This window comes from Rhineura floridana, chromosome 8 (assembly GCF_030035675.1).
Source record: "Rhineura floridana isolate rRhiFlo1 chromosome 8, rRhiFlo1.hap2, whole genome shotgun sequence".
Lineage (NCBI taxonomy): Eukaryota > Metazoa > Chordata > Lepidosauria > Squamata > Rhineuridae > Rhineura > Rhineura floridana.
The window spans coordinates 36,888,923-36,961,011 of NC_084487.1; the positions used below are offsets into that span (position 1 = coordinate 36,888,923).

Here is a 72,089-nt window from a genome sequence, read left to right on the forward strand (position 1 = left end):
AACCATATGCATGTAAGATTACAATCAAACACCACTTACTTGAGAGTAAGCCCCACTGAATTCTATAGGACTTACTTCTGAGCAGACATGGTGAGGGTTGTGCTGAAGTTCTTACTGAGGTTGCTTCCAGATGACCTGCGTACTGAACATTCATCTTGATTTGTTTGTGGGGAGATTATTGACTTTTTCTTGAGCATTCATTCTGATTTGTTTGCAGGGAAAGGCGTAGACAACATTGCCCCAAGCAAATGCTATCCTACTCTTTCCAGTGCATTTCTCCATCACTTTCCTTATCGCAAAAAGTCCAGGTTTGGAGGGGGGTATGGGGAAGCAAATTTGTTGTGCAAGAGCTCTAAATCAACTTTGATTGGGCAACCTGAATTTGCTGGTATGTGACTGAATCCCACCCAAACAGTCTGGAAGCGCCCTGAGTTTAATGGGACTCATTCCCAGGTAAGCAAGTACAGTATTTAGCCTAATCCATTCACAATTAGTATAATTTAGTTCCATGCTGAAATACTAGTCCTCTTGATCATAGGATTTCTATCTTTCTTCTTAGGCAAAGAGATATCTTCCTGTAATGACTTAGACATGCTAACACGATGATAAATAATTTGGGCACCAGCTCAATAAAGCATTTAAAGCTGTGTAAATTCAAATCAACAGGACTAAAATACCTGCTTGCGCTTAAGAAAGCAGTTAAGTGCCTTCCCTAATAGAGACTGCCGATTCAAGGTCCTGATAATATGCCAGTCTATTAACCTTGCTGTCATGTTTGTCAAGAGAAGATGGGAAACTTTATTTTTATTTGATGTCTTTCCATTTGCAGAATAATTGAATTTTGTGTCAAGAAGCTGCCTTGTGTGTCTGACTTGGATCAGGTTCTGGCTTGAAGAGCTGGACTCTGACCACACAGGAGGAAGACAAAAGTCAACATGAATATTATCCTGACCAGAGGGTGTTAAATTCGGCAAACCTCCCTAAAGTCAGGCAAGAAACAATCACTGGTGATGCCATGCAGAGCAGCTTGGGATGCTTGCATCTAGAGCAGCGATGGAGAAGCTATGGTCCTCCAGAACTTATTGGACTACAATTTCTTTAGATGGACTACAATTTGTTAGAGGGCGCCACTGTTCTTAATTCCTATCATTCCTCACTATTTGCCATGCTGGCTGAAGCTGATGGGAGTCCAGCAACATCTGGAGGACCATGGGTTCCCCATCCCTAGAACAGACGCACAGGAAAGACAAGCAGACTGTGTCTCTTGTCACTCCTGCATCTAAAGCCATTCACTCTCTTTTAGGTGACTCAGGTAGAGCAGATGCAGCATTATAAGGATAGCTGGGAAGCAGGTTACATTCAGATTCATAGAGATAACAAGTAAATAGGAAACTGGTGTGTTGTCTGCCACATACATACAAACCTCCTGAATAACAGTTTATTGGGTGATAAAATCTGGGTTTGCCTAGAATGCAGACACTGCTGGGGGAGTTTGGAGCAGGGAGCAGGCAGATCAAAGGGAAATGCAGCAGTAACATGCTCATGCTCACAAAGTTGGCGTATCCCAAGGAAGGCAACTCAGCAAAGTGAAAAGAAACATTTGCTTCCCCATCCCCGTCAGCCGTTTCTCATTGGCGGCAGCAGCTCTCCAGGGTTTCAGGCAGGAGTCTCTCCCAGCCCTACCTGGAGATGCTGGGGACTGAACCTGGGACCTTCTGCCTTCAAGGAAGGGACTTTGCTTACTGAGATACAGCCCTTCCCAATGCAGCTGTAGACAATTGACAGTGCTGGCAGTAAGGGCTTCACCTTTTCTGCTGGGCCCATTCCTTCACCTTTAACAGCAGCTTGGCACTTAGAAGGTGAAGCTCGCTCTTCTCTCTGCTTACCTCTGCATCAGGAACAGTGATGCCTTCTCCATGCCTGCTGCTAAGGGGTAAATAAGCAGGGCTAGGGGGGGGTAAATAAGCAGGGCTAGGGGGGGGTAAATAAGCAGGGCTAGGGGGGGGTAAATAAGCAGGGCTGGGGGGGGTAAATAAGCAGGGCTAGGGGGGGGTAAATAAGCAGGGCTAGGGGGGGTAAATAAGCAGGGCTAGGGGGGGTAAATAAGCAGGGCTAGGGGGGGTAAATAAGCAGGGCTAGGGGGGGTAAATAAGCAGGGCTAGGGGGGATAAATAAGCAGGGCTGGGGGGGTAAATAAGCAGGGCTGGGGGGGTAAATAAGCAGGGCTGGGGGGGTAAATAAGCAGGGCTGGGGGGGTAAATAAGCAGGGCTGGGGGGGTAAATAAGCAGGGCTGGGGGGGTAAATAAGCAGGGCTGGGGGGGTAAATAAGCAGGGCTGGGGGGGGGGAAATAAGCAGGGCTGGGGGGGGGAAATAAGCAGGGCTGGGGGGGGAAATAAGCAGGGCTGGGGGGGGAAATAAGCAGGGCTGGGGGGGGGGAAATAAGCAGGGCTGGGGGGGGGGAAATAAGCAGGGCTGGGGGGGGGAAATAAGCAGGGCTGGGGGGGGGAAATAAGCAGGGCTGGGGGGGGAAATAAGCAGGGCTGGGGGGGGGAAATAAGCAGGGCTGGGGGGGGGAAATAAGCAGGGCTGGGGGGGGGAAATAAGCAGGGCTGGGGGGGGGAAATAAGCAGGGCTGGGGGGGGAAATAAGCAGGGCTGGGGGGGAAATAAGCAGGGCTGGGGGGGGGAAATAAGCAGGGCTGGGGGGGGGAAATCTGTAGATGCCAGGGTTTTTCAAGGTTTTTCTCCTTCCTTTGAATTATTTTTTGACCTACAATCCTGAGAACTGCACAGCTACTTCCTATAAGCTTTTGCAAGGTAGTGCAGCTTTTGACTTTTTTCCCTTTTGAACAGCGCTTGTCCATTTTGCAAGGCAAGACTTTAAAAAAACTTGGGGGAGTTTCAAAAGCGGTTTTCTTTGTGGCATTGGAAGCAGGTGTTGAACCTTTTTTTAAGCACTAGTTTCACTGGGCACATGGAAAGCCCTTCTGTACATTCTGAACTTCCTGTTCTGTTTATGATGGATATTACATTTTCTTTGCGGCTTTTTGTAATATTGTTGTTTTGTTTTTAGGCAGATGCTGTGGGTGCTATTTATTACACACTTTTGTGAGCATTAAACCTGGGCTTCTTTGGAACTGGGCAACCAGACTTTTCAAGTTATTTCTTCTTAACAACCCCCCCCCTGCAATTTTATGGGAAGTTGTAATTGCTGTGTGATAAAATTTGTGGGGTGTTGTTGTTTTTTACAATAACAACAGAAGTCTTGATAGGGATTCTTATTTTAAAATGCTTAATAAACATTTTATATGGATATATTTGTTGTTTGTTCACAGGGTTCTTACCTCAGGGGTAGGTCTGGCAGCTTTTTATCTTTTTGCATTCATTTTTAAGGGGGAGGGAAATAATAAACCCACTGCTGTGTAAGCAAATCATTAATGTTTATTGAGCCAACTACCATGCAAGATGCAAGCTTTAAAGTTATACAAAACTCTTAGTCAAGCAACAGTAATAAAGAACAAATATTGATGCAAATATTTTAATACCTTCACAGAGATAGTGCCCCAGTAATAAAACCTTTCAAGTTCAAACATACAAAACTGACTAGCATCAGATTACAGACTACAGTCCACAAACCCAATAGCTTAAAAACTGATTCACCATAGTTCTGGTCAACTAGTCAAGCAGCACTAGTGATGTGTGTGACGCCCTTCCCTGGCTCTCCCTGTCAGGTTCCTACCTGATCGTGGCTACTGCCTTTCACTAGGCACCACCAGGGACTCCACCAGTCCGGACTGTCCTTTTTTATGGTTTCTCTCCCCGCTCTAGCGCAGATCTCAATAGATCCCCCTGCTAGGCAGCACCACCAGTCACGTTCTACAACCAATGTTCCCAGAGACCTTGCCTGAGTCTCCCTATCCGGTTATATCTGTGACTGCGTGCCTATGCTGTTCCCAACCCCCTTGTATCACTGCAGATAACTCATAACTCAGGGTTGCTCTAGATACTTATGAATGTTATAATCTCCTCTTCACCGCTGCCACCATTTGTTACTGTTTCCCTTCAGCCTTGGTCATTACCTTACCCTCCCTTCTGGTCTGTAAAACCCCAGCCAAGGATCAGGCCTTCGGTAAACCAAAATAGTATTTATTAAATAACATTAATAACAAGATAACTTTGATAATGATCTACAAGCTTATGGTTTCATCTATTACTGTGATATTTGACTTATTACTAATCTGAACTCCACCTCCCTCTTTCTCCACACTCTCCTGACATACACCAACTCACACCCACCTCCCAACTCCACCAAAACAACCCACTCACGTCCACCTAACACCTCTCAAACAACCCACTGTCCACCCAGATTCAACTCTCATCTTTCCATTTATACTCTCAGCCATCCAAACACTCAGCCAATCATCCAGCATTCTACTGCTCATTTACTCCCCCCTCCTCTTTCATTCCACTTACCATGTATCTTCTATACAAACAGCACTTACCATATATACATTAATACAGGAACATCACATGTGCAACAATGAGTGATCTTAAATGGTAATGCACAATTCCCATCTATATCTAAACACATATCCAGCTGTTTCCATGGATCCAGTTGAACACATCTGGATCCACATCATCTACAATAAGCATGTAAGCCTGTTTCTGTACATGGATCTCTCTTGCTTGATCAGGTTACAAGTCTATTTTGTTTCTATTACGTCTTTGTTAGAGTATTGGTAAATGAGCAGAGTTTAGCTGAGTGTACCTTGCTCAGCATTGTGTGCAGATTGTGTGTGGTTTCCCTGAGAGAAAGCAAACTTTTACTTGCTTTGAATCACTGAGACTTTAGACTTGGTAAAATAAGAAAAGGCTACTTTATTTATAGAAATACATACTTGACATGAAAGGCTCTAGCCCTAGCTATCTAAGTAGGAGGCGCAATGGCCAGGTTTGGTCATTGCTGCCATGGTAGAGAAGGGAGACAAAGACGAGGATGTTTGCTGTCCCTTGGCTAGTCTGAGAAAAAGGAGGAGGAGAGGCTGGAAGTGTAGCCAGCTCCCTGAGAATATCAGTTTACAATGCAAGGAAGACAAGTAGAGGAACATGGGTAAGGATAGGTAGCCTAGCCAGCTGGAGGACCCTCTCTATCTCCCCTTAGGTATGCAAAGAGAACCAAATAGAAGTTGTTCTGGCCACACTTCCAACAGTCTTGATCCTCTGCTCCAGTTCTTTTCTTCAAGAGTTCCAAAGCATGGATTTAATCACTGCTCTGATGCTACCAGACCTACCACATAAAATGTTCTGGGGATAAGCCCTGGACTGCTCAGCTGAGATGAATCTCTGACCATGATTTTATATCCGATGCTCCTCCTTTCTGTCAGAGGTGTAGTCGTGTGGGATCTTGGGGGGTCTTAGATATTTTACTTTTTTGGGAGCAGGGTCCATATGTCTCCAGCACCCCATGAGCCAATCAGCATGAAAGGGGAGTGTGTTAGCCACCAATAAAAGTCTTCTAACATGCTTTCTTGTCCTTTCCTGTTGATAGGAGCCATCAGAGTAAAAGGAGGCGAGTCAAACACTGAGAAGATCCTTCTCAGGGCTGACACTCTCCTCTTTCATGGTTATTGGTTCCTAGCCATTAACAAGGATCTCATTTTCAACCACGCAGCAAAAAAAGTGGGGAGTGGGCATGGCTGTGACTAACATGAAGGGATCCTGCACTTCTGAATTTGTCACCACTCTACTGTTTTCTGTATTCAAGAAAAGTGTTGTGGTCTTTTTAATGCAGGAAAGCAAGGTATCCAACTATTTTGTTTAAAAGGACTACAATAATACTGTTATGAGCATGGGGGTTGGGATGGATGATTCCTGTGGGTCCCCTTCCAGGGACAGAAACTCACTCTGCTGGTCAGATGAGTCTCTCCTTTGTTAACCAAATAGATTGGCCAGGTAAGATAATGGGCCTATCAGTTGCCCAGCAATGGTGAATGGGCCAGGAAGACCCTTTTGTCATTGAAACTCTTCAGGAGAGCATCCCCTCCCCTTCCTGGAGCCCAGCAGAGGCTTGTAGTTCTGAGTTTTGTCTACAGAATGCTTGGAGACTGAAGGCAGGCAGAGAGACTGGCTCTCTGCACCATGGCATTTGGGGTGGCCCCTGCAACCCAGATGGAAAAGCTGGATATTGGACTGCTGATGCATTGAACCCCTCCATCCTAAGCTCAGGTTGGAGTGTGTGTAAATAAACAAACCATATTTCATAAAGACACTGCAGTCTCCGCTGACCTTCTTCCCAAAGGAAACCAAACCCTGGTTTCCAGGGACCCCGGAAATCTCACCGCTCGGAGATTGGGGAGATGCGCAACAATACAAAATATTGGTGTGCGGATGTCAAAAGCATTTGCCTTGGGAATTAAAGAGAGTATGGTAAAGAGCCATGATAGCTGTGCTCTACCACCCTAGTCAGAGGCAGCATGCTTCTGAAAACCAGTTGCTGGGAGCCTCAGGAGGGGAGAGTGTTCTTGCACTCGGGTCCTGCTTGCGGGCTTCCCCTAGGCACCTGGTTGGCCACTGTGAGAACAGGATGCTGGACTAGATGGGCCACTGGCCTGATCCAGCAGGCTTTTCTTATGTTCTTAAAGAGTGTTCCTAACAAGAGTATATTGGAAGCTTTGCAAACCTTGTCATGCAAATTTCCCCAGTTTGCTGAAGGGCCTGAATAAAGACTGTGAAACTGCTTAAGCAACCCAAGAGGCTTTTAAACAGGGCAATAAAATTATGGCTGCATACACACCATACATTGAAAGCACTTCCCCCAAAGAATCCTGGGAACTGTAGTTTTTTAAGGGTGTTGGCCATTGTAGCTCTAGGAGGGATAAACTACAGTTCCCAGGATTCTTCGGGGGCTCGTGAATCAATGGAACCCCCATGTTCAGTTAGAGTTTGCCATTGAATACTAGTTGCTGGAGGGGTGTGTGGATTTCATGGCCTCATCCAACAGCAGACGCTTTTATGAAAGATGCTCGCTCACGCGCAGCCTTGAGAAGATAATTCTAAGAATCCCCGTTCCTTTCTCTGTTCGAAATCCCGCTCCCCTCCGCTCAGGCCAATGGGAAGGAGGCTACTCGAGACACAGGCGGCTTTGATTGGCTGCGCCTGTTGCCCAGGCGACGGTTGAGGGAGGAGTAGGAGGAGGGTGGTCCCCTCGGCGCCGGCTCTTCTGTTCTGCTCCGGCCCCCTCCTGCTTCTCCTTCGCCAGCAGCTGCAGCGAGGGGCGCCCTGGACAGCGGCATCCTTTCCCGAGGCTGCTTCCTGGGAGGCGGAGCAGAGAGGGAGGGAGGGAGGGAGGCAGGGCGGGCGGGGGACTTTTCTCTCGGCAGCGCGGGCCGCGGTCGCGTGCAGAGCGCCTCAGCCAGCCGGCGTTGTCGGGCGATGGGCTGCGGGAATTCCACTGCCGGCAGCGCCGGCAGCAGAGGTGAGGGGCGAAGCGGGGGCTGGGAGAGGTAGTGGTGGTGGTGGAAGGAAGGGGCACGAAAGCGAAGCCAGGGGTGCCACGGAGGGTCTTGCGGGGAAGGGAAGAGGTGCGAAAGTGGGGGCAGCCGGAGAAGGAGGCGGCCAGAGGGCGAGAGGAAGCCAGGCCGGAGAGGAAGAGCGCACGGCGGGGTCTGTTCTAGAAGGTACGTGGAGGTGAAGACTCGAGGAAGGCGACAAGCTGCCTTTGTGTGTGTGTTTGCCCGTGCGAGCGTGCGGCAGGCATCCGGGAGAGAGAGCCGCGCACTTCTAGAACGGGCTGGAAACTTGACGGCGCGCTCCACGCGGCTGCTCTGCTCCGGCTGGCTGTGGCGAGCAACGCAATGCTTAGTAAGAAACAGAGGGGCGCGCACGGGCACCATTCATTCTTGCCCACCCTGTTTTTTCTTTTGCTGGTGGAGGGGGAATGAAGAAGAAAAAATATGTCAGCCCCCCCCTTTCCTCTTCCAGATTCTACTGAAAATAGCTGAAGCTGGAGGGAGAAGGGGGGGCAGCATGCTGCTCAGATGCCATTCCCGAGGCTGCTTTGCAAAACAGGCTGGGTAAACAAAACATCTCCTGCAAAGAGATTCAGCCTGCCCTTTTTTGGGGGGGGGGATGATGATGATGACTATACCTCTCTTGGCTGACAAATGCTACGCGGGACTGTTTCACATCTATTTACTAGACATGTGAACAATACTAGGAGCCCGAAGAGGCTGGCTGGAAAGAGTTAAGGTCTCTGCATCTTGACCTTTCAGTATGACTTATCTTTTCTTTAAATCCTTTTTGTACTTGGTGGCTGATATTCCCTCTCTGCAAGATTTTTTTTTTTAAACTCTCTTTCTTCATAGCACAAAAGGTTCTTTCTTTTCATCCACTTAAGATGCAGATAGCTCAGGGCGGGAACAGTTGACTTTTGCACTCATGCGCTTGTTTGGCATGACATCTTTGTGTCTCGGATGATGCCTCGGTCTTATATATGCAAATGATCCCAGATCAAATTCGTGGACATTAAATCAAGGGGAAAGTTTTGATCTATGTCGACATTTAACAAAATGTGACCAACAGTCACTCCTTCAGCAATATTTTGTAGCTCAGTGCCTTTTGGAGTGATTTCCAAGAGTTATCCAGCTGCAGCCTGCTGGATTACCAGTCACAAGCTCCATTTATGATCCATGGCCATACAGCATCAGTGCAGCTCTAATCAATCCAGGCATCATCCCGTGAATGCAGAAAGTTATGCTACTGTGAGGGCCCTAAGACTAGGGCACCATTTCTCAGCTGTTGTGGACAGATGATTTATTTCCTTTGCTTTGCAAATGCTTGCAATCTCTAGTTCAGTCCTGTGCATATTCACTAGTATGTACGCCCCACAGAAGTCCGTGGAACTTATTCTTAAATAAACTTGCATGCACTTCCAGTGTTGTAGCACTAAGACTGCAATCCTATACACATTTCGTGGGCATCATCCCCATTAAACTCAATGGGCGTCTGAGTAGACATATGTAGGATTGTTGATTTAGGATAGTTTTGGATGTGCATTTGTTATTCTGAAACCTGCAACTTTTTGTATCTGGGGTGTTTTCCAGTGCATACAAGTGCACATCCTAAACATGTGTTCCCAGTAATTTCTACTAATGTGTTTAAGGTAAGATGGCACCAGAACGTAACTATTAAAAACAACCTGTTCTTATAAGAAAGGTTTTGTTTTGCATTTCTCAACAGTTTGAGGTGTATCCAAGAAATGTAAAGTTACAAGGCTATGAGTGAACTGATTCCAACTTGTCAGTCTCAGCAGTAAAATTGGCAGTGAATGACCCTTTTCTCATCCTGATGTCCTCCAGATGTTTTTGACTATAATCAGTCCCAGCCAGTATTGACCAAGGAGCTGATGGGAGTTGTTTTCTAAAACATCTGTAGGGCACCAGTTGGAGATGGCTGGTCTAGGAGATTTACAAGCTTATGTATGTTTATTTAGAAGTAGGTCCCAGTGGATTTTACGCCCAGGAAGGCACACATAGAATTGCAGGCTTGGTAACAGGAAGACTGTCGTCCTTTACATACAGTGGGGCTTACTCCTAGTAACAGTGCATAAGATTGCACTGCATGAGTGCCTTCTCCTGAATATTGTTGAGTGCTCTTGCAGGAAAGAGTATTTAGAATTATGCTTCTTACTTCTGTACTGTTCATGCATGCTGTTGGGCTCCCACCTGCTACCTCTCTGCCTTTAACAGGGAGAGACACGTTTTACCAGTCACACTTCTCTATGGCCAGGCTGCTGTCAGGGGACTTTGCCCTATTCCTCCCCAGCCTTTGCAATAAATGTTCAGGTATGCAGGCAACCCCCTCTGTGTATCTTTATGCCTTTAAAAGTTCACAACTGTGGGATGCTCTCTTGTTCTGACGCTGTATCTCTCTTGAGGTAAACTCCTCTGCCACCATTCAATACTGTTTCAATCTTTGTTTATATTTTGACAAGGCTTGTACTCTTTGTAATAGCTGGCCAAGAATCAGGTGTGTTTTAAACCAACATGTTTTATTTAACAGATGAATAAACAAGAATACTTTTAATTCAGTTCTCAAGTGTGTGGCTGAAGATTGCTGTTCTTCAGTTCATATAAAGTACACTCCCTAAGTTCCTTAACCAGTGTAAGTACAATCCGGTCACACTAACCACTACAACCACCCTTCAAACCCACTCTCTCCCACATTCCAGCCTATCCCTCTCAAGTCTGTGTCCTATCTAACTGTCAACGCCCATTTACACAAATATAAGCCAACTATCACCCATTCTCTCAGCCAGTCACACACAGCATTCACCAGCATTCCATTTCACTCACTCCCTTTACTAACACTAACCGTATATAACCTAAGATATACATGCCGTATGTACTCAACTTCATTTCTTTATATGAATTCAATTCTGCACATTGAAATAACGTGAGAAAAAATTCTCGGAGTTCTCTTGCTTAGACTGCATAGCACACTGATGTCAGGAGTAATCGTCTTCCATGCCCTCAGTGGAAAAAGTATTAAAATGTGTGTGTTTTTCAAAAGGCACTTGTGCCAGATGCCTAAGATTCATGATCTCATTGCAGAATTAGCTATAGTTAGCTACTTTCACCTAAACGCTGAACTATTCTGGGCTTATTTTGTGATGTCAGGTAGCATAGGTTCTGTGGTAAATATAAAATATAACTGGTGCTGGGGGAGTAATTCTACATTTGTCTACTTGTCAACACTCACCCAATTCAGCTAAGATTGCTTGTTCAGAGAAAATTTCATAGCAGCTCTTTACACACACACACAGAGAGAGAGAGAGAGAGAGAGAGAGAGAGAGAGAGAGAGAGAGAAGCATGGCATTGTGTCTCTTGGAAAATCATAATGGTTTATGTCTTACCTCCAGCAAAGAGTCGTATAACACCTTAAAGACATCAAGTACACATTTCCCGAATCCAGTTCAGGATCTGATCCAGCACTTCAGAGCAGCCCTGCTCTGTCTGGGGCCAGCCTGGATCCATACCCTGAACAAATTCAGGAGCCTTGTGCAGTGTTTAATTAAGGTACAAACCCTTAATTAAATATGTGGTTGGGATGGAGGGAAGGAAGAGATGCATGTAGGATGCCTATGTATGTCTCCTTGCCGCCAGACCACCTCCCTTTTGATAGCTCTGGGTGCACCCAATCTGACCTGGGAGTACCTTAACCCACTGTGGCTGAATCCTGGGTCAACCTAAATCAGCTCAATTTGGTTTGGGATCTGGGATTTGGCCCAAACTGGTGCACAGCCCTAGAATCTTTTATGGCACAAGCTTTTGTGTATCAAAATCCACTTCTGAGATGCATGAAGTGCAACATAAATGGTGGGATGGATGGAGTCATGGAAATGTGCTGTTTGAGAGGAATTTTTGCAAGAGTCCCACAACCCTTCCCTTCCAAAGGGGCAGCTGTGGGAAGGAGTCAAGTGGAGACGGTGGTAGAGAGCCCCATTGACATGATCTTCTAGATATTTCAACCTGTACTTCAGCTTTGTTTAAGATTGTGCCCTGTTTGTGTCCATAAAGTTGCCAGTGCCCAAGGGCAGAGAAGGGAGACCTTCAGACCAAATATAGCTAGCTGAGCCAAGAAACCCCAGATCTAGGTCTTAGACAACTCAGATCTGAGTTCCACCAGACACTGCAAAGAACCCTGGTCCTGGGTCAATTGAGCCAATGCAGGACAGGATGGAGGGTCAGCACTTTAGTTTTGTGCAGTGTCTCCTGTATAATGTTCCTGCCGCTACATTGTTGATAGAATAAGGAGGCTCACCTGCCTGGCTAGCTTGCCATCATAATCGTCATTTGGAGAGAGGACAAGGGGGACCTTTGTAACATGGACTCTGACCCCATTAGAAGAGTGACTAAATTACACGAAAGTACTTTTTGCAAACATAAATTTGCAATTTGTTGATGTTAACAGGGTTTTTCTTAAATTTACTTGGGTAAATTAAACACTTGATAAAACCCCTGTCTGGCTGTTAAATTAACCACAGTTCCAGGAAACCTAAAGAATTATCTTTAGGAAAATGCTCATGAAGCTTTCAGACTTGCATTTGCAAACATGTTATATACTCTGCACTAATTAGCTAAGCAGCAAGATTGAAAATTCTTATCCGGGTCTACACAAGTGGATGGTTAGTTTTGTTACACTGATTTGTTCATTACACGGGGAACTTTAAATCACAGCTGGCTTGGGTATATATCAGACAGAGTAAACCAGTGCAAAATTAGCAGCACAAATGAGAACAGATTGAAATTGTCATGTAATCTGGTTGCTTGTGTTTTTTAAAAAAAATCAGACTCAGGTTTGGCCAATTTGGGGTTTGAGAGCCAGATCTGAACCCTGAAGCAAATTTTCCCAACTGCTTCAGCCTTACAAAATTTTAATTAAAATTTCCCCCCCGTTTCACTCGTGAAGAAACATTTTTCAAGTTCTAAGATTTCTCACACTTTACTATTACACTTTTGTTTGTATTTGTAATGTTCCACTTCTTCCTGAATGCTTGAGTTCCAAAACACTGAAAATTTTACTGCTACAGATGGAGTCAGTTCTTTTATGGAAGCCTAGCTATTTGTGAAATGGGGTGGGGAAGTCAGTTGGCAAAATGCAGCACTTGCAGAATAAGTTGAAATGGAAATGGACTGCCTTCAAGTCAATCCCGACTTACGGCAGCCCTATGAATAGGGATTTCATGGTAAGTGGTATTCAGAGGGGGTTTACCATTGAATCCCTCTGAGGCTAGTCCTTCCCAGCTGGCTAGGGCCTGCTCAACTTGCCACAGCTGCACAAGCCAGCCACTTCCTTGTCCGCAACTGCCAGCTGGGGGCCAACTGGGCTCCTTGGGACTATGCAGCTTGCCCACGCTGCATAGGTGGCAGGGCACGTAACCCCAGAGCCGCTCACTGTGGGGGTGATCTTTAGCTGGCCCTTGACACCCAGGAGACACAAGCAGGGATTGAACTCACAGACTCTGGACTCCCAGCCCAGGCTCTCTTTCCCACTGTGCTATACCAGCTGTTGCAGAATAAGTTGGCTCCTCAGAAAACAAAAGTTGCCCATCCCTGCTTGAAAGTATTTGAAAGACAAGGTTGTTAATTTATTTCAAAGTGTCATTTGAGGAAAGGAGCAAACTCTCCAGAAGATAATAATTCAGATTATTCAGACTGGAATATTATAAGTATGCCGATGGGACAAAGGCTTAATAGATGAAGACATGACAAGTTTAATTGGACTCTTCTGTGGTTGTCACGTGCCATTTTCAGCTGTTTGTCCCCGCACCATGTGCCCATGTATGTAGCAAATGGATGAGAACCAGGATTCAAGATCTCACTGGAGAATTTGGCACCCCCTTCTCCCCTTCCCTTTCCTTTTGATGGAAGGAGAAAGACAAAGAGGAGGGCTGAAATCCCAATTCTTGGGGTCCTGATGAGATGAAGCTGTTTCTCTTCTAGCTCCTGTTTTCTTCTACAGGATTTGGCAAGAAAGCTAGAATGTTTGTGTGGATCTTTGCTTTGGGACTGTCTGCTTCTGGTACTATAAACAAACAAACAGTGGTGCAATTTAATGCAATTTTCTGGCAATGGATTCTTTGAGTCTACCCATATATTCCTTTTTTAGGGTGATCACTTTTGTATTGCCAAAAAAAAGAAGACAAAAGGTTTGCATAGCATTCCATATGCTAATTTAAATGTATAAATGCATATTTAGAAAGTGCAACTATAATGTAAAGAGAAAAACAATACATCTCACCATAGTGGGGAAGACTGACTCGCTGACCTGTGTGCCTGCTCAGCCTGCTGTCCAGGTGCTCATGGTTGATGGGCAAGTTCAAGGTCCTTCCTCTCCCTTCTCATGGTTCCTTATAATTAAACTGTACTTGAGGCAAACAGCCTTTCAATTACAGGAGGACTTCAAGTACCGAACTGTTCTCTGTCAAACCCCAGACACATGGCCACCTTAAGAACATAAGAAGAGGCTGCTGGATCAAGCCAGTGGCCCATCTAGTCCAGCATCCTGTTCTTACAGTGGCCAACCAGATGCCTATGGGAAGCCCAGAAGTAGGACCTGAGCACAAGTGCACTCTTCCCTCCTCCAGTTTCCAGCAACTGGTATTCAGAAACATGCTATCTCCAACCATGGAAGCAGAGCATACCCATCATTCTTTAAACAAACTTTTCATAGCGGTAAGAAGCCAATCTTTTTTTGCTCGTCCATGCCTTTTCCTAGAATGCAACTTGAGCTTTAAACATTAGCAAGTGATAATGATTATCTCCATAGCTGGTATAAAGTCTCAGTTGCTAATTTCTGCAGATAAAGAGCTGTTAAAAGCAGAAGATCAGCCCAGACTTTTTGTGTACGTGTGCACATGCATTAGCAACTCTTAACTGATGCCCTCATGAATTTTGCTTATGAAAGAATATCTGCAATAAAAAGCAACTGCTTAGTAAGTGTTATAATGGCTCTGTTAGGTATTCTAGGTACAATTACATTGCAAAGGGTTATCAGTTTTCATGTATCAAGAGATAAGTATTATCCTGTCCCTTCAATCCCCACTAATGGTTTGAGCAATAGCCTGAGGTTCACCCTTTGTCTTCTGCTAGAAAACCCCCAAACTGAACCTTGAAGAATAGGAAATATAGCCACTGGAGAGAATTGTGTGTTTACTTACATACTCTGTACTGAAGGTTAAATGCTGAGATAATAACCAGGGTTGCCTTCAGCCCATTTTGTTCCAAGAAAACCCGTATTCCAGAGCATAATAAATTATGCAAGTTGAGTGTATTTGGATATATTTATTTACTGGAGAATCTATTCTGCTTACAAAAATTGTGGAAAGGGATTTGAAAGCAAGAAATAACAGGAAGAATGGGATGGGGTGCGATCTGGGCAGGCATTGTCAATGAGGTTATTATACTTTGGACACATAACGAGAAGACATGATTCACTAGCAAAGACAATATGGGAAAAACAGAAGGGAGTAGAAAAAGAGAGAGACCAAAGAAGAGATGGATTGATTCCTTAAAGGAAGCCACAGACCTGAACTTACAAGATCTGAACAGGGTGGTTCATGACAGATGCTATTGGAGATAGCTGATGCATAGGGTCCCCATAAGTCATAATCGACTCGAAGGCACATAACAAAGTCATTATAAAGAGAGACACATATAGGACTATGCTGTGCTTCAGATACTGTTTTTAACGGCAGGCTTTAGTCTTAGAGCATATGAGCATGTGCAGAGTGCCTTTTCATCACTACTGAATTACCAGATCTCACATATCTAGGATAGGAGAAAAAGGGTTTCTTGGTTACATGATATGGTTTCCAGGTTAGGCTGAAGCTCAGAGTTCTCTATTCCTAAAATCTGCCACTGGCATGCCAGGTACCAAAATCTGCATAGGCCCCAAGTCTTGCTTGGTTTCTGATCCCTTTCACAGGTCACCACTCACAGGCCATGTTTGCACCTAATGCTAAGCTAAACCATGGCTCAGCAGGAACATGTGAATGTGCTGGTTCCCAGAGAGGAGATTGCAGCTGCTTTGCTCCTTTTGGTCCTTTTAGCACAATGTGGTGTGGCAGCTAAGCCAAGGTTTAGCTGAGCATTTTGGCTGAAGCAGGGATCATGGTTAAGATCTTTCTTCCTTAACCATGATCTGTAACTGTATGACAAACCTACAGATTGTGGTTGAGGAGGAGAGACCTTAACCGCGATACAAGTTTCAAATGACACACTAAGCCAAACCATGGCTTAGCTACAATGCAACACTGAGCTATAACAACCAGGAAGGAGCAAAGCAGGTGTGAGCTCCTCCTTAGGAGCCAGCATGTTTGCATAGTACTGGTAAGCCAGTGGTGGGAACCTTTGACCCTCCAGATGTTGCTGAACTACAACTCCCATCATCCTCAGCAAGCATGGCCAATGGCTGGGGATGATGGGAACTGGAGTTCAGCAACATCTGGAGGGCCAAAAGCTCCCCACACTTGCAGTAAACCTAATTTGGCTTACCTTGATATGCAAATCTGGCCACAGATTCCAAGCTTTTCACTGCAATTTTAGAAAAACTAAAATGCAGCACTGTTTCACACATTTATGATGGGAGGTGTACTTCTAAGGTAATTTGAGTGTATACTTCTCAAAATGCAAAATGTGAAGGGAGCAAATACATATTTGCAAACTTGTGTGTCATATACAGCAGGTGTGAGGAACCATTCCTGGCCATTGACCATGCTTGCTGGGGCTGATGGGAGTTGTAGTCCAGCAACATCTGGAGGGCCAAAGGTTCCCCATACTTGATATAGATGTTGGAATGTTAACATTGCAGCTCCTTGTCGAACATATGCTTGGTTTGCTGCCACATAATATGTGGAATGGCCTTTAGAGAATGTCTGCATCATTGCCCTGTCCCATTTTGTTCCTTTTTTTGCTTTTATTCCTGTAGTGTTCTACCTGCATTCACAACCCACACGTACACTGCAAGACGGTGACAAGAGAAATGGAGGCAAACAAAGGGCAGGCAGGGGAGCCTTCTCATAAGTAGACTGCTTGGGAGTCTGCAGACTCCAGCTTTCCATTTTGAGCAGAACATGTAGGAGCAAGAACTGCTACCTTTCCTCAGAGCAGCCCATCCCCTGCCTTTCCGTGTGAGCTGTTTTGGTATGTCTCCTCTCAAGGCAGGCAATTCTGCTGCACCAGGAGCGATGGAATGGAGTGGACCACTGGAGGGAGAAAAGAAGGACAGAGCGGTGAATTGTGTAGAGTTGTAGCTGACAGCCTCCTGCGAGTGGATTCTTTGGGCGTATAGGCAATGGGCAGAACAATCTGATTTGGGGAGGGGGAGTTTCGGTGGCAGAGCATCTGCCACTTCCAAAGCCCTGCTGGCTTGCTGCAGCAACTGCAGAAGGTGGTGATGATGGTGAGCTTTTTCCTGCCTCTTGTTTTACTGCTTGACAAGATTTAATTGCATCAGCTCCACGACTCACTCTGTGGCCCCACCTGAACTATACATTTAAAGCAGTATCATACCACTTTAAACAGTCATGGCTTCCCCCAAAGAATCATGGGAACTGTCATTTGCTAAAGGTGCTGAGAGTTGGTAGGAGACCCCCTATGCCCCTCACAAAGCTGCTGTTCCCAGAGTGGCTTAACAGTCAATCCCTCTTCCCAGGAAACTCCTCAAAACCAACCTTGTGCTACCCTTTCCATATATGCACCAGAGCCTTGGAACACTTTAAACAGTGCTTTCTATCTGGAGTGCATTTGATAACTGTCAGCAGAAACATCCAGTGCCAATCTGTTACAGTTTCAAAGAGCCAGTAAATATTTTGGTGTCTTAAGTTAGTTTGACGATGAACACCAGCAACAACAAAATATTATTCTTATATGCAGTGGATTGCCTGAATGCACCATAAAAACAAATAATCGAGTCATTTTTATCTTGGACTAAGATGTAGTGATGATTTTCCATGCAGGGTCATGGCTGCTTAAATTTGTAGGACACCCACAGCAGGATCAGTGGCTCTGTTAGGGTAGGACTTTGGGCAGATGTCCAGGCCCTAAATGGGCGGTAGAACCACGAAACACAGCAGGGCTGGCTTACCACATTTAGAAATTAGTGACTCAATATGCATTACCATATAAAAAGCACCCCACCCATCCCTTATAAGACCATTGAGCCCTGTACCCAGAATTACCTTACTGCATCACTGAGTAGGACTGTCTCTCCTGTACATTACAGAGCCAAGTTTGGTCGTCATTGGCAGGCTAGGCCAATGCTGTAAGCTGCCCAGAGATCAATGTTATTAATTGGCACACAAATACTGCAAATAAATTAAACAAAACAGGCAGTAAACTCCTCTGATTGGTACAAACCGCACAGATCAGTCTTCCCTGGCCTGGTGCTGTCCAGATGTTCTGAGCTACAGCTCCCATTAGCCTTAGCTGGCATGCCAGACGTAGCAGTGAAAGAACTATTTAGGCTGTCGTTAAGCAGGGAAGTGGAAGTTGTAAAGCCCACATCTTTCCAGAAGACCATTTTGAGGAGGCAGTGGGCTTGGAGGATTCCCTTTCCCAGCTGACCAGCAGGTCTCTGCTCTCGTTCTTACTCCAGAGCCACAGCTGTCATAAGCACATAGTATCAGGCCCATTTAGTTCTACTCTACAAAAGTAAAATTCACATTTGTTGCTCTGCCCACTTTTGCCTCTGGCCTGCCCACTGCTGGCATATGGCCCCTAGAAGGTTGCTCAGAAGGGAATACGGCCCTCGGGCTGAAAAAAGGCTCCCTACCCGACTTACAGAATGCTGGGAGCTGAATTTGGTGTCAGTCCCACATCTCTTTAACCAAAATTGGCTTGAAATTGGAGATAAAGTTTGCTGTGGAGATTATTCTGTGTCTTCCTCTTGGCTGTAGGTGGGGAAAGTATTTGTTGCAAAACTTGGCATATCTCCTGGCAAGCCACTAAACACAGAAGTTCTTACAGATAAGGATTCATTAGGAGTGCAAGGAAAAGATGCCTTTCAACTTTTGAACTCAGTTTTAATTTAAAAATGATTTGGATGACACGGGACGTGCCTGTTTCTTGCTCAAGAGCATGCCAATCAATCAAGAGTATTTGCTGAAAATTGTTCTTCAAGTTGATTGTTTCTTGTGAGCTGATGAAACCCTCAGCTGACTCATACATGCCATACTAAGATATAAGATATGGTGCTGGATGCATGGGAAATCATTCTTTTCTTCTGCAATTAATCACTGACTAAAGCTGTGTAAGCTTTATCAGAACCGCCCAGAATCTCTGTGTGTTTGTCAGGGTGGACACGTGTGCCCTATTTTTGCAGATGACAGTCCTCTGTTGGAGGGGGTGTCTGGTCCAGGTCTGGTTTAAATTAGGGAGAGCAAAGGCCTGAGCCTTGTTCATCAATGCAGTTAGCACATGGACAGCACATGGAGAAGGCAGACCCACAGGTCACCGTCTTCCTCATTTTGGGGACATGTCTTGTGTTTCTCTTTAAGTTATGGTAATTATTTTTAAATTGCATCTATACATAAGAATTAGCATATGGAAATTATATGCAAATCAATGCCCCCTTTTCTCCTTTGTTTTAGTGATGCATTTCCTTTTCTTTTTGTGATGTGCAAGTGGCCACACTTCTGCATGTGTGTATATGTGTTTGTTCTTTCATAATGGGGCAATCCGGAGTGGTGGTGGGGTGGAATATAAGAAGGGCAGCCCTAAGATCTTAGGCCACATCCGTGCCATACATTTAAAGTACTATTATACTACTTTAAACATTCAGGGCTTTCCTCAAAGAATCCTGGGAGCTGTAGTTTCTTAATGGTGCTGAGTGTTCCTAGGAGACCCTTGTTCCTCTCACAGAGCTACAAGTCTCAGAGTGGGTTAACAATCAATCCTTCCTAGCAAACTCTTCTTCCTAGGGAACTCTAGAAATTATAGGTCTGTGTGAGAAACAGAAGTCTCCTAACAAGTTTCAGCACCCTTAACAAATTACAGTTCCCAGGGTTCTTTGGGGGAAACCATGACTGTTAAAATGGTATAATAATGCTTTAAATGTTTGGTGTGGATATTGCCCTAGATAAAGGTTGGGAAACCTTTGCCCGTCCCCATGTTGCTGAATTACAACTCCCATTAGCCCCAGCAAGCATGGCCAATGACCAGGGATGATGGGAGTTGTAGATCTGGAGGTGCCAAAGGCTCCCCACACCTGCCCTAGACTGTGAGAAAATGTCACTGTGTGACTGGCCCCTTCCTCTCTCGCCTTCTCCTCTTCATTCTTCCTCTCCCTCCAGTTCTACTGTAAAACAAAGTAGCTCTTTCTAGCTTCTGATTCCAGTAAGGCAGAGAAAACTGATCGAGACCCTCTTAGTGGGCTAGATTTATTTTGCGTTGCTTTCTGGGGCTGGCCCTATCGTTAGGCAAGGTGAGGCAGCTGCTTCAGGTGTCACATTCAGGAGGAGCAGGTGGAGAGTGGCAGCTAAGTGTTGGCAGACAAAGCTCTGTGTGTGTGCCATGCGGCATGGCCTGCACACCTCTAAGCCAGCCTGCTGCCCTGTGGTGTAGCAGGAAATGCTTTTCAATTAACAAGGTTGAAATAAGATCTGACTGCCAGTTCAGTCGGCTTCTGTGCACGGGATGCAAGGGAGTGCCATTGTGTTCTTTGCCATCTAAGCAATGGAAGGCTAGGACACAAATTCAAAATTGTGTTGTGATAAAATAAACCAGTGCTGATTGTTTGGGGTTTTCCATTACTGCTGTTGGATTTGACATGCTCTGTTATCACCTCTTGCTCCTTCTCCTCCATTTTGCAAGATTTCCATTTCCCTCTGACATATTTTCAGTCTGATGCTGCTTAGTTGCCAGGTTCATTTTAACTCAAAGTGGGAACACTTGAATTGGCAGCGTAGATCAAATCTCTGCTTGCACAGTTGCTAAATTCCACCACATTAGAGTAGAATTAAATAGAATGCTTTTTTGTCTTTTGGAATAGTTATCAGTAACTGGCTCTACTCAAAGCTCATTCATTTCAATGGCGCTCATGTAGAAACTGTCTCATCCCAGGTCAGACTGTGTGTCTAGCGAGCCAGTTATTATCTACTCTGACTGGCAGCTGGTGTCCAAGGTCTCAGGCAGAGAAGGGTCTTTCCCGCTATCTGCTACGTGATCCTTCTAACTTATATTGCAAAAATTCCCTCTGTGTTAGTGTGGCCGCATGGAACCTAACAATTACAAAGAAAACAGGTAGGACCTATAACAAAATGTTGCATGATAAACTACACCTGCTGAACTTCCTTCTTCTGCCCCATGGCTGGAGAACATTTGGTCCTCCAGGCATTGCTGAACTACAACCCTCATCAGCCCTAGGAATCATGGCCAATGGCCAAGAATGATGGGAGTTGTAGTTCAGCAATATCTGGAGGGCCAAAGATTTCCCACACCTGGCATAGATGGTGCTGTTTGGCTACATAAGAATCTACATATGGAGAACAAGTTCATTATTAAATAGCACTTTAGATGTTGTTGGGCTACAAACTCCCATCATCTTTGGCCATGCTGGTTGGGGCTGATGGGAATTGTAGCACCAGGCTGGGGAAGGCTGGTATATAGGATATTACAAAAACATTCAGAGTCCCACTGAATCTCGAACCATCTCTGAGTAATCCAGGACTGGGGAGCCTTTGGCCCTCCAGATGTTGCTGAACTAAATCTTTGGCATTTAACTTTTTAATTCTACAAGGAATTATCTTTAAGCCTTCCTAAGATTGCCCTTGACAAAAGGTGGTGTGGTCACCCGAAACATGTTCGCCTATAATAAACCATCGTTATTACCTCACAAACCCTCCATTTTGTTTTTTGGCTTGGTATCTTGAGGACTTCCCTTTCCTTGGCCCACGTTACTTTGGTGCCAATTGGCTGCTCCTGTTCGCTGAATTACAACTCCCATCCACCCCAGCAAACATGGCTAATAGCCAGGAATGATGGAAGTTGTAGTTCTGGAAGACCAAAGGTTCTTCACATCTTTTCTCAAAGCCTAATAACACAATTTTAACCATGTCTACAGGAAGCCTTTTTAATTCAGTGGAGCTTACTGTGATGTCCCTGTATTTTAATATCTGTAAATATGGTGTGTGTTTATTAAGCGGTACAGGCCCTAAACCAGTGTCTGGCATCAATGATGGACTGGATGAGGGCAAACAAGTTGAGATTAAATCCTGACAAAACAGAGGTACTCCTGGTCAGTCGGAGGGCAGATCAGGGAATAGGGATTCAACCGGTGCTGGATGGGGTCGCACTCCCCCTGAAGTCTGAGGTTCGCAGTTTGGGTGTACTCCTGGACTCAGCTTTGAATTTGGAGGCCCAGATTGCTGCTGTATCCAGGAGTGCATTTGCCCAATTAAAACTGGTGTGGCAGCTGCGCCCGTTCCTGGAGCTACCTGATCTGACTAGGGTGATGCATGCCTTGGTTACATCCCGCTTAGACTACTGTAACGCGCTCTACGTGGGCTGCCTTTGAAGACTGTTCAGAAACTTAAATTGGTACAAAGAGCTGCAGCCAGAGTGCTAACCGGGGCTGGTTACAGGGACCATACAACTCCCCTGTTACAACAGCTCCACTGGCTGCCAATTTGTTTCCGGTCACAATTCAAAGTGCTGGTTTTGACCTACAAAGCCCTATACGGCTCAGGTCCAGACTATTTGACAGATCGTATCTCCCTACATGAACCTGTCCGGGATTTGAGATCTTCAGGTGAGGCCCTTCTTGTGTTCCCCACACCTTCGCAAGCACATATGACGCGGACACGAGATAGGGCCTTTTCGGTGGCCGCCCCTAGGCTGTGGAACTCCCTTCCGAGTGAGGTGCGATCAGCTCCTTCCTTGCCGTCTTTCCGGCGACAAGTAAAGACTGTTTTATTTCAATGGGCATTTGGGATAGAGAACGACCAGGATTAAGTGTCACAGGTTTGGTGATTACATTATATGATTTTATTATTTTAAATTGTCCGCTGTTTTTAACCTATATTTTATGGTTTTAATTTTTCTCATAGTTTAATTCTTTTTTAATAATATACTCTGTATGTTTTAATGGTGTTTTTAGTTGTAAGCCTCTCTGAGTCCTAATGGAAAAAGGGCGGGGTAGAAATAAAGTTTATTATTATTATTATATATGGTAAGTGATTGAGTGAGAGGGGGGAGTACATGGTCTAGAATGCTGGAGAATGCTGTATGATGATTGGCTGAGTGTTTGAATGGCTGAAGGTATAAATGAGAGGATGACAGTTGAGTTGGGGGGGAGTTGTTGAGGGTTGGTTGATGAGAGGGATTTTGGAGGAGTGGGTTGGCAGAGTTCTGAGGGAGGCTTGGATTGTATTTTGCTGATATTTAAGCAATATATATATGATCAGAAACATAAAGAGTGACACTATATGAAACCATACGCTTGTTAAACATACCTTACATAATCTTGTTATTTCCTGGTGTTTATAAATAAATATTTTATTAGTTTACCAAAAGCCTGGTCCTTGGCTGGGGCTTTCACAGACCAGAAGGGTGGGCAGGGTAATTACCAAGGTGGAGAAACAGTATCAGTGGTGGCAGCGGTGAAGAGATAGTGTATCATCAAGTACCCAGGGCAACCCAGGGCTGTATGCTTTATTGGCACAAAGATACAGGGGGGTTGTGGCCTGCAAGTGCACCCAGACACAAAGTAACAATAAGCCAGAAGGGAGACTAAGGCGAAGTCTCTAGCAGTATTGTTTACAGGGAGTGACTGGTGGTGCTGCCTAGCAATGGGATCTTGTGAGATCTGTGCTAGGGTGAGCTAAAGAAAAATAAAAACTACGTTTCTCCCTGGTGGTAGCCACGGGTGGGAGCCTGACAGGTGGTGCCAGTGGGAGGAACATTACACTTACTTTCAAGTAAATAAGGTTAGGCCTGTAGCCTAAGCTGCGTGCAGTCTGTTTCACTGTAGGCTTTGGTGCATGACATCTCAGCAGAAATAAAACAACCTTTCATAACAGGGGAGGGAGAATGAGGTCATCCTTAATTGATTTCTGCCTTCTGTGCACTTAGTGGCTGAGTGAGTCATGAACCGGGAGCTGCTGATATGATGGGAGATAAAGTGTGGTGTTTTGTTGTTGTTGCCTGCCTTTTTGGATTCCCAGTGTATTTGTATATGTCTGGCTTTTGAAGGATGCGTTAATTACAATAAAAGATTGACAGTAAATAGGTACGATATTTAAGAGAGTATAAAATTGAAGATGCAAGGGAGGTATGGGAGGGGAGAATATCACAATCTCACAATATAAAAATGAACCTGACCTTTAATCACAGTGGCTAAGAAAGACATGTGTATGTGGAATGAGCTTGGTTGTTTGCATTTGGGTTAGGGAATGGGCTTGCTGTCCCTGGCTCCCACTCACATCCCTGCAGCCGCTGACCTCCTTCGCATCCCTGGTGCCAATAGCTCAGAAATTATGGAAGTGGAAAAATGAAGGGGGTATTGTTGAACATACTGGCTGTCCACATTAATTCAGTTTGGGGAATTACAATTCAGGGAATTATTGTTTGCGGTGGGCAGATACAAAGGAGGAAAGGGCTCCTGCACCTTTAATAGTTGTGTAGAAAGAGGAAATTTCTACACACCTATTAAAGATGCAAGAGCCCTGTCCTCATTTACATCTAGCCACCCTAGATTTATATCAAGAAAGTAGCACAGGGGAAAAGGTCAGTCTTGTCTGTCACTGTTCATGTGTTTAAAATGTAAAGAGAAGTGACATTCGATCACAGATCTCCAATATTTCATCTAGTTTTGCTCCTAGTTCCCAGGTTAAAAGCCAAGTTGTGATTCATTTTATCACTGTTCATCATCTGGTGTTTTCCACTGCCACTGCTTGGTTTTGATCTGTTCTGCCAAAATCACCTTGCTCTCCATTCCTACTTCTCTAATGCTATGAGCTCAGCCATCTCCAGAATAAGAGAGCATAGGGCTGCCATATTATTCGGCCTTAGGGCATCTATCTTTTCTCCTCTACTCCCTATTGGAGGCCCTGCTATGACTTTTAACAGCTATGGGGAGGACAGGCAGAAATCAAACAGGTCTAACTAAAATCTGCTATGGATATGCAGTAATGAAAACAACTGAAAAGTTGGGGAAATATGGCAGCATTGTTCAACCTAGCAGTGCCTGGGACTGAAATGGGAGAGATCAAAAAGCTATACCTCAGTTCTATGTTTGTAATTCTGTCTTCATATTGCTCTTTTCATTCTAGATACTGCAGGAACTGCTAAAGATGTGTAAGTATATTTTTACAATGTCTATAATATATTTTGCATGATCAAGATTCGTACTTTTTTTTTTTTGCACTGTCTGCAGTATATTTTGCGTTATCAAGATTATTACCACAGCAAGTAACAATCTCATGATAAATTCTAACTAGGGTTTCCAATCCCACTTACCTTGGAGTAAGCCCCATTGAATTCAGTAGGACTTACTTCTGAGCAGACATGGTTAGGACTGGACTGTTAGAGATCTACAAGCAGGACTTCTGATAAAGCAGGGTTCCCAATCTCATGGTGGGTTCAAGCAAACATGGGTAGAAACCTCCTTCAGGCCTTCCCTGTCCAACCCAGGAAGACCTTGGACTAGCGGATGGGGATGTAGGAGGCAACACGGGTTGATATTTCCTGCTCAGGCATCACACTTAAACAGGGCTATGATCAGCTACTGATTGCTACACAGCAAGCCAGTGTAAAAGGCCAAAGCTACAGAGGCTGGTGGAAAAGTTGTCAACACTTGAGGATCCACAGCCCCCCTCCCTATGCATTCATGAGGTGGGGGCCCACACAGGCTAACCCTGACCTCACTAGTGATGTGCATTGTGACCATGCCTCTCTCACTGCCCACATGTTCAGCTGATGTAACAAGGGTCTCTGTGCACCCAAGTGTGAAGGGTCATTAGTTCACATGTAGAGCTCCTATATGCAAGAGGCAGTGATGGCCACCAACTTGGGACAGCTTTAAAAGAGGATTAGACAGATTCATGGAGCGGCGTCACTAGCGGGAGTGTGGGGGGGTGCCGACCTCCGGCGTGCGCCCTCCCAGGTGCATGGACGGGGTGGCTGGCCCTGTGTGTGTGTGCACGCGCGTGCACTCAGCACGCGCTCCAGGCTTCACTGCCAACGAGCGGGCGCCTGCTTTCGGTCTCGCCTGCCCGCCTGCCTCCGAGGAGGAGTTGGCTGCTCCGACGCCAACCCGGAGCGCTTCTCGGCTCCTTTGCCGGGCAACGGCGTGGGGCGGCGCGGGGCGGCTCTGGGTGTCACCCCCCTCATGGTGTCACCCGGGTGCGGTCCGCACCCTCCGCACCCCAGTAGTGACGCCCCTGGATTCATGGAGGTTATCAGTGGCTACTAGCCATGATGTCTATGCTCTGCCTCTGTAGTCGGAGGTGGTATGCTTCCGAATACCAGTTGCTGGAGGGGAGAGTGCTCTTGTGCGCAGGTCCTGCTTGCAGGCTTCCCATAGGCATCTGGTTGGCCACTGTGAGAACAAGATGCTGGACTAGGCGGGTCATTGGTCTGATGCTGCAGAGCTCTTCTTATGTTCTTAGGAGAGGTGTGATTGGGCCTGGGGGGCCCTTTGCATGAAGAAGCATTACTGATGTTCATGTATGAAGCCCCTTCACACACTGGCCAAACATGCAGATGGGCGTGGGCTGTGGGTGCAGTGTTCATCAGTAGCAAAGATGAGACTGCCTGTATGGTCCCACAACTCCTCCTTCACAATTATTTCAGCATGGGGGGGGTCAAGTGAACCCTCCTGTTTTCAATCCTTTTGTGGGAAGAAAAACCCAGCCTATATATTTTATTAGATTAATGTAGAACTAAATGATATGAGCAAATTTGTCTTGATCTGCTTGAAATATTTTTGTGGCTTGCTGAATGTGAGTAGAGTACTTGGCTATAATTTTGTGGCCCCCCTCACTGGACCTTCCCCAATCTGGTGCCCTTGGATGTTGTTTGACTCCAACTCTCATCAGCCCCAACCAGCATGGCTAGTGGTTAGGGATAATGGGAGTTGGAATCCTCCAACATTTGGAGGGTACCAGGTTGGGGGAAGCCCTGATATTCTACCCTAAAAGGCACAGAGCCTTTGTCAGAGAGAAAAAAGTCAACTCTATTAAATACAACAGATTTGGAGAACCTTTGGCCAAACTACAACTCACATCATCCCTGGCCATTGCCATGCTTGCTGGTGTTAAAGGAGTTGCAGTTCAGCAATGTCTAAAGGGCCAAATGTTCCCCAGCTTTGGAATACCACATGCATGTGTTTGGTGTCAGAGGTAAAAAAAGTCGGCTCTATTGAATATAGCACACGTGTTGGCATATCATTGACCCTTGTGTTTATTTGCCCCACAAGAATATTATTGTCTACCTGTACAACAGCAAGATGGCACTTTCCCATCATTTGCAAAGTATAATCCCATGAACAACTATATAGCTTCTGCTCTAAAGCACTGTGACATAGTAAAGTATTATATGTAATGCTAACACTGTGCTAGATGCTGCATAATATACACAAAACTGAACAGAGCCTTCACTCTGTTGGCCTGCTTGCTGATCAATATAATTGTTATAATAAATAGCAATTATTTCTAGGACACCTCCCTTAACTAGGTGTAGCACATAAATCAAAACAAAGGGATAGGCCCTGTCCTCAGGCTTGCACGCAAAGAGACTAAACACATAAGCGGAGGGAAAGAGGATGTGCAGTCTCCAGAACAAAGAGATGGGTCTATTTGCGGGTCTGGCTAGCTGACCTTTTGCTGGTGTCCCTTGGTGGGAAGAGGGATGTAGAATCTCCCAGTAGCCCTCAGTCCTCTTGGCTAGTGCATTGAGCTACTCTTCTTTTCTCCACCTTTGTAACCACAGAGACGACAGCTCCTGAACCTGGAGATTATTTTAAATGATCATTCCAAACTTTACATATTATAACAAAGGTTTTGACCTATAAAGCCTTACATGGCTTGGGACCACAATACCTGATAGAAGCCTCTCCCGATACGAACCCACCCGTACACTACGTTCAAGATCAAAGGCCCTCCTCCGGGTGCCTACTCCAAGGGAAGCTCGGAGGGTGGCAACAAGGGAGAGGGCCTTCTCAGTGGTGGCCCCCAAATTATGGAATGATCTCCGTGATGAGGTGCGCCTCGTGCCAACACTGTTATCTTTTCAGCACCTGGTCAAAACTTTCCTCTTCTCCCACGCATTTTAGCATGTGTTTTAAATTGTTTTTATATTGTTTTAAATTTTTAAATTGTGTTTTAAATTGTTTTTAAAATATGTGTTTTAAATTGTATACTTGTTTTAATGTTTTTGGCTGCTGTAAACCACCCAGAGAGTTTTGCCTATACAAGTGCAATAAATAAATAAATAAATAAATAAATAATTTGCAGTTTGTTGGGCCAGGTGAAAAAGAGGACAGGGTTCTTGCACCTTTCATAGCCATGTAGATGAGGGAATTTCAGCAGCTTGCATGTCAAGTGTTGCAGTGCTTAGAGTATTGGATTAAGACCTGGGAGACCGGGATTCAGATCTCCACTCAGCCATGAAGCTTGCTGGGTGACCTTGGGCCAGTCACAGTCTCTCAGCCTAACCTACTTCATAGGGCTGTTGTGAGGATCAAATGGAAAGTGGGGAGAACTGTGTATACCACTGTGAGTTCCTTGGAGGAAAGCTGGGATAAGCTTACAACATTAATAAGGTACCCTGGCTGAAATTCCCTTCTCTATACAACTACTGCATGACAGGTGCAGGTGTTGCACACACAAATGATACCTACTGAAATTCCCTCTCCATCTGCTGTGCTTCCTCCTGGGGCTCCTTAATTAATAGAGCAGATGTTAAGTGGATGATGAAGGCAATGGGGTTGCTAAGTAGGAGCAGTAAAACCACAACTCCTGGGTAGATAATTATAGCAACAACAGGTGTCCTAGATCAGTCATTCTAGGAGCTTCTTCTAAGAGTGGATCACAAGAGAGGGAGGGAAGATGAAAATATAGAAAGTATGTTGCTATCTAAAATAGGGTTGCCACCTTTTCTGTAGGCTGTTTCCACAGATGTATAAGCATGACATGAAAATGCAGTGAAGGAAAGAAGGGCTGCACCTGTTGAATTCTGCTGGTTGTGTTAACGGCCTCTGTTCAAAAAAAAGCAGCAACACTAATTTAAAACAATGGCTTAAAAACTATTTTGTCAACAGTAGTTTTTCCAGCCCAGGAAAATCACTTACAAATATGCTTAAATTTAAACATCTAGTTGGTGACAACCCCATAGATTTGAATGAGAAAATGTATGCTTGGAACTTTGGGCAGCTTTGATGTATCCAATGTTGGTCTTACTTAGAGCAGACCTGTTGAAATTAGGGCACATGGTTAATTGGATTATATAAGTGCTTTAAAGTATAAAGCTTGTTTTATTTAAAATTTTGTAAGGAATGATTTCATTGAGATGTGTGAAAATGGTGATAGGAGACACCCCTCAGAGGCAAACTAAGATGAGGCTCAGGTTTCTATACTGACAACAGTTGTGTAGAAGAGAACGTTTCTATCAGATGCAGCTCATCATACTGCAGTGAGATGATGAAATTCGCCTGATGAAATTCCTTAGTTTGCATAACTGTTAAAGGTACAGGAATCTACTTTGGGGGCCAGAGCTTGGCAGCATGAGAATCTAAACCATGGATAGCCACTGTGGTGCCCTATGGATCAGGAATGGAGAACCTTTTTCAGCCTGAAGGTCACATGCCACAATGGTGGGTGGGGCTAAAGGTAAAAGTGGGTGGAGCAACAAATGTAAAATTTATCTTTATGCAGTGGGCTACACACACACACCCCCAATCTACCTCTCTATCCTCCATCCAGGATAGCAAGAAGCATTGTCAGAGTTCAAGTAGTTTCCAGCCAGGCAAAAACACTCGAGGGTATGAAACAGGGCCAGTGAGGGGCACTGGGGATGTGGCATGGTGAGAGTACTGAGGGCCAGATAGAGAGGCTTGGAGGGCCACATTTGGCCCCTAGGCCTGAGGTTCTTCACCACTGTTCTAGTCGTGTTTGGACTACAACTCCCATCAACCCAGTCTTATGGCCAATGGGATAATAGGCATTGTAGTCCACGTCTGGAGGGCAGAAGCATGATTTCCAGTGTCTCAGGGGTGGGGCCACATAGTTCCTCCCCCCCCCTGGATTTGCAGAGGCAACATGAATTATGCAATATAAGCAAGTATATTGAAACGTTGCTTTTCTTGTATTATATATATGGAGGTAGCAGAATCAATTATTGCATGGTACAAAAAAGTGCATTTAATAATACAGCATCTGCATAGTTCTCTTTCTGTGTTGTGCTATGCATACTAGATTGTTAGATTTCTTAGATATTTTGGCCTTATTTGGGACTGTTGTTCCAATGTCAGGATGAATTATTTGAAACTAAAAACTAGAAGCTTTAACACCCCAATCCTTGAATTGTTTCTATCTCTGAAGGGCCTTGAATTGACATTTTTTGGACCGAAGCACAAAAAGACACATCCTCCTGTGGAATTTAAGAGATATTTAGTGACCTCATAAAGTGCATGGGGCCTTGAAGCTTGGCAGACACAGAAGAGCTTGAAGTGATTTGTTAACTTCTTTCTCCATGAAAGCTGGTGCTGATTGGGATTGCCGGGAGTGGGGGTAACAAGAAGCAAATGGGTAGGAGAAAAATATCCAATGCTTTTTGGACCTCTTGGTTCCTTCATCAGGGAGTGTTAAATACAGAAGTTCGATCTTTCATATACAGTCTCCATTTTCCTCTATTGTGCCAACAGTAGGTGGAGCCAGAGCCGGTGGCTGTCAGAGCTGGAGCCAATGATAGATGGAACTAAATAATTCTGTTTTTTGTCCCCATCCGCCTCCCTGCTGAGTTCTACAAGACAACACTGAGACTAGGAGGAGGAGGAGGCTGACAGCCAGTGCAACCCCTCAAGCTGGTTCTAAGTAAGAATGTGATCAGGTGGGGGCTGGCAGAAGGCAGACTGAGTTTGGTAGGGCAGTGCCCTGCTTGCCCTAATGGACCAGCTTCTGCTGTTCCTTCTCCTTGCATTTCTATATAGTTAAAGAACACAGAGATGCAAGAAGTGTATTTTATAAAATCAAACAGGGCATTAGCAGAAATCTGGAGGATGCAAAATAACGTGTACAAAGATGGCCAGATTCAAGTGATTTTTTGGACACACAGGTAGGGATGCTTGAGGAATTTGTTTTCTCTGAATTCTGAACTAGCCTGATACACTCCTCCTAGACTAGTGTGGATGTTGGAAAGCTATCCACCAAAATTTTATGTTTCTTCAGAGTTTGTGATACAGTTCTTAAAGAAATATTCACTAATAGGCAAAAAACGGTGCAGTTTAAAAACGTACCTATAGCCAATGGATATTTCTATCAAACTTTAATTTAATTTTAATTTTTTGCAGCCTATTAGTGAATATTTATTTGCTGTCATGGGAAGTGTAGTTAGTGAAGGGTGCCGAGAATTGCAAGATGTCCTCTTCCCCTCACAGAACTTCAGTCAGAGCTGCTGACTGTTAAACCACTCTGGCCACTGGAGCTCTGTCAAGGGAATAGGAGCCTCCTCTCAGCACCCTACACAAACTACACTTCCCAGGAGTCTTTGGGAGAAGCCATGACTGTCTCAAGTGAAATAAAGGTCTTGCGTGGGTGTGGCACCCTGATGAGCCGAGCCAAGCAGCTGTGGGTCTGGCTTTGAGAACGCTGACAGTTGGTTCTTACTGATCATGCCTGACATTATCATTGAGTTCAAGCCAAAATTTATTAAATCAATTAAAAATCAGCCAGGCATTTTTTTTAACTTTTAAACTGCAGAAGATGATGACCAGAGTATGGGGCAAGGTCAGTAATAGGATTACAGGTACTCAGTGAACACGGCTGATTTTTAATTAATTTCAACAAATTATGAGAACTCTGACAGAAAAAAGTCTAACGGGTCTGTTTTTTCTCTCTCTTTTTAGACTTTGAATTCTTTATTCTCTCTGACTGTTTTGTGTGTCACCATGAAAATTGAGAGGGTTGTTAAGCAAGCGTTTCTGAGTTCAGGACTATAGGTTTTTTAAGGTTTTGTTTTGAAATGAGCTTATGGGAAGCATCAGAATGGCATGGGGGGTATTTTCAATTTAACATTACGGAATGCGAAAAATCCACGCTGGTTATAGAATACAGCCACTCTTGTGGCTGTATAAACAATAAAAATAATCAATGTAAAACATAATAAAAACACAAAATAGAAACACACATAAAACAAGTCAATGCAGCTGTCTAAAAATCCAGCATATAACAAAAAGCCAGCAAAGCATAAATTAAAAGCAGTATTGTGACTGAGAGATTGCCTGTACCACCAATTAGGAAATGTTAAATGAACACACCACTACAAATTGAAATGCAGAGAGAAACCAAGATTTCAATATTATCAGTTCAGTCAATTATCTTATCTAAAGAGAGTAGTGTCTGAGCATGTGAGAAGTGTCTTTAGTACACTGATTCTCACAAACCAGATCAGGGAGAAGGAAAACATAGCCTTCTATGGTACAGGCTGGAACTTGATGGAGACTTGAGTGCTGGCACCTTTTTTTTTTATATAAATACAGTGAATTCTAGAGACCTGGCAAGCTGTGCTAGCATTAGACAGGGCAGCTGTTCCATTCCTTTTGGTCTTAAGGGGGGAAAGGTTATTTAGTCTGTCTGTGTGTATGTATATATGTACATGTGTGTATATATATATATGTATACACACACACACACACACCCATCCATCCAACTATCCCTTGGAAGGAAATAGTGATCTTTGGTGGGGAGATGCCTGCTTATCATTCTGAAGAAAGCTATGCATTAAAAATACTTTTTAGCCTTTTCTGAATTGCTGAACAGAGGTTCTGGTAGCAACAGGGTGAGTGCAGCAGCATTCCAGTGCAACTTTACTTGTGAGTAAGCACCAATTAAGAGAGTGAAGAGCAAGGCTGAAAAAAACCAAATGCTAACACCTCAGGGTTTAGGGGAGGGAGTGTTTGTTCAGGGGAGGAAGTGTTTGGTGGATTTAGATCCCTTTATTTTATCCTCCATGATAGTAGACAGACACTCACATTGCATTCAGCACCTAAGACACAGAGGCAATTGAGATGAAGGCTGCTTCCCCTTTCTGACTCAATCAGAAAGTCTGTGGATAAGGGGCAGAGTTGCACATGTTGATCAACTGAGCATGTACAGTTTTCTAAACTGCCTAAATTCTGCATATACAGCAGACAGGCAGTCTAAAATTATTGATTTTCCCAGGACAGCTGCAATATCCGTTATTGGCTAAGAACAATGGAAGGCAGGAGTAGGCTGATTTCTCAAAAAATAATTGGGCAGAATACTGCTTCCACATTTTGCCTTGTACCTCTGGATCTACAAGGGCTAGAGACTTGCTTCTTCTTCTTTTAAATGAAAGCTGGAAGTCTGGGCTACCTAATAGGCTAAGCAGGCACTGGGTAGCATGGCTAGAATCCGAGTAAAAGGCTACCCGGGCAATATGGCAATCCTATATCACCAAGCACCAGAAACAATCAGTAGGTAGTGGTCCAGAAGTGCTTTTATACATTATATATAGCATCATTTATATTCTGATGAGTCACTTCTAAGTGCTCTTGAATTGACCAGCCAATAAAAGAGAACTCTCTTCAAGGCTCAATGTACATCTATAGTTTACTTAAATGTGAAGTCTCATCCAGCAAGGATTATTTTTGTGCCCCTTGTGCATCGTTCTGACTGCATTTCTCCAAGCAGGTTATTCGTCTTCTCTATATTTCTTAAGTAGTTTCATTTTCAGCGCTTTGCCAGATTCTCTCTAGTTTTTATAATGAAATACCATCTGGCTTTCTGATGGTATTTTCCATTTCTGTGCAGTATTAATTTTTTTGATACATTTAGATATTGAGCAATACTTCAAATTTACAGTACTCTTTGGCTCTTTGCAAAACTCATTTTTCCTTTTATTTTACTACATGCATAGTTAATATCTGGTGCATTTTTATTTTCTCTCCTAAACTAATTTTATTCTATTTGTGCTTCCTAGTAAATGTGTAGTTTCTCATCACTGCTAACCTATCCATCCATATTTACTATAATGTTATTTTGTGTGTGTTTGAGAGGCCTACGGCTTTATTGCCCTCAAAGTTAAATCTTAGGTTGGGATCCAAACGTATTTAAGAACTTCTAAGGCCATAATCCCATATACTCCACGTGCCCCTATTAAATATATAGGGAAAGTTCCTGTCTTATTGTTGTCTCTGGTAAAACTTTGTCCCTATTTTGCCTTTTTAGAGAAGCCTTTTAAGCCTTTTAAAACACTTGTTAGCAGGCAGACAAGCACTAGAATTCTTCAAATTCCAGCCTCTTTTCTGGGATGCCAAGGCAGTAAATATCTGAATTGTGTGAGGATCAGAGGTGGGGACACTCCGGCCCAGGGGCTAAATGTGGCCCCCCAGAACTCTCTACCTGATCCTTGGGACTGCCCAGGCCACGCCCTTCTCCAAACCACACCCCTCACCAGCCCTGCTCTGGGCCCTCCTCGAGTGATTTTACATGGCTCAAAAGTGCCCTTGAACCGCAACAATACTTCTTATTTGCCTGAATAGAGATAAAAATGTGGCGTGTGTCTCATCACCCTGTTTGCCACACCTGCCACTGGTATGTGGCCCCTGGAAGGCTGAAGGACTGTGGCCCTTGGGCTGAGAAAGGCTCCTCACCCCTGGTGGGCATGTAGCTTGATTCTTTGGTGCATGATCAGGGGCTTGAGCTACTCCACTATGAGGAAAGGTTACAAAATTTGGGGCTTTTTAGTTTGGGTGGGTGGGGGAAAGTGAGGAAGGGGACAGAGGTATATTTAAGTATACATAGCGTGGAGGAAGTGGGTAGAGAGAAGTCCCCTCCCCATCACAATATAATACCAGTTCCAAAATACTAGAATCAGGGTCATCCAATTAAGTCGGATGGTGGGAGGTTCTGGACAGACAAAAGAAAGTCATTTTTCTCACAGCTCTTCAGTGTACTCCCACTGCTGGTTTTTGTATCTGTATACGATGCAGAACTATCCTGTAGTTTCTTCTGAAATACTGCAGTTTGATGCATTTCCCCCCAGGTTAGAACCGACTTGAAAGCAATATTCAATACGCAGTGAAGCTTAAGTGTATACATTTGAGATGCCTACCTTTCCTGCAGGTAGTGGCAGTCCAACCTGTCTGGCGTCAGTGTGAGCATGTATTGCGGAGGAGCATCCTTCTTCCCCCCTGCCTGCTGCCTTTGCCTTGCCCTAATCCTGTTGACTCAGAACCAAGGCTGCAATATTAACTGTGTCTACTCAGAAGTAGGTGCCACTGAATTCACAGGGGCTTACTCCCTGGTAAATGGATTAGGATTGCAAACTAACAGAGCAATGCAACTCAAGGGAAGCTGGCATAAGTTGGGCTGGAGCAAGAGAAGCCAGAGTAAAGTTCTGCCAGATTCAGTTGCCATTCAGGTTACTTTGAGTTGGCTGAACACCGGCTCAGCTGGGAGCAGCTGACTGTTAAGTCATAATTGCTTTATACTGCCTTGGGGATCAGAGGCCATATGGCTCTGAATACCAGTCACTGGAGAACAACAGCCTTGCTTGTGGGTTTCTCATAGGTTTCTGGTTGGCTGCTGTGGGAAGCTGACTAGAGAGGGCTCTTCTTAGATTCACATTTTTGTGGATATACTTGGGCCCCCTATGCTAGTGCACTGATTCCCTCCCCTCCTTCACGCACCCAATAACCAAACAGTAAATGTGGCAGAATATGTTTTGAGTTGTAGCTATTTTGTGGCTAGAGGCAAACAGCTGTATGTTCCTCATAGCCCCCCCCCAAGAGCAGTAGTGTAATGGCAGATTCAGAAATACAGGGTCTCTTCATGATAGTCACACCATGCCCCTCACAGTCGCACCCCATTTCCACTTTCCCTCATCTCTCTTTTCTCTGTGTCGCCTCCGAGTCCGCACTCCACATCCCTAGGAGCCAATCAGCATCAAGGGGAGGCTGTGTGTGTTAACTACTAAGAAGAGTCTTCTCAGTGGCTGATTCACCTCCTTTCACTCTGATTGGCTCCAATAAGCAGTAAAAGGACAAGGACTCTTCTCAGTGGTTAACATGCTCCCCTTTCATGCTGTTTGTCTTGTACATAGGGACCTGGCTGGGACTCTGCTCCCAAAAAAGTGAAGGGTCTATGACTCCCCGTGATCCCAGATGACACCCCTGCCTGAGAGTTGAAGGTGGCTTGGAAGGAGCTCACTTTCTCCTTGGATAAACAGGTTTTATACGTTTTTTATTGAGGTGGCGGTGGTTGAAAAGGAATGTGTGTGTACACCATGGGAAATTAAGCCGCTCTTTAAAAAAAACACCTTTGTCTGTCTTCAGCCTATATGTACAATCAGATCCACTGTGAGATTAGACACTTTTTTAAAAAGGAGGAACAGCTTCTAAACTGAAAAACACATTTAACTTGATATCGTATTTAAAGCTGAGTTAACTTGCTAGGCTGCAGTCCAATACATGCTTGTTCGGAGTAGCTCCTGCTTATTCCCATGCCTAGCATCGGACTCTGTCATTCTTTTATGCAATATATTATCCTAATTGCTAAACTTCTGAAATGAGAAATATCACATCAAAGCATTTTTGTAGAAAAACCCTCCATGATTCAGAGATTGCTTTAAGGGTAAATGGGGACATCCTACCAGTTGATTGGCTACTTTGCTGTTAGTGCTTGCAATATGTGGTTGCACCACATGGGGGTGTATTTACTGTATATAACAGGGGTGGCCAAACTTGCTTAACGTAAGAGCCACATACGATAAACTTCAGATGTTTGAGAGCCACAAGACATGAACAAATATTACACACACGTTTTTATTGTTACATGCACATTTTGTTACAAAAATTTTATGTACGTAATAATATTTATTCATGTATGTAGTTTTTAAACTGTTAATTTCTATACACATGTCTATACCAAATGTTTTCAAAATCCTGAATAATTATTGTTTTAACTATATTGAGCATATTTAATACGGTAATGAACTACGTAAACATCTAAGAAAAATATGCAAATAAAAGGGGTAAAACAGATATTTTAATTATATTTATTTGTCTTAGTAAATATCTGGTCAAAACATGGAGGAAAATATGTAAACCAATAAAATTAGAGATCTTTTAATCAGATACCACCTTACAAAATTATAGTCTTATCATAATATTTTTATGACACAAACAGACATTGCTGCAATTATCAGGCTATTTACCGCTAATTTATCTTTGTATTCTTCCAGTTTGTGGTCTTTTATTTGAATATCAGGGAATGTATTTACTCTCCTTTTGAGATTGGGAAAGTAACTGAAGTTTCTTGACAATATGTCTCTTTGAAAAACTCTTATTTTATTCTGAAAGCTGAAAATTGTCTGAGTAAGATCAGAAACAATCTTATCCTTCTCCTGGAGTGCCAAGTTGAGAGTTTGTTGAGAGCCGCACATATATGTCAAAGAACCACATGTGGCTCGTGAGCCGCGGTTTGGCCACCCCTGGTATATAATCTTTAAGCACAGAAGTCCTTTAGGTCCTTCTAACACTATGGGTAGAAAGACCTGTTAAAAAAGGTGAACCTTAATATAGCTATGTTGTGGGAAAGAGGAAGGTCTTCATGTACCCCATAACTTGCTGATTTTCCATTTGAGTAGCTAAGATGAGACAAGCTTATATATATTTGCCTTTGGCTTTAACAGTTTGCATTTGACACAGAGGCTGCTATGTAAAGCCAAAGCATTTTAATCCCTGCTGTTTTCAATGGGAAAAATTGCTTAACCTTCCCACTGAGAGCAGGCTGATGTAGAAATGCTTAACTGTGGCTGGTTTGTGCTTGGAAGTTCTCGAATTTCCTTTTGTCAAGCAGTTATAAAAATTTACCACCATCTACTATCCAAATGTTTCAATTGCTTGCTTTCTCACACGTCATGCTGGCATTTATTGATTGACTGACTGCAATCCTAACCCCACTTATCTAAGAGTAAGCCCCTTTGAATTCAGTAGGACTTATTCCTGGGTAGACATGGTTAGGATTGTGCTATTTGGTGTGTGTGAGTTTGAGTTTCTTGCATTGTTGCAAGGTGGTCGTGGGCAGTGTGTTTTCCTTTCCATTAAACATTTCTCCAGTGTTCTGCAGTCTCCCCAGGTGTCTGCACTTCCTGATTTGCACTGGCGGCTCATGACCATTGAGACTGGTAGGGTGAAAGACAGGGAGACCAAGAGGAGATGAAGCCCAAGCTAAAGACAGCCACTGCCACCTGCTGACAGGTTGAAAATAAGAAGGCAGGCTGAGATTGGTTGGGCAGTGCCCCTTCTCCCTAATGGAGCAGCCTCCCATGCCAATCTGAAAACGGCCCACACAAGACATTACGTCATGATGCCTTCCCCTAAGCTTTAACTGAAGCATGGGAAACCAGGGGTGCTGGCTGCTGCACCTGAAACTGGCGCAGTTGATGATTTTGTTTAAGGGAAGTCCTGCCATTAACCTTTTAAAAAACAACTCTGCACTGATTTCTTTAAAAGTAAAAAAAAAAAGACTTTACTTTAAGAACACCAGCAATGAACAGCTGTCAGATGCAAAGCAGGCCCCCTCCCCGTGCTCCTGTGCTTACCGGAAGGCCCAGCTGAAGGGTTTTCAGGAAGTATGGGCACCCAGGAAGACTATAGAAAGCAGACCTCTGGAGAGATGATTTGGAGAACGATAGAAAGGCCACTCACAAGCACCTCTTGGCCAACTTCAAAGTATGGTAAACATGCCACCCCACATATCACCCGTAAGAATTTCACCATTTCCTCCCTCACCTTTCATGTTTTATTTTCTAATGCAATTTCTTTTCTCACATATTGATGGAGAATGGTGGGGGAAATGCAGGCGAGATTTTTGGCCCAGTGCTAGTTTAGAATCTATGAGTTTCTCCTCTCTCTGCTCTATGAAGTAGGAGAATGAGTCATGAATGATGTTGGCAAATGAAAGTTTTGCTGTAGACAGACCCAAATCTGCCTGCTAACAACCTTTCTTGTGATTTATGTCATTGCAGAACAGAAGAATCAGTATCTGAAGATGACAAAAGGAAGTATGTTGTCATGGACTGAAGTTGTGCGATCAAAAATTGATTGCTAATTCATGTCATGTTTATTGATTTATAGTATTGTACTTTTGAATTTGTATTTACTGCAGTTTTATTATATTTTCTCCTGTATAATTCTGTTCATCGTTTTGGGGGCTTTAGCCAAAAAGCAGTATACAAATAAACCAATGAATAAATGAGGGAAGAACACAGGGAAAGAAATGTTTTTTAAGTTATTATCCCAAAGCATTTGCAACACCTATTCCTTGGATGTGTTTGCACACAGACTCTGATCCCTGCCCCCACCAACATATTGTTGTCATCAGTTGATTTTAATTATATTTTGAATTTTTAAAGTAATTTCTTTTAACTTTTTTGGAAACTGTTTTGACATTCTGTTGACAATCAAGCAATATGTACACTTTGTTAATATGGAAATTAAAGTTTACAGCAATTAAAATATGGATAAATAAAAATCTCAACCTTTACTTTACCTTCCTGATTCTGGGAAACAATTGTAGTACTGAAGGTACTCTGTTGGAATAAAGAATGCTGCATAAATGGCCCACAATTAGCCAAATTCTTTACACAGAATGTGTAACCAGAAGCTGTTATGGGTTATTCCGAAGGGAGCTACTCCAAAGGGATGCTGAACGGAGGGCACAGGATTAGAGCGCTTAGCTGGGTCTCCCTCGCCAATGATCAGGCAAACAAACCTCTATGGTAGTCAAGGGCTAATTGGTAAAAACACAGAGAGAGGGGTGGCCAGTTTTCTAAGACCCAGCAGCAACCAACGGCACAGTCTTGTCTGCAGTGCCTTGAGAGCAGAAAAGTGCTGTGAAGGGAGGAGCTGACCTGAGCGTTGCGTGATGAGAGGGAGGAGAGAGAGTTGAGGTTGAGAGTGAAGAGGCCAAGCCTTAAACAGTGAGCTGCTTCTGCTATTCTATAACATTGTTGAATGCTGTATTTTTCTGTACTGCTGGGATCCCTTTTCAATTTCATCTTTTCATGTCATATTGGGGGCTTTTTAGTGAGTAAGTGGAGACATGATAGAGGTGTACAAAACTATGAATGGAGTGGAGAAAGTGGACAGAAGAAAGTTTTTCTTCCTGTCTTGGAGCTCTAGAACTCGATGACATCCAATGAAGCTGAATGCTGGAAGATTCAGGGCAGACAAAAGGAAGTAGTAGCTCTTCATACAGCACATAGTTAAACTATGGAATTCACTCCCACAAGTAGTGATGGCCACCAACTTGGATGGCTTTAAAAGAGGATTAGACAAATTAATGGGAGATAAAGCTATTACTTGCTACTAAGACAATGTCTATATTCTGCTTCCATTGTTGGAAGCAATATGCCTGAATGCCAGTTGCTGGGAATCGCATGGTGCTGTTGCACTCTGGTTCTTCATGCAGACTTCTTGGCCAATATGAGAACAGAATGCTAGACTGGAGGGGCATTGGCCTGATCTAGCAGGCTCTTCTTATATTCTTAGTAGCGGATGGCCTTGAGCCCCCTCCCTTTCTGGAATCTCGGTTCTCCAGTCTGTGTACACGCTGTTCTGCATGTTTCCTTGGAAATGTTTAGATATTACTTTGGAAAATCTGTATCTGAACAGAGCCGGCGCCAGGCACGACTGGGCCCTTGGTCACTAGCCTGCCATGGGCCCACAGTGCCCGCCCGCATGCACCACCTACCTCTCCCACTGCAGTGAATGCTGGGCACACTGTGCGCACATGCCTGCCATCAACCAAGATGGCGGTGAGGGCTTCCCTAAGGGGTTAATGCTTCCGCTACCATCTTGGTTGATGGTACGCATGTGTGCTATGTGCATGCACATGCCTGCCATCAACCAAGATGGCGGCAGGGGCATCAGACCCTTAGGGAAGCCTCGGCCACCATCTTGGTTGATGGCAGGTGTGTTGGCTATTAAACTGAGAAAGCAGAGGTTAAATTTCCACAAGTGAGCTACGTGACTTAGCAGCAAAAGTTGGCAGAGCTCGAGCCATCTTCAAGGACACGTTGCTAAGAAACCTAGGCTTGGGCAGCTGGCCTTATCTATATAGAGGGCCAGCAGACACTTATGAGTGTGGGGGTCGAGGAGTTTGTACAGAGAGAGCTTGTGATATATTGTCAGTAAAGTGACTCTTAAAACTTATTGCTTGTCCGGCTCATTGCTTCAACTGGCATCTAGCCTGTCACTATACTGTTCTGCATCCTGGGCATCTGCTTGCGCCAGATACAACATCCAACAAGGTGTGCATGCGCAGTGCACACAACATTCACTGCAACAGGAGTGGTAGGTAGGGTGTGCAGGTGGGTGTCACAGGCCTGCTCAGTTGTATGAGGGGGTGCCTGGGAGCTCCCTCTCTGCAATTTGCGGCAGGGTCAGCTCCCGACCCTGCCACAGATTGCAGAACAGGAGTGCTACCTCCCATCTGAAGGAGGGGCCCTCAGCCAGGGCCCAACCTGGCTGTCCTCTGGCGCCAGTCCTGATCTGAACAATGCATGTGAGAGCTGGTAGGGTGTAGTGACTAAATGACTGAGCTATGACTAAAGGACTGAACTATGAATCAGCAATTTGCAAGTTCGAATCATGTCTCATCCAAGAATGCACTAGGTCACCTTAGGCAAGCCGCTCCATTCCAACCTCACTCCACTCTCCCCAACTACAATATGGATTATAATAATATGACTTATTTTACTGGGTTGTTATACAGATCACATCCAGATAACGCATGTGAAATGCTTTCAACAATGGAAAGCCCTACAATCTTTAGTAGTAGTAGTAATAAGTGTATAATTATATAGGTAAATGTTTACATCATCATGATGTCCATATCAGTGTTTTTTTCCCCATGAAGGAACTATGGGGGTGTTTATGTTGGTCTACCAGCTGATGCTGCTACCAAGATTTCCACCCAGACCAAGATGGCACCTAAAGGTACTTCTTAAAACAATGTTTTTTTAGCAGCACAAGAGTCCTTGTATTTCTAATTTATTGTAGTGCTAAAACAGTCATTTTAGCGTTTGCAACACTTGACAGCAGTCATGTTTGCCACTCAGATTTTATTAGATGAACTTTGCCAACCTGGTGCTTTCCATATGTTTTGGACTACAACTTCCAGCTCCCCCCCCCCCCGGCCAGTATGGCTGTGCTGCCTGGGGTTCATGGGAGTTGTGATTCAAAACATGGAGGGCACCAGGTTGGCAAAATCTGTATTAGATGGTTGCTTCTGTTCAGTTACCACCAAGCATTTTATTGGCTCCTTGCCATTTACAACTGTTTTGTAAACAATTTCAATATCTTCTTCAATGCGTTTCTTATATTACATATAAAGGCTTTCAAGGTTAAATAAATAGTGCTGTAGCATTATTATCATTGTTTCTTAATTCTAATAACCCAAAGATTTAAAAAGTTTGATCTCAAGCTTAGATTTGTTCCTTGTCTATTCATGCTCAACCTTCAAAAAATTGCTTAAGTAACTATATCTTTTTTTTCTTTTAAAGAAGAGAGACTGCATTATCGTAAGAATACTCCTTACTTCGTAACAAGGCAAAGAGATGACAAATGCAATGTATAAGTTAACTTAACTGTGTGGTCCCATGTTGTTGCCTTGGTAATATGCCAAGGGACCTCAGTAAGGCTTGATGGAAGGCTGCTTCTGCTGTTCCCATTTTTTATTTATTGGAGTGCACTTCCCCATCACTCCAGTGATGAAAAGTGGGAAGGTTATATTCCCATGCCTACTGATCAGTCAGACATAGATCTGCTGACCTACTCCCAGGTTCTCACCATCTGTGTCCAATTCATGTGGGTTGGAGCTGAAACTTCTTGGGCAAACTAGATTTGTTTACAGGAGATCTATCCCATAATTACATGTAAGGTCTAATTTCTAGAACAAAAAGGATCTGCAGGTGTGAGTAGGTAGACCCACCTTATGCCTGCTGCATAACTTCCCTGTAGCCTTGTCCCCTGAAAGCACTTTTTTCTCCCTCCCACAACATTATATGAATTTGGTTCAGACCTGGGTTTAAATAAATGCCAAGCTGAGACACGTACAAGAATTTTGCCTTTGCATGCATACCCTTCACTCCTCCCTTCATAGCACGCTTTAATAAGCCAGGAGAGCTCTAATTTAACCATAGTTTCACATTTTCTACAAACCAGGAAAAAGTGGTTGTCAGTTTCCAGGAGGGGGAAATCATTCTGACAAAGGGCCATAGCTCACCTGCTTTGCATGAAGAAGATCCCAGATTCAGTTCCTGATGGCACCTCTATTTAAGGCTGAGGAAAATGCCTGCCTGAAACCCTGGAGATCTGCTGCTCCTCAGTGAAAACAATGCCTAGCTAGATGGACCAAGGGTCTGGATCAGCTTCCTATTTTTCTATGTCGCTTCAGAACAATCCAGGAACGTAAACCACAGTTTTCCGTTGGTTTAACATCCTGGCTCGTTCTGAACTTGGGTAACCATAGTTTCCTGGTTTGGATGAAACAGGAATCCTAGTTATGTAGAGACTTTGTGACTTACTGAGGTATATCAGGAAGGGAGGAGCAAAGGAGTTGTATACGCTGTCAAAGGCCTCATTGATATCTCTGGTTAATAAGCCAAGATGTGATTACCTAATGTGGTCACTGTTGCATCAGATGTGGCCCTTAAGAGAATGCATGCGAAAAACCACAATTACAATTCCCCAAGTTCCTTGGGAAACTGGGGGACTTAAATTGGTTTAATACATATCATTTATGTATTGATTATAGTTATACTAGCAAAATGCCTATCATTATGATGGCTGGGTTGTGTCAAAGGAGGGCATTCACTATCAGTGGAGGCCACACCACACACTCTTAGGGGTAGTGGATCTGTTTTGACCCTAATGTCTGAGTGCAGCAGCACTGAATTTCCCCCAAAGGGATGAATGGCAGCTATTTGGTAGTAGGGGAAAAATTAAAAGTGCACTCTGAGAACCCACTGAGTTACAAAAGGGTGTTAAACCTGTCTCTGGTTCTGAAATGAGGGTGATGTTTTCTGCCTGCTCAGCTATGTTCCAGGTCATTAACAACAACATATATATTCTGCAAAATAGATGGGCTGCTTTCACACTGCACTTTATTCCATTAGTCTGATGATTTCTGACCTGGTAATGTGCACATTATATTTGATCTTTCACACAGCGTACAAGCTAGCTCCGGAATTCTAGTGGAATGTAGTGCAAGTTTAGTGCAAATTTCCATGATAAATGATACCAGAAATAATCCTTTAGCAAGGCTGGGAACCTGGAAAATCGGGGGAGTTTTTTTGCTAGCTGCAGCCACTCACTTGACAGGCATCCCAGCATGCAGTGCATTCCCACCCTTCAGTCGCTCAGGGTTTTTTTGCCTGCCAAAAATTGTACTGGTATTCTAGCAGCAGCACAGATAGCAGCAGCACTTCCCACACATACCCCTGTGTCGATACAACTAAAATAATTTAAAAAGTCAGATCCTAAAGAGAGAGGGCTTGCATGGTGATGGGAGCCCGTAGAACTTAGACCGCCTACACAGTGGGGAACAGAGCACATGTGTAAAATGGGTGAGGGACGAAAACAAGCCATGTGAAAGACAGTAGCGCAAAATGCCGGTATATTGGCTGAAAATGCTGCTGTTCCTTAACGCAGCAGGTACTGCAGTGTGAAAGGGATTTTAGAAATGGGGAAAAAAGCGCTACCTTTTTAATCTGTTAAATTAACGCAGTCAGCCCCATGTGTGAAAGCAGCCATGGTAAAGCTGATCCTGGACTACACCACTTTAGGTTGCAATGGGAAGTTGTTTAATGTTTGAATGCTCTCCTGTCTCAAAATAGTTTCACATTTTTCAAACCAGCATGCCAGAGAGAACAGTTTGACCTAGTGTGTTCCTTGTTAGGCTGTTTTGCATATTCCTCTCCAACTGGGATTGGGGAACATTTGATCAGGCAACCCCCACCCCATATGAAATAGGAAAAGCTTTATTACTTGGTTCTTCAGAATGTTATAAACTGGTTCTTTGTCTAATAGAACTTAGTGGGAGCCAGCCCTTATCTGCATAAGCCCTATCCCTTTGTTTTGAGTGCCATTTCTTGGCATGACAGAGTTCTGGGAAGTATATATTTATACTTATTGCTTCTGCTCATATTTTGGAAATTTTAGAGAGAATTTTTAGTGGCCTCCCATCCAGGCACTACTCAGGTTAGCGTCAGTGACTTATTGAAGCCACAGCATTGCTTCTAGACCTTTCACAGAGATATGGTCTAAGTCTTAATTCTGCTCTAAGTGTATGGTCTAAAAGCATGGCCACGTGAAGGCATTTCAAGCATCTCCTTTGGTCCAAGTCACATGGTACCCATCTACATCTCTGCAGGTCCATACGGTTGGTGTGAGGAATCATATGCTGTTTATGTGACTATAATCCATGCTATGCTAGGAATGGTGCCCATTTCCCAGTGTCAAGACACAGCTGCACCATGCAAGCCTCCTTTGGACCATAGCTGCTGTCCTATCAGCACAGGAGTCTAGCTTGGGTTGCACAGTGGCTCAAGGGCTTGCACCAGCACTGGAAACCTTGCTGTGCAGAGGACCATGGGGTCAGTATATAAATATCTATTTTTTAAAAAATCCAACATGTTAATTCTTTTGTAAATGGTTTCCTCCCATTTCAGATTAGAAGACCATGAACGCTCTGAACTATTCGAGCAGTTAGAGGTAAGCTATAGTTTAACGCCATTTGTGACTCTAGAGAGCCACATTTCTACATGGGCAACCTATTGGGAGGCCCACATGCCAGGGGTGGGTGGGGCCAGAGGTAAAAAGTAGAGAGAGTTACAGATGTGACTCTTGAGCTTTGTACAGTAGGCTACAGTCCTTCTGTGCAAAAGCCGGAGATTGACACCCACACCTCTCCATCCTCCATCCAGATAAACAAAATGCATGATCACAGTTCAAGGACACAAGGATGACCTACATATATGCATGCTTCTTAATCGCTACAAATTCAGTACAGTTCAGTGAAACTGCTTCCTTTAAATTGTATCTGATTTAAGTTTTACATGTGGGCAACAGTGACAAATAGGGTTGCAAATTTCTCTCCTAACAGAGGCTCTTGAAAAGCAAGATTATATATAATACTAAATAAGAATTTTTGGACTGTAACTGCATCAAATGTGTATGTTTGTGGCATTGCTACTGCAATCACAACTGCCCTACTTTGTACCCCTGTACAATGGCCGTTATTACCCATGCACCGTTCCTTGTTTTTTTAATTCAGTTATCTGCATAGATCACACATCGCAATGGAATGCAGTGCTGTCTTTCAGCTGAAGATTTACATAGCCAGAAGAGTCAAGCCACAAAAAAGCTTCTTTGCTGTGAAAGTTACAACTATGGATCAAGCTGAATGCTCAAAATGGAACTGAAGTGTAGTATTGTGCTATATGGATCTTTTTGATGTCCTCTAATGCAGCATTAATTAACAGATGTATGATGGGCATTTCTGCACAAAAAGCTGACGCTGTTGATCACCAACACTTTGGCTGTAACTACCGATTTTATGGATGACAATAGGTCTATTTTTCTTTGGCTACTTTTGATAGCTTTTATATAAGGAGACCATGACTACTGTTCACTCAAGTGTTCCTAGACTAAGGGTAGTGTAAATTAACTATTGATTTACTCCAGAGTAATATATTTGAGAAATATATTCAAGCTATTGCTGTGGGAATTTGGAGTTAGGTACCGATAGGCATTGTCAGTTCCTTCTAACTACCTGCTTTTATACTGTGAACCAGCTACTGAAGTTGACATGCCATTTTTAAAATATATAGAATTGTTCAAGAAAACTTCTTTCACCAGAAATCATTGCAATATTTTTCAGTGAGATGCTTACCTACCTACCTACCTTTCTTTTGGTTTGGCATTAATCCTTGTAAGTATTAAGCACTGGAAGTAACCACTGCTTCACAAAATAGTCATGTTATGTCTTCCATTTCACATAAATAATGGTGGTTTTTATTTTTATGATAGAAGGCAATGACAGGAATAAGCCTCTAAGCATTGCAGTAGGCAAATGGCATTCATTTATATAGGGCTTGCAGAGAAATAATGTGCAAACCCCGTTGAAATAAATGACACCTGTTCAGCCACAGTGCTTAATGGGCCATACTCAGTGCAAAGTTTAACAGAGACCTGCACACCTCTTAAATTGAGATATTTTGATCAACTTCAGAGTTTTGTATCTTAATCTTGTTAATGGCAGCATCACATTAAGGGGATATAAACAAGACTTTGTTCCAATATGTACCTTTTACATACCATACTGTTAAGTGACCCATTATGTGTTCAGATGCAGTTGACTTTGTACTGACTATCTTTCCATGTAGCCCCACTCAGTGCTTCTGCATGACTGAAGGGGATGTATTAAATTATTAAAGCATTTTTTTTGCATAGCTCTTGTGTCATCTTTTTTGGTTTGAAGATGGCACCTGCCCCGCCAACTCACTTCCATAATGCACATGATGATTCTGAATTGGTTGGATTTATTCATGGACTTCAATGCTGTGGACTACCAAGCAAGCAAATCTTGAGCATAAATGTAGGGTAGGAGACTAAAGAGATTGTGTTGCAGGGTCAGGGAATGAAACTAGTAGGTATTATACATCATAAGGCAGCTACCCTAAACTCAGTCAGATTATTTGTCCATCTACTCCTCTGTGGTCTATTCTGACCCGCAGCAGCTTGCCACACTCTCAGGCAGTGTGTCATACCCATCATTTTCTATCTACTCCTTTTAACTGGCTATGCCAGGGATTGAACCTGACACCTTCTCTATGGAAAAGGTGCTCTAAGACAGCTATGCCCTGTTTTTGAACTATGGGTCCTACATATCATAGGGAGGACAAGCACTGTGGAAAGGTTGAAAGAACTCTGTAGGTGTGTATGTGGGTGCAGGGCTGGTGCCAGGCATGACTGGGCCCTTGGGCACCAGCCAGCCCCGGACCCAGAGTGTCTGCCTGCACATCCCACTTACACCTCTTGCATCATCTCATGTGAATGACATGCGCGCATGCCTGCCATTAACCAAGATGGCATTAGGGGCATCAGCCCCTGCCACCATCTTGGTTGATGGCAGATGCATGCACAGTGTGCATGGCATTCACAGGAACAGGAGAGGTAGGTGAGGAGCATGTGGACTTATTGACTCCCACACTGTCTGTACTGGGGTGGGGTGTGCCTGGAAGCTCCTTCTACATGATCCTTGGCACAGTTGAGAGCTAATGCCACGGTAGATCGCAGATGAAGAGCACTAACTTCCTACCCTAAGGAGGGGCCTTTCAGGCGCCCCTCTGGCCCACAGGTACCCTCAGCCAGGGCCCGATCTGGCCACCCTCTGGCACTGGCCCTATGTGGGTGGCTGGCTCTCAGTGTGCTGTTGGACCAGGGAGACCAGGGTTCAAATACCCACTCAGCCATGAAGCTTACTGGGTGACCTTGGGGCAGTTACAGTCTCTTAGCCTAACCTACCTCACAGGCTTGTTGTGAGGATAAAATCATGTACGCCACCTCAAGCTCCTTAGAGGAAAGGTGGGATATAAATGTAATAAATAAAATACACAAAGGGGTCACAGCTCTTTGCTGCCAGAGGGAAGGATGAGAACTAATGGGCTTACGTTGGGTGACTACTATAATGTGCTCTACATGGGGCTACCCTTGAAGATGATTCAGAAACTGCTGTTAGAGCCAGTGGGAGCCAAGTTGATAAGTGGGTCAGCCAGCTGGAATCATGTTACTCCAATTCTGTGGGACTTGCACTGGCTCCCAATAGGCTTCTGGGACTAATTAAATGTGTTTCTGTTGATGTATGAAGACCTGCATGACTCATGACCTAGGTACCTGAAGAAGTGCCTCTGCTGGTATTGTCCTGCCTAATTGTTTGTTTATTTAAGAATTAAAATGCTGTGGTCCTATCTGTTTTTCTGCTCTTCAGGTATGGTGGCCATTTTGTGCTATGCCACATTCCCATAGCAGCCATTTTGTGTTATGCCACACTCCTACAACAGCTATTTTGCGACTGGCACCCAACGCACATTCTCAAAATTCCAAAGTGTCAGCCAGCCAGAAGAAAGGTTGACAACCCCTGTGTTAAGGGGTAGCTGAAGTACATGATATAGTCTTGCATCTGCACAGCACGTTATGGCAAGAGCTATATAGTTGTTTGTACTGGATATTAATGTCTATAATGCAACATTAGTTATCATTGAGAAGCCAGCAGACAGCAACAATCAAGGCTGGAGGTTCAAAGACATATTGCCCTGCTAAGACAGCAGTAGCATCAAGTTTAGTTGAATGAGGCCAAGGGGCTGCTTGAGTTTTGTGCAGTTGTGAAGGCTTTTTGACTATGGAGTGATAAAGGGCACCTCTAGACAGTGCTGCCAGAACTGTCTAGAACTGTGAACTTAGAGCTGCTCATGCATGTAGGGTTTTTTTGCAGCATCCACAAGACATTATCCTTATCAAAATGCTATCCAATATCCCCCCCATTTAATATGGATCTACTGTTTTCACTTTTTACAAACTAGATTTTCTGCAGAAACTATACATCCAGATTAAATGGAAAAATAATATGGGAGAGAGAATGACATCGTGTGGATGCTGTGAAAAACTTCAGTGCATGAATCAGGACCAGGGTTGGGGAAGAAATTCGGTTCAGTCCACATTTAAAGATGAATTTGTCAAATTTGCGCTTTCTGAAACAATTTGAGAACCAAAGCACAGCCATCCTTTGAAAGTTGCACTTATCCAAATTTTGTGAGGCAGTTCTCCAACCAATGTTTACAAAAATGCATATATTGGGGAAAATGTGCAAAAAATGAATGTATTAGTGAAAATAACATACAAAAATGTATTATAAGGAGACATTGCTTGTAAAAATGTGTACATTAGTCAAAACTGCATAAAAAGGGGTTAATTGGGAGAAATTTCCTTTAAAAAGCTGAAGAATTCTCGAGAGGATTTTTTAAAAAAGAATTGCAGATTGCTGCAGAAATGTGGAGAACTGAATTTAAGATTAGAAAAATGAAATTGACAGATCTTTCCATCCCTAACCAGTACCAAGTCTGCATGATAAACTGCCAGGTGGGAGCACCCTAAGAAGGGGTATTGGTTTGTTCTTTAAACCAAGGATTAAATTTAAGATCTTTTCCCCTTGAAAAAGATATATAGAGAAACACATGGTGCTTCAAGACAAGCTGCTTATGGCATGTTCATCCTGATTTGTTTGTAGAGAGATTAGATGATGTTGAATACTTAATGAGGATTCATTGTAGTTTATCTGACGGGAGGTTAATGATGTTGCATCAAAGCAAGTGTTATCCCACACTTTCCAGGGCGTTTTGCTGTCACTTTCCTTATAACAAAAAGCCATGAATCAACAGAAGGCCACCTCTCATCTTAGGGCACATTCATCCTGAATTGTTTGCAGGGAGATTATATTATATTATCTGTCTAATAAGCATTCATTCTGATTTGTTTACAGGGAGATTAGATGATGTTGGCTATCTAATGAACATTCATTCTGATTTGCTGGTGTGATTTGATGATGTTGCATCAGAACAAGTGTTACCCCACATTTTCCAGTGCATTTCCTTGTCACTTTCCCTATCGCCCAAAGTCCAATCTTTTGGGAAAGTGAGTTTGTTGCTCAAGACCTTCCCAATCAACTATAATTGTGCAACCTGGATCTGTTGGTATGTGATTGAATCCCACCTGAAAATAGCAACAGTCTGGAAATGCCCATAGTGTGTTTTTGTTGGTGTTTTGCTTCGTGATTTCTCACAACTGTTTTTGATCTCTCCTTTGAGCTTCTCTCACACCCTACATGGTGGTTGAGGCACCCCTCTAGAAAGACATCCATCCCCAAGCAAGTGCTTAGTTGCTTGTGCAGTCTGCTCAACTCTGACAATAATGTTTAGAAAACTGCAGGGAGGGGGGGAGGATTGCTCATAAATTGCTGGGATGAAATAACTTTTGCTGTTTTACGAAAAAGGCTACAGTGGAATGTCGGATGAAAGGAAGCCTTTCACAAGGGGCTTCACTTTTAAAAGCACGATTCTCACGTGAGAGAGTAGAATAAGCCACTCATAAATTCTGCATTCTCCAATGTTATGGAGAATTTGTCTCCTGCACTTTCCTAGACATTTTTTACTATCTATCACAGTTGCTTTCAGAGAGACACCAAAGAAGAACTTGATGACTGGAATGCACAAACAAGACCTGATTTACAGCAATACAGAAGCCGTACCATATTTTAGGTAGCATCCATCAAAATACTTTAACAAGGAAGGCCAAACTCTCTTAAGGAAGACTGTCCTTCATCTCCCAGTTGTATGTTTAACGATGCAATGATAAAGTTTAATCCTAGGTATCGGTTCTGGAACAAGGTTATGTTAAGTATGTCCTAGAATGCGATGCTCTTTGAAGGCTTTAGGACTAAAATGCCATCTCTAGCACAAATCTCTGTCTCTTTTTAACTGCTGTTTGCTTTCAAGGACAACTTTGCATTTCTGTCAAATGAGGAATCTCTTTTCTTGAAGTGTCCATTACCAACTTGTTTTACTGCAGCAGATATGAATCTTTTGAAGTTCAATTCTGGGGACAGGGTGGAGAGAAGAGAGAAGGGAAAACCATATTGCAAGAGGAAATGGGATACAATCCACATGCCATGGATCAGTCCCAAACCTCTCTTGGTTTTTAATGGAATTTAGTACCCAACAAGACATTAAAATGGGAATGGCATTGTTTGGAAACATCCTCTGAGGTTCAAAGAGACATATTTATGGAGTTAAGAAGAGCCCAAGTGGATCAGACAAGTCCATCTAGGCCAATATCCTGCTCCCCACAACAGCCAACCAGACGCCCACAGGAAGGGTGTAACAGCAACAGCTCTTCCCTGTTGCTGCCCCTCTGTGGCTGTTATTCAGTGGCAAAGATTCCATTTATCTATCACTGCCAGCAGCCACTGATCAACCTGTTCTCCATCAAGTTGTGTGATCTCTTTTGAAAGCCAACTAAGCTAGTGGCTGTGGCCCTTGGCCTAATTCTGGGGGGAGGGGAAGAGGGTGGTAAAGAGGGAGAGAAAAGGAGTGGCAGGAAGAGAGGGACAAGAAAGGGGCTGCACTCCTCACTTGGCTCTGACTCTGTCCGCCATTTGTTTCAGCCCCACCCACTGCCAGCATGTGGCCCCTGACAGATTGCAGAGGGAACGGGGCCTTCAAGAGACAAACAGTTCCCCATCCCTGCCATAAATCAATTATGTTTTGTGTGAAATACTTGCCACTAGATCAGAACTATCTTAAGAAGGTAGCTGGCCACTTGGTGACAGATTTTAGCAGCCTGAATGTGCTAATTCAAATCTGGCCTGAGTCTGACTCATCTTGACATAAGGGAACTTGTTCACTTCTGGCAGGATTAGTGAAACCTTAGTCACTTTCACATTGCATTCCTTCCATTTTTCCAGCAGAGGGCAGAAGAGCTCTGTAGCAGCTATGCATCTTGCTTTGCCTTTGGCATAGCTCACACTTGGGCATGTGTATATGGATCTGCTTTGGAGAACTGGACAGAATATGACTTTTGATTTCTCCTAGATGTGCTGTCTCCCTTTCCCCACAATCATTTTCACCAGGAGCCAGACAGTATCATCAGGTGTGGGGGACCTTTGGCCCTCCAGATGTTGCCGGACTCCCATCAGCCTCAGCCAGCATAGCCAATGGTGAGGGATGATGGGAGTTGTATTACAGTACCAGTTGAAAACATTCTAAAATGCAGTCAAAGTTAAGGGTACCATGTTTCCAACCCTGTTTTACATTAATCTGTAGCTCAATTAAACCTGGGACAATTACAAACAACCTAGCCAGCAATCTTTTGTACAATGGCCATGCTTAGGAACTGTTCTGAAAATCTGCCCTTCAGTGATCAGAAAGCCCATCTCTTTCACAGAGAAATAAATGTTGCAGTATACACATATTTTCATATATTAACTGAATATGTACTGTTGAGTTTGCAGAATTTATTTCGCACTCTCCCTGTCTCCCTTTTCCAAAATTGTGGATGTTTCACATTATCATTGCTAAGGTCTGTTTGCCACAAGTGCTAGGAAGCAGAGGCTGGAACTGCAAGTAGCGATTTACTTCTGAGTAGACATGTATAAGATTGAGATGTGAAGGGCATTATCTGCTGAGCAATGGTGACTTGATGGCCTAAGACGTTAGTGGAAATAGTGATAAGGAGAAATGCTTCAGGTCCTAACTCAAAGGTGGCTAATTTGTGGCCCTCCAGATGTTGTTGGACTACAACTCTCATCATTCCATAATGGCAGAAGGGGACTGTTTCTGGTGACCTGAAGATCACTGATGAAAGCATTTCTTTTTTACTGTGACTCTGTTTTAGAATTTTTTTTACTGTAACTATAACTATGTTTTAGAATGTGTTTAACTGCTTTAGAATGCTTTTATTTTCCTCACTGGTCAGTTGTTTTTGTTGATATGTTGCTGCCCTGGGCTCCTTCGGGAGGAAAGATGGAACATAAATTCATTCAGTTATCATTATCTCTGACCATTGGCCATGTTGTCTGGAGCTGATGGAGATCAGAGTCCCAACAACATTTTTTAAAAAAATGTTTTTAGAGTTGTTTTGTTTTTAATGTATTTTAAGGTCTGTTTTTAAGATCCTCCATGGTGCAGAGTGGTAAGTGGCGGTAACGCAGCCGAAAGCTCAGCTCACGGCTGGAGTTCAATTCCAACGGAAGTCGAATCTCCGGTAAAAGGGGTCAAGGTCCACTCAGCCTTCCATCCATCTGTGGTCGGTAAAATGAGTACCCGGCATATGCTGGGGGGGGAAAAAGGCCGGGGAAGGAACTGGCAATCCCACCCCATATATATGGTCTGCCTAGTAAACGTTGCAAGACGTCACCCTAAGAATCGGAAACGACTCGCACTACAAGTGCGGGGACACCTTTACCTTTAAGGTCTGTTTTTATGATGTTTTAAAGTGTTTTTAGTGTTTTTGTTTGCCGCCCTGGGCTCCTGATGGGAGGAAGGGCGGGATATAAATCAAATAATAAATAAATAAATAAAACATCTAGAGGATCATAGGCTGGCACCCCTGTGGGCCTCATCATTTTGAAAACTATGCCCACGTTATCTCTGGTTTATAAGCATGGGTGCAATGTAGCAGCAATGAGTGTCAGTGGGAAGTTTTCACTCTGGCTGTCTCACCAACTGTAAACTCAGCCATATTCTTTCAATCGCAGTCCTTCACCTGCAGCAGGGATAATAATATTAGACTGCCCCAACAGGATGTCACAGGATTGCTGAGATAATGTCTGAAAAAGCAATAAGTAAATGCTAACTTCTTTTTCAGGCTTTACTTTGCAGTCATGGCTACCTGAAAGTCCATTAGGCCTATCATTGATTGGGGGAACACAGCTGGCCACAGCCTATCCGATGGTGGAGTAGGTATCATGGCTGCTTGCTACATCCTCCCAGTATGTTCTGCCTCTTCTGCCCAGCCATCTGGACTAGACGCAATGGTCTGCTGGGGACACAGTGTTGCTAGGCTACTGAACTACTTCTCTCTGACACTGCTGCAGACTGCTTAAAGTGGGAGGGCCAGCATAGGTTCAGATTACCTGATAAATGCCACATGTCATTTAATGTATTTTTATCCCACTCTTCCTACGAAGAACCAAAGAGTGTGCATGCGTACATCAATCGCTCTCCCCTCCCATTTTATCTTTACAACAATCCTGTGAGGTGGATGAAGCTGAGTCAGTGACAGTGACTAGTGCAGAGAAGGTTTCATGGCTCAGTGGGAATTTGAATCCAGTTTTTCCCAGTCCAATATTCTGTCTACCGCTACACCAGACCCTCTGTGATCTCCCGCAAAGCATACAGCAGTTTCTCTACTGGAGATCATCCTAATCCAAAATTTGTGGTAAGGCCAGGCACATCCTGGTAATTAACTTCCAGGTTGCATTTAGTAAAGTTTGCAGCTAGAAAGTCCAAAATTTGGTGGAGAAGCAGGACCACCCTGAATTTCAATAACAGCCTGCAATAAAATCTTGGCTTTTAAACAATGCCTTGGCTGCTCTTTAGCTTTATGGGTGTATTTTTTTAAGTTAAAGAGAATACTTCCACTGTCTTCAAATCATAAAGTGTTCACTGTATTTTATTTCTATGCAAAGAAGTCTTTAAAATCTGAACTATGCTGAATAGGAGAGAGTACTTATAATAATAATAATAATAATAATAATAATAAACTTTATTTCTACCCCGCCCTTTTTCCAATAGGACTCAGAGCGGCTTACAACTAAAAACACACCATTAAAACATACAGAAATATACAATTAAAACAGAATTAAACTATGAGAAAAATTAAAAACCGTAAAACATATGTTAAAAACAGCGGACAATTTAAAATAATAAAATCATATACTGTAGTCACCAATCCTATGACATTTAATCTTGGTCGTTCTCTATCCCAAATGCCTGTTGAAATAAAACAGTCTTTACTTGTCGCCGGAAAGACGGCAAGGAGGGAGCTGATCGCACCTCACTCGGAAGGGAGTTCTACAGCCTAGGGGCGGCCACCGAAAAGGCCCTATCTCGTGTCCGCGTCATATGTGCTTGCGAAGGTGTGGGGAACACAAGAAGGGCCTCACCTGAAGATCTCAAATTCTGGACAGGTTCATGTAGGGAGATACGATCTGTCAAATAGCCTGGACCTGAGCCGTATAGGAAAGAAAGAAACAAAGCTAAGGACATTAATATATTATTGTCCAGTTTGCAATTTGTGCTATTAAACTCTGCCTGGGTTGCTGGTTTCTGAACACGAATGTGTTTCTTCTAAATATAATTCAAGTGGAGAGTGGGCCCTCAAGTGTGTAATAATTATTACTGTCATGGACAAGCTCTTTTTTTCTTATTCAGCCCCTGTTTTGTTTGAGGTAGAACAGCCACAGCCATTTTAGGGACAGACTAGATTTGAGGGTGGCAAGCCTCTCTTTACATGTGGGTTTGCCCCAAGCATGTGTAAGGGTGGAATCTGACTTTAAGAAAAAAGGGAGCATGGGGGGGATACTGAACCCCCTCCCCCATCGATGGCTCACCTCCCTAAAGGTCACTTTCCCCTCAACTGAAAGAGACCCTGCCTAAGAGAAAAATGACTGCTGACAAGAGAGGAGGTACAAATTGGGCATGGGGAGAGCTCAGCATGCCCTTTCTGCTCTTGAAATCAGGCCTCATCCCTCCACACACATTATATACATGTATGTATTTCTTAAATTTCTTGCCCACCCTTCACCCAAAGGTCTCAGGGTGAGTCACATACAGGGATGGGCAAATTTCTCCATTTGCTTTCTCTCAGCTTCTCATTTTTCCAATCTGTTCTCCACATTTACACATCAGTAAGCAAGTTTAATAATAATAATAAGGCCTCATGAAAATTCTTCAACATTTTAGGGTGCATTTCTCCTAAAATACATGTTTGTATGCAATTTTGCCTAATATACACATTTTGTGCAAAGCAGGTTTCCCTTATTTATTTATTATTTATTTATTTTATTTATTGCACTTTTAAACCGCCCTTTAGCAACAAGCTCTCAGGGCGGTGTACAACAGAATAAAACCACATTTAAAAGCCAGCGAATGTGGATTACAACATATAGGTATAAAAACACAATTAAAAACAGATTAAGACAAAATTAATAGAAATTACAATTAATTAACTATAAAATAAAATTAAAACTAGAATTAAAATGCCTGGGCAAAGAGGTAGGTCTTTACCTGGCGCCGAAAAGATATCAAAGAAGGCGCCAGGCATATCTTGTCAGGGAGGGCATTCCATAATTCGGGGGCCACCACTGAGAAGGCCCCAGATCTCATTATTACTCTCCGGGCCTCCTTGTGAGTTGGAACCCGGAGAAGGGCCTTCGACGTCGAGCGCAGCGAACGGGTAGGTTCATAGTGGGAGAGGCGTTCCATCAGGTATTGCGGTCCAGTGCCGTTAAGGGCTTTATAGGTAAGAACCAACACTTTGAATCTGGCCCGGAAACGTATTGGTAGCCAGTGCAGTTGGGCCAGGACAGTTGTTATATGATCAGATCTTTTAGTCCGAGTGAGAACTCTGGCCGCAGCATTCTGCACCAGCTGAAGTTTCCGAACCGTCTTCAAAGGTAACCCTACGTAGAGTGCATTACAGTAGTCCAATCTAGAAGTTACCAGAGCATGGATAACTGAGGCAAGGTTCTCCCTGTCCAGATAGGGTCATAGTTGGGCTACCAGCCGAAGCTGGTAGAACGCATTCCGTGCCACCGAGGCTACCTGAGCCTCCAGAGACAGGAGCGGATCTAATAAGACCCCCAAACTATGGACCTGCTCCTTTAGGGGGAGTGTAACCCCATCTAGGGTAGGTCGGACATCAACCATCTGGGCAGAGGGCCCCCCCACCAACAGCATCTCAGTCTTGTCAGGATTGAGTCTCAGTTTATTAGCTCTCATCCAGACCATTATCGCGACCAGGCAGCGGTTTAGTACATCAACAGCCTCACCTGAAGAAGATGAAAAGGAGAGATAGAGCTGCGTATCATCAGCATATTGCTGAAAACGCACTCCAAAACTCCTAATGACCTCGCCCAGCGGCTTCATATAGATATTAAAGAGCATGGGGGACAGAACATTATATAATGTGTTTTTGTGTCTTATTTCCATGAATATATGGATTTTTAGGGAAACTTGCCCCCAAACTTGCATTTTTATATGCATTCCTTGGCTGGAGATTCAGACACATGCAACTTTTTAGGGATGGCTGGGTCTTGGTTCATGTGTAGTTTTGGGAAGTTTCAGTTAGGTAAGTTCATCTTTAAAAGTGACCTGAATTGATTTCTCTCCCATCTCTAGTTATATATGGTTAAGAATATATAATATCACAGTATTGAAACCACAGTAAAACAAATGTATGACTGCACATTTATCGCCATTCCTTTCTCCCCAATAGGAGCCCAGTGGCTCACAATAGTAAAATGATATATTTATTTATTCATTTATTTATTTTATTTAATTTAAAATATTTCTATCCTGCCCTTTTACCCTATAATAGGGCACTCAGGGAGGCTTACAAAAATACAATCAAACATATACATAATAAAATTGTAAACAGTAAAATCACAAAAACATTAAAATAAATTAAAATACATAAAATAATACACACACACACAATTTTTAAAAGCACCAAAACATATTGCAGCCCACAGTTAAAACCAGGAGTGGAGGCACTATGCTTCTGAATACCAGTTGCTGAGAATCGTAAGTGGGGAGAGGCCTACTGCCCTCATGTCCTGCTTGTGGGCTTCCCATGGGCTTCTGGTTGGCCGCTGTGGGAAACAGGATGCCGGACTAGACGGGCCTTTGGTCTGATCCAGCAGGGTCTTCTTATGTCCTTCTGGAAGACCCAGTTGGGAGTTACAGAACAATAGTGAAGGCAGGATGATGAACTTCTCCCATTCCTGAAATAACTGCATTGGGTCAACCATCTTTTGAAACAGGCAAGAGAAGGAATTCTAACATTCCCTTCAATAAACTGTTCTGTGGTGGATTGGCCAAGGAAGACATTTTGAGAACCTTAACCAGTAGCGACTGCTGGGGCAGCATTGCTCCCCTGGCTTCCTAACACTGCAGGTTGCTGCCGCTTACTGAGAAGGGGCGGGGGGCAGGGAGCTTGGCATGGTGTACAGTGCATTGGGAGTGGGCTGGGCCTGCCGCACTGTGCTGCACTGCACCAGGCTCCTCACACCTCCTCCTCTTGGTAAGCAGCAGTGACCTGTGGTGTTTGGAAGAAGGGAGAATAACACAGCCCCACCCACACCAACCCACCAGATGCTTCTGCCTTAACCTCATGCTAACAGAATCTAAGTTCTTCCCACAGAAGCAGAAAGCATGTATCTGGGCTGTACCACTTCTGGGTGTGAACAGGGAGTTACAAGACTGAATGGTCCTCCATACAAAAATAAAAATTCCACATCAACAGCTAGATTCCAGGGATAAGGGTCCAGTCTAGCTTTCTCCCTGACACAGCAGTTTTAATGTGGGGATCTTTTCTCACTCTGAAAGCATTCCATCACCCCCCTCCCCATTCCTGGCAGCCTGTAATGGTTGCACCCAAGCAGTGTCAGTCCTTTTATGATACCCAAAATCAGCTCCCTGAGGTGGCCACTTCACTCTGTCTAATGGCAGGGCCGGCCACCTCTTGGGGAGCTACCTATAGTAGAGGTCGAGGAAACTCTACTTTTAAAGTGTAGTAACTCTGGAGAGTCATAATGCCGGATGATTACCATCTCAAGCAGGCCTGGTACCAGTGGGCGGCCAGGTTGGGCACTGGCCGAGGGCCCTTGGAGCTGAGAGGGGCCCCTGCTGCTGGGGCTGGACAGGTGTAGCCTCCAGTCTGCAATCTGTGCTATCATTGGTTCACAGAGCATGCACCCCACAACCTGATGCTGGTGTGGATCGCAGAGCGGCAGCCACCCTCCCAGGCAACACCCCCCTGCCATTGGCACAGGCTGCCACACAACTTCCTACGATGCCACAGCATCACATCAGTTTAAGACCCTGGCAGTGGTGTCTACTGCCAAGGCCGCTGCCTGCCACCACTGCCACGGACCCCTGCAGTCTGGTGCTCGTTCTGATCTCGAGAATAAACTCTGCAGCTCTCCAGGGAGACCTGTGTTGCTGTTGAATCCTGACTGCAAAATTTTGGCTCCTCAGATGCGTCAGTAATGTAACTGGGTGGTTAACAATTCTACAGAGCTCCCTGTCAGGGTTCTAAACATAGGCCTGCAGCAAGGCTGCTCCCAGTCCAAGGAAAAAGAGGGAAGGGTCTGGGTGCAGTGCTGTCCTGAAGGGCACAATGTACAAGTAATTCACCGCACCTGGATACGATATAGAGGCTACAGCAGACTTTGAAAACCGTTCCTTTAAAGAGTCGATTCAAACTCTGTGGAAATAGTTGGTGTCTGTGCCTCTTATTTATTTATTTATTTTTGCATCTCTCCCCCTCCCCCCAGTATTGTTCACTTCCATCCGTGAACAACGGTTAAGTGTTTTGAACAACAGTTTGAGCAATTAGAGCCAGTCAACTTTGCTGTGAATAAATTGCCAACCCAATGTGTTGATGTCACCTAGGGAGTTTGTTTTCCCAGGGACTAATCAATGGGCCTAATTTGATGGTGCACTGAAAACAGATCAGCCTTTTGTGCTCTGCCATGAGGTATATGTGATCCCATCCCAAAGGTGTGTGCAATTCTAATCCTAATTAACTTTGCCACTCTGAGTACCTTAGTATATGCAAATGCAAACCATCAGGCTCCAGGCACAATTACATATAAACCACATGTAATTTTCCCCTGCCTGCTGTTTTAATAAAAAATGGAAACTTAATCAGCCAACGTGTTTCCTGCTAGTTGTTTTGCATGTAGTCTGTTGATTAAAAAAAAAATCAGGATAGGAAAGTTCCCCCTGGCTCACCCACTGTGCCGCTAGCTAATTTTAGACATTGAATTTAGATGGACATGTGTATAACTGCAGTTGTGAAGCACACAATTCACATGTCTCTTCTCCCCCCACTCCATGCTTTGCATTGCTGATACATTAAAGAAACTTTAAAAAAGAAAACAAACCACACTTTGCCAACCCTGATGAAAAAAAAATACTCTGAGCATGTGCAGATTTGCATTTAAAATTCACTTAAATCATAGGAGCATCATGACTACAGGAATAGCCTTATGTACACCAAGGATGGGGAACCTCTGGCCCTCCAGTTGTTGGTGGACTAAAACTCCCATTATCCCTTAACATTGGCCATGCTGCTTCAAGTTGATGGGAGTTGAAGTCCAACAATAAGGGCCAAAGGTTCCCCATCTCTGACATAAACATTTCACTTGGATACAGAGATCCTAATAAACATTTAACTTGAGCTGTTACTGAAGTATACGTCTTCTTGCAGTTGTAGGATTTATCTTTCCCACTCGTGTTGCTATTTCCTGAATCTCTCTTTAATGTTATTGGATGTCTTTTTATGTTCTTCCTATTCTCAGAGGAAGGGATAAAAAGAAAAGTTGTGTATGATGCAGAAATATTTGTAACTCCTCTAGATGCTCATACCCACCAAGCTTTGACATCTGACTATAGGTACACTTTTAAATATTGAGATAGTGGCCAATGATGTGGTTTTTCCTTTCAAATATTCATTTCCCTCAGCCCCACTCTAATTAATTTTCTCCTCTCTCCCCCTCCCCCTTTCTGAATGGCTGGCAAGAAAAGAAAAACAAATTCGCCCTCCCAAAAGGAAAGAAGGGTCATGTTGTTCTTCAGCTCACGCATGCTAACTCACCGAAGGAGGCCCAGTCCTATGAAGCCTTTGATTTCCTACTTCTTGCCTAAAGAGGCAGGTCTCAGAAAACAAAGGTGTGGAACTGAGCAACAGAGCTGTCGGCCGGTTGGTAGCCAGCTAGGGTTGCCAGGTTCATGGCCTGAGACTGATCTTGTATCTTTAGGAGAAGAGAAAGCCAGCCAAGTGCAGGTGTTCTTGCAACACTGTAATGGGAAAAACCACAAGGTGGAATTCTCCCTTCCCCCTGCACAACTTTTAAAGATACAGAAGACCTCTTGGGGAAGAGAGAATTCCACTTTGTGGTTTTTCCCATTACAGTGTTGCAAGAACACCTGCACTTGGCTGACTTTCTCTTCTCCTACAGATACAGGATCAGTCTCAGGCCAGCCAGCCATCATAATAAACCACCCTTCACTGCTTAGTCTCTTCTCAGATATGGTTGGTTCCAACTCTTTTGAACCTTTAGGGATAACTGAAGAATTATCTTTCACACAGGCCTTTGGCTGAAGTTGGTTGCTGTGCTGCAGCATACATAGTCTGCTTTTGTTGATACTGATGTGCTTCATTGATAGGTTCTTATTGTGTTTAACTGACATTGTTCCCTGCTTTGGGACTACTGGCAGTGAAAAGTGGGTAATAAAATTTTTAAAGGCATAAATAAATACCCTTCCTCTACAATGGAACAACACCCGAGGCATAAATATGTCATACAAAATGGCCACATAGAGGCATACTAGGAGCAAACCCTGGGAACCCCATTAAAAACCATTTCGCTGTACCCATGCACTTATAAAACCTAAGAAAACTCCCATACCATGTATATTTACTTAGGTCCTGCACATGTTCATTAAAGAGAAATAACAAATTATTTATTTAGGTCATGTGTATGCACATTGATCCCCCCCCCAATAATTTTGCTGTTTTAAAACCTAGCAATACACCATGCTGTGCACTCTGGATATATAGCCAAAAGTGCATTGTTGGGAACTGTAAGAGCTTCCTGGCCAATATGCATAGGCACAGGACAAGTCTTGGGAAGAAAAAGGAGAGGCAAGGTTTGCAGCAATAACAATACATATGATAGAAGCAATGACAGAGAAGGCTATTGTTGTGTTCTTGCTTTGGGGCTTCACACAGAAATCTAGTTCGGAAACAAGATGTTGGAACAGATGGGAAATTTGTTCTGCTCCACTGTCATTCTTTTATGTTCACTTTTTGTGAGCTATTTATTTATTACATTTGCATAGTGCTTTATTACATTTGCATACTACTTTATATTTCAAGAAATCTCTAAGCTGTTTACATATCTCAACAAAAATCAATACATAGTCTCTAAAATACAAATTCCACATTCAATACAATTGCTATTGATAATAATAATAATAATCCACTTTAAGTAACACAATTAAATCTCTCAAACAGTATACAAGTACAAAAGTAAAATAAATAAAAAACAAAAATGAATAACATACAAAACAAAAATGCATCAAGATACAGCATCAGAAAACAACATAACAACATTATATATATATATATGTATATAAGTCTCTTTAAAACTTACCAAAAAAAAAGTGCCTTCAAATGTAATAATACAAGCCAGGAATTCAGAAACCTTTGCTGTCATATCCAATCCCACTCTCCTTGCATCTACCACATCACTCCATCTGGTCAATTCTCACTTCAGTGAAACACTTGAACATTCAACAACCAATAATCATGTACTGAAAGATATGTCTGTTGAATAACAATCCAACAAATGAAAAGCTAAAAAACAGTAAAACAAAACCCAATCATTTCCTTCCCCATCTCTCCACCTGGCAATATAAAAGCCTCTCCCCAACTCTCACCTAGGGAGATTAAGCCCTTCCCCACCAACGTACTCTGACCCTGTGGGGAGTCAGGCACAACCACTAACACACCTGATGCTCACCATCTCACAGGGAGCAGCCCAATCAACCAGATAAAATTAAAACAATATTACCCCAATAAAAAAAGACAAATCCTAGGAGGACTAATCTACACACCATTTATTTATTTATTATTATTTATTTAAGCCATTTCTATACCGTTTAATATATATAAAAATCTCTAAGCGGTGTACAGAAGATAAAACACAAATATTATAAAAATATACAATAAAACACCTTGCCATTTGACTAAACACCTTGCCATTAAGATGCCAGTTACAGTGAGAACTTATTACAAAGGCAGCTACAGCTTTTTAAGAACCGTTTGTGACTTTCACTGATACTGTCGTGGACAGGCCACGTGAAAGCCATGTGTGGCCAAGTTCTGAGCTGAGAGCCAGTTTTTGTGCGTTGTCAACAACTGCAGGTGTTCTGGCATTGCTTGTGGTAGAGGAGAACTACTTGGCTCAGTGACGATGATCCATTGGCCAAGAACCCTTCAGCTCATGCCTCCTTGCAAGCAGCTCCCAGCTAAGTTCCTGAGGGGTGGGAGGACCAAGCACAAACTCAGTTCTAAGCAGCAGTTTCCCAGGTGTTTCCCATCCAGCTCCAGCCCTCCCAACTGCTGCAATGCAGATCAACAAATTAAGAAGACAGAGCACAGTCCTGATACCATTTCAGATTTCTTTAGTGTTGGGCAAGCAGATTTCAGAAATGTATGTGTGGAGAGGGCTCAAAGATTTGCTCTTGGGTACATTCTGGAGTCAACTGTGAAAAAGCAATGTGTTTGACAAGGATTTGATGTGGTTGTTGTGCCTATCTTTAGGGATGTCAGGGAATTCCAATAAAAAAAGAAAAGTGAGCAGAAATTGCCTATGTTTGCTTATTTGTCCCATATCCAGAACGAAAATCAGTTCAGCAAAGATTGTCATCGTTGTTGCTTTCAGTCGCAAATGATGCATACTGGATTACATTTCACCACCATTGCATTGTATATCTTTTGCCATGAAATGAATGGGGAGGAATAATATAACAACATATTTTATGTAGTTATATAAATTATGTAATGTAATTTTCCCAAAGCAGACAGCGAGACTAATAATGTAGTTTTCGGTGGAAGATGAACCACAGCAGAATTGAAACAGTGCAGCATGCTACAAATAGAGGACAAACTGAAATCAATGTATTCTTCCATCTCTGTCATGACTCATACAACCTGGAGAGTCTTGTTTCCACCCTTTTTTGCAGATAATAATAATAATAATAATAATAATAATAATAATAATAATAATAATGCATCTTAACTATTATGTAGGCCTATTTAACTGTATGTGTATGTGCATGGAAATGGACTGCCTTCAAGTCGATCCTAACTTATGGCTACCCTATGAATAGGGTTTTCATGGTAAGCGGTATTCAGAGGGGGTTTACCATCGCCTCCCTCTGAGGCTATTCCTCCCCAGCTGGCTAGGGCCTGCTCAGCTTGCCACAGCTGCACAAGCCAGCCCCTTCCTTGTCCGCAACTGACAACTGGGGGGCAACTGGGCTCCTTGGGACTATGCAGCTTGCCCACGGCTGCACAGGTGGCAGGGCACGTAACCCCTGAGCCACTCACTGTGGGGGTGATCTTTAGCTGGCCCTTTACACCCAGGAGACACAAGTGGGGATTTGAACTCATAGACTCTGGACTCCAAGCCAGGCTCTCCTCCCCACTGAGCTATACCAGCTACCGTGTATGTGTATATGTGTGTGTATATATACCCAGTCTGTAAAGCCACCAAATAGACTTGAGGAATAACACTATTTGACCTGAAACATGGGGGTGGAGGGGCATGACCCACCCTTTGCTAAATGGTAATAGTATCACTTTTCAGAGTGTTGTGCCTGGCAATGGAATAGTTTGTGGCCATTTTATAATCATAGCACACACCCAACATCCACATGCTAGAGATCAGGAAAGTGACATAACTTTCTTGATCCATGCACACATTTATGCCAGAGGCTAGCAGCTTGTGTTTCACTTACATTTTTGAGAATAATAACCTTGCCATGCTGTTTTTCAATATGTCATGCCTGGCAAATGTCTTGAATGATAAAAATGGAACCTGGAGCACCTTATACGCTGCATAACAGTATATTTTTAAATTAAAAAACATGATTTTTTAAAAAATGGAAGAGCTGTCATTGTTGTTTCTGTGTCCCAAACTCCCAGTAGCTTGCAGCCTAGGAACTTGAAATATGTTTTGCACATAGCACTGTCTAATCTAATTAAATCTATAAAACATCTCCATTCCATTTTAAGACTATTAGGGCTCTCCATTAAAAGAAAACACTTATAACTGCATCTTCTGTTGAGTGTCTCCATACAACAGAATATGGAGTGATGTATGCAGTGTCTCCAATAGCTGGATGCGATTTTTGCAATTTTGGAGGCACCTCTCACATTCCAGTGGGTGTCCTCATGGATTAGGGCCACATTCCCAGGAGGGATAAGCCTCTTATAAAAAAAACTCAGCAATGATGACAGGGTTGCAGGTGTGGCACAATCCACACAAACCAAAGTCAAGCACAGTGAATCAGTCTAGGTCCAAAATGTGATCCAGAGGCAAGGTCAGGTAACAGTCCGAGATCAATGTCACAGAGTTCAGGCAAAATGCAACACAATAAGAAAGGGAAACTAGAATCAAGAGCAAGAACAAGGAGCCAGAGACTTGTGGGGTGTCTGGTTCATTCTCTGAGAACTCCATGTTGGTACCAAGTCAGGGGTAGACATGACAGCACCTTTTTGCATGCTTTACTAAAAGACTGCTAGGTGCTTAGTGGTAAGATAAGAGTTAAGAGATCAAAGATAACACATCTTCATTCCTGATGTCATACAATGTCATGTGACTGACAGGTGGGCATGGTTTGTCGAAAATGGCCTCGCAGGCCAAATTCAGTGGTGTGGCAGCCTAATTAGGCTCGAGGTTCCTCACTGCTGTTCTTCATTAATCAATCAAATTGGCCAGTAGGCTGAACACAATGTAGGATCCTTCTCTGGTTTAGGAATAACTGAAATTTGTGCATCATATAACGAAGAGGCAGTGTTTTCTGTTCTAAAGCTGAATGATTGACTGAAAGGAGTTTTGACGATAATAAGCCCACATATGTTTTATCAGGAATCTGGGCCTGGTGCTTTGCCATTCTTCAGGTGTTTAGTGACATTTCTGATTTCTTTTTCCCACAGGAGTTCAGCAAGAAATTATGCCTACGGCATGTCTAATTAGGGTAACTCTAACTATGCAAGGAAGTCGATCACCTCTGAGCCTGTTACACCACTCTCAGGTTGATATAGCATTCATCCAGGCATCTGATGTCTGCAAAAGATGTTCCTTGAAATTGTCAGCTGTGAGGATATTTGATTGGTTATAATTGTTTTCAGATTTTTTTAAAAAAATTAAAATTGCTTCCTTTTCATTTGTATTGCTTGGCTGCATTGTATTAGGAACAAGAAAATAGTATAGTCTGAATTAGTTCTGATGAACAGACACCAGCTGCAATCCAATATACACTTACCTGGGAGTAAGCCCCGCTGAACCCAATGGAACTGAGTAGACATGTATTGGATTGCAGCCATAGGATTTAGGATGCAGGAAATATGAAACATCCGCCAGATCTTGCTCTTCCATATAAGCAGCCAGCAGTGCACAAATTGCAAAAGAAGTCCTGCGGGGAGTGGGTATACCTGTCAAATATGGGGTCCAAGTTTTCATTAAAATTACCATCAATAATTAGATGAGTATATATAAGGGAAGTGGGATGTTGAAAGCACTCATGGAACATTGCAAGTGTGTCCACATTAGGGGTATAGTCATTTTCTAATGAATAAGATATTGTTTTTGTATTGTTTTAATAGTCTTATTGTTGTACATCACCCTGATATTTTATGCTATGGTGGTACAGAAATACTTTTATAAATAAATTAATAAGCCTTATGGGTCTGTGTTGTTAATTTGTTACCTCCCTTTTCCCCTAATGTCCCATTATAGAATCTACAATTGAAAGTGGGGCCTTTTTCTGAATTGGTATGGCCACTTTCTTAGATTTCTTAGATGATCCACTAGTGTATGCCTTTCTAACCCAATCTCTACAGTCTCCCTCTTCTTCTACTGGCAAATGAGTTTCCTGGAGCAATGCCACATCAGCCTCCAGATTTCTGAGTTTTTGAGGACCTGATGACATTTGTTATGGGAGCCCAACCCCTTGCATTCCAAGTAATACCTTTAAAAGACATAATATGTATAACAAGTGGGAACTAGAGAGAGGAGATGAAGAGTGAACAAATACAGACCCTGCTATCTTGGTCCCGGGAGGCAAGTCCTACCAAGTCAAAACACAGTGACATGGTGGTATATGTCCATCACCCATTATATGGCCGGTTTATGGCAATCAGCCATTTAAGTGGTTTCAGTGGTTGTTGGTCGCCACCATGACAATCCGCAAAAAGGTATTTATTCATGAACGCTCGATACAGGTTTAGTGGAAGGTTCAGATTATTGGGGTTGCAAATCAAGAGTCTAAGAGCAGGATCTCTTAGTTTCTAGAAACCACAGGAAGGGAGAGTGCTCTTGCACTCAGGTCCTGCTGGCAGGCTTCCCAGGGGCAACTGGTTGTCCACTTTGAGAACAGGATGCTGGACCAGATGGGCCATTGGCTTGATCCAGCAGACTCTCCTTATGTTTGTATGATCCGGAGCTCAAGACTAGACAGTAGGAACAAAGATGTCCCAACAAGTCTTCTTGCCTTTCTCACCTAGCTTTAAAAGAGCTAGGCATGGCAAGCTCACTTGTGGGACTCTCTCCCCACATGGGAAGACTGCGCTCAGAGATGGGCACTTCCGTGAGGAATATGTAACTGCTTCTGCCGACAAAGGCAGTGCTGAGTCCTTTGTGACGGAACAATGACCTGCCCCCTGGATTCCTCCTCCTTCTCCTCCACTGTTGAGTCAGCAGCTCCCTCTACACCTCTGTCCACATCCTGCTGTGGAGATGAGGCAGAGATGAAAGCCAGAGCCTCCGTTGCACCATTCCTAAATCCTGAATCAAGGGGGGGAGGGCTGCATCTTCCTCCTCTCTCCCAGTTGGCTCCATCTCACTCATCCCTTCTGTCTCCTTGTCCTCCCTGTCCTTGTCTGTCAAACAATGCCACCCAAGTCCAGACCTTGTCAGAACTGCAGGGCTTCTGACATCAGGTCATACAGAAAATATACCAACATGAGCAGTATGTTAAATAGCAGCCACCTACACAATTTGCTTACCGCTCTGCATCGACACATAGCAAAGTGTTGTATGGTGACCATGGGCTCAGCTACACAATGGTTTACTGTGTGTTTGGTGCTACTCACATCTCCTTTAAATTTGCATGGTTAACCTGATGTTACTGACAAACAGAAGCTATCACCAAGTTTTCCCCCTGTAAATCCGTACTCAATCCCAATAATTTATTACGGTCAATGACCAGCACTATATAAATCCGTACTAACTCAATCCACTGATAACACAAAAAGTGGAGGAAAAAAGTCTGCACTCCGTTTTTCTAGTGCTTTGCTCTTATGCTTTTAGGTGGGTGTGTCAGTCATTCCACTCTCCATGCCTGCTATGTCCTCCTCCTTTCTTTCATTTTGTTTCTTGTGGGCTGGCAAGCAACTTCTGGCTGCTCTCTCCTGTTCTACTGGCCTTTTTTATGTTGCAGCAAACGGTGCCTTTGTTTTCTTTTGCACAAAAGCATAACACTGCTCAGACAAAGATTTGTATTTCCATAGGCATGGAAAACACAGATATTCACACTTCTGGGTGTTTTTTAAAGGAACCAACTGCAGCTGGTAACAGACCCCATGCTTGGTCACCTAGCAACCAGAGGGAGTGGAAATGTATAATTAGAGGACTGAGCCACAAGGAAACAGCATCAGTAATCCTTTCCTGAGGAACACCTACTTGTGTAAATGGGAAAAACAATTGGCAGCTACCATTGAGCAGTAACTGTGGAAGGTGCAAATCTATTACGAAGGTAAATGCAGTGTATTTGCTATGAAGAAATCCTCCCATTTAGATGAGCCCCAAGTCAACAAATCTAAAATTACCTTCCACAACAGGATTTTTTTTTTGGCAAAGGGTGCCATCTTAACTGGAAGTCCCTTTTTTCCTTCTGAATCATCTGTGCATAGTGCAGCAAAGAGTATTTTAATCTCAAGGCATGTACTCTGCCTCTCCCAACCCAAATCCTTCCTCCAGGATAACTCTTTCCCATTGCCTTCCATTTCTCTTGGATTTTTATTCTCAACTGACACTAACTTCCTGTGTCTCAAATGTTGTCAATCATAGACTTAATTTATAGACTTAAGGCATTCTTTGTGTGGAAATTGACCATGTAAGGGGCAGGAAGCTTTGCATGCCACCCCTGCCCCAGGGTTGCTGTGCCCACTTGCTCTGCCAACAACCTTCAGATTCCCAGCTGAATGCAGTTAGAAGCCTTCCCACAACTGGGGAGCCTGGTAACACAATTGCAGAGATGTGGAGGCTGGTGCTCATTGGGACCGATGGGGTGGAAGCAGGGAGGCTGAAAGTAGGGGAGCCAGAGCCAGAGCCAATGATAGGTGGAGCCAATTAATTCTGGTTTTGTTCCCATCATCCTCCCTGCTGAATTTCTGCAAAGGCAATGCTAAGGAGGAGGAGCCTGAAAGCCATTGCCACCTCTTGGACAGGTTGTAAGTAAGGAGGTAGGCAAGTGAGGAGTGGTTGAGGGCAGATTGATCTTGGCTGGGCAGTGTCCCACTTGCCCTAATGGATCAGCCTCCACTGGCAGAGAGACTTCTAAGCACAGTCAGACAAGTGGTCTTAGACATATCTTCAGACCTCTGGGAGTGGAGATGGCAGAGGGAGCATGCACAATGATGCTGGGGTCAGGGGCAATGCACACAATCTTGTGGCCCTTACACACCTCATTCCCACATGGTTATGAAGACCACTTGAAGAGGTCTTCAGTCAGCCAGACTTCCAACTCCATTCCTTTCTCCCCTCCCTCCACCTTCTAGGATCAGCTGCCACCAACATTCTTTGGGCACTCCCAGATTGAAAATGGACCTGTTAGGCCATCTGAGTGCGTGTATGAGAAAGTCTTTTCCCCCCCTTTAATTTACAAATGCATATGTTTCTGCATACCTACAAGGTCCCCCAAGTATGCAGAAAGCACTGTCTTTTTTTTTATGTGTATGCCCCCACCCCCATTTCTAATTCAAACGGATAGGCACTCAAAACCCAGAGTTTGCTTTCAGAGGGAAATTCTCATCCCACAACTTCAGATAACAGAAATCCTTTCCTTTGATTAGTTGGGAGGACACATAATGCATATTTATTGGATTCCAGATGCTCTTGAAAATCTGGTCCGCCCCCTATATATAGTAATATTTAATAAGGTAAAACTTAATTTACTCTTATAGGAATGTTTACATCGGAAGAGAGGATCAGTTAGTGCAAGGCTGACTAGTTGCCAGAGCAAAGTGTTGTCATTAGCTACACCTGGAGGAGGAACAAGCTGATCTGCCAGTCTGTTGCAAAATCTCTGTGAAGCTGAATTAAACAAAAGAAAAGGAAAAAAAGACACTCAAGGTGCTCCCACTGGGTTTTACAGTTAAAAGGTGGGGGGTTTGACTAGGGTCGTGGACCCCTGTTTTCAGAAGAGAGAGGTGCAGACGCACTGGAACTGGCAGAACAGTGAGTGTGTTTCTACCTAAATGTTGCCCAGTTCTTTGGTTATGAATCTGACAGGCTCAAGTCCAAAGAAAACTGGTTGCCTTTATATCACTCTGAAACCAGTGGGATAAGTTAGTTGTGACTAATTTAACCCCTATAGACTGCACTAGGACTTAAACGTGACTCACATTCTCTGGAATGGGGCCACATTGCTCAGACCCAAACACAAGGGATGGAATTTGCTTTGTGAATCGGGGGGGGGGGCATACAAGCGACAGGCTATACCCAGCAGCTCTATGGATGCTGAGTAGGAAAGAAAGAGGATATTATAAAGTAAATTCTTAAGCCATCTTTGGCACAGAGCTGGATTAAGTTGTAGCTGGAATGCTTCTGAAGCTAGGTGTGGTCTGCAAGGTATGTGTATCTCTTTCTAATAACATATAAAGCAAGTTTTCAAGAAAACCATCTGTGAACACTTAAATCAGGTAAAACAATGCCAGGAAATATGTTCAGAATGTTATCTTTTTCGTCTGCCAACTCTGTCTTCCAGATAAATGGCAAACGCCAGTTCCTTGTTGCAGGGAAAGACTTGAGAAAATAAAGCGGTGGGTGTTTTTATTTTGCCTTTGGGAGAGAGGCTTAAATTCAAAAAAACATTCTGATGATTATTCCATTTGACAACATGATGGAGGAAGGAAAAACAAAGTCAGGCCATCGGAGGCGCAGTCAAAGAAAATAAAAATGGCTTATTATTAGCGCGGTTTTGTACCCAGTGCCAGATTCTCTCAGCTCAAGTAAATCAACGTGAGCTGTATTGACTGCAGTGAAAATGGCATTATTTCAAAAATGGGACACTTGCTTCAATCTTTTCACACATCTTCATGATATTAAAGGACCCCACTCTACAAACTAAGCTGGACTGCACAAAGTAACAAGCCTGTTCAGTTGTTAGCCTTCCACCATCCATGCATATAGCAAACATTTGAAGGGGTGGCAGAATGGTATGTTCTGGTCCCACCTTCACATCCATGTGCCTGCCTCCCCAACATACACATGTCAATTGCATTGGGCGTAAATCACCAGTGCTTGTAACAAATAACCTGAACCAGGGGGGAGGGGATGGAAAGGCAACCTAATCTTCCTTTGCCAATTCCTTCTTTGAAATGACCACTTGTTTGTTTTTCTCAGGCTTTACTTCCTTCCTTCCTG

The 72,089-nt window shown here is 43.6% G+C and overlaps 1 protein-coding gene across 5 annotated transcripts; it reads left to right on the forward strand.

The window, feature by feature from the left end:
- Nucleotides 1–1,846: 1,846 nt before the first annotated feature.
- Nucleotides 1,847–47,261, forward strand: C8H12orf75 (chromosome 8 C12orf75 homolog). 5 transcript variants are annotated; one of them, XM_061638918.1, is made up of 7 exons: nucleotides 1,847–1,933; nucleotides 24,831–24,855; nucleotides 38,770–38,805; nucleotides 41,664–41,743; nucleotides 42,310–42,355; nucleotides 45,478–45,520; nucleotides 46,095–47,261. In XM_061638918.1, exons 1-7 carry the CDS (start codon nucleotides 1,906–1,908, stop codon nucleotides 46,209–46,211), a joined length of 375 nt encoding a protein of 124 aa, XP_061494902.1. In that variant the 5' UTR covers nucleotides 1,847–1,905; the 3' UTR covers nucleotides 46,212–47,261. The 5 variants fall into 5 exon arrangements, 3 of the variants coding, with proteins under 3 accessions (XP_061494902.1, XP_061494901.1, XP_061494903.1); XR_009764385.1 differs by lacking the exons at nucleotides 1,847–1,933; nucleotides 42,310–42,355 and adding exons at nucleotides 7,367–7,475; nucleotides 45,180–45,402 and having other exon boundaries at nucleotides 46,083–46,188; XR_009764386.1 differs by lacking the exons at nucleotides 1,847–1,933; nucleotides 42,310–42,355 and adding exons at nucleotides 7,367–7,475; nucleotides 45,180–45,402 and having other exon boundaries at nucleotides 46,095–46,120.
- The last annotated feature ends 24,828 nt before the right edge of the window (nucleotides 47,262–72,089 follow it).

Coding starts and splice junctions, on each gene's coding strand:
- C8H12orf75 (XM_061638917.1), top strand. CDS start 7,433: ATGGGCTGCGGGAATTCCACTGCCGGCAGCGCCGGCAGCAGAG. Junction 41,744..42,309: donor GACCAAGATGGCACCTAAAG/GTACTTCTTAAA, acceptor TTTCTTTTAAAG/AAGAGAGACTGCATTATCGT. Junction 45,521..46,094: donor AACTATTCGAGCAGTTAGAG/GTAAGCTATAGT, acceptor TTATCTGCATAG/ATCACACATCGCAATGGAAT.